The 67471-nt window shown below is 40.0% G+C and overlaps 1 protein-coding gene across 1 annotated transcript; it reads left to right on the top strand.

Annotated features, from left to right (window-relative positions):
- Positions 1–566: 566 nt before the first annotated feature.
- Phf6 (PHD finger protein 6) lies at positions 567–42232 on the top strand. The gene is made up of 11 exons (XM_052170852.1): positions 567–763; positions 4730–4913; positions 5139–5240; positions 19452–19585; positions 19861–19904; positions 27190–27356; positions 27503–27646; positions 29664–29768; positions 33145–33278; positions 38716–38842; positions 39161–42232. Exons 2-10 carry the CDS (start codon positions 4776–4778, stop codon positions 38840–38842), a joined length of 1095 nt encoding a protein of 364 aa, XP_052026812.1. The 5' UTR covers positions 567–763; positions 4730–4775; the 3' UTR covers positions 39161–42232.
- The last annotated feature ends 25239 nt before the right edge of the window (positions 42233–67471 follow it).

Genomic DNA, 67471 nt, shown 5'->3' on the forward strand with positions numbered 1-67471 from the left:
GCATCCTTAGTCTTCTTCACAAAAAACTTGGAAGGTATTTCATCCTCATTTCCAAGACATTCCCCACCCCCCAAAAAATAAGGTTGAGTGATTAAAACGATTAGCCGGAAGACGGCCATGCAAACGGGCAATTTGCACTGGGAGCTCTGCCTTTGCTGGCAGTGAAATCAGGCGAAAGGAGGACCCCACAGGGATGCCAGGAGAGTACAATGAAATAATGAATGTAAAAGGCCTCAACGAACAAGTGCAAGGGCTAAGGCCTGTGCATTTGCATCGCGGGAAAACCGGTTCCCCAGGACCTGGTCCCAGGCTTTCTGGCCCCAGCCCAACGCCTTCTCCTCCCAGTACCCAGCTTTCTCTTCAAATCTCTTCGTCTCCTCCGCTCCTGCCCCTCAAGCCTCAGCCGGGCGGCAGAGCGGAGAATAGAAGGTACGCGCGCGAGCAGGAGGCGGGGCGCTCGCCCCGAACCTTTCGAGGGGCTGGTCTGCGCGCGTGCGCCTTACTTCGGCGGCTTCAACCGCCCCGGCTCGGTGGCCAATCAGAGTCCCCGGCGCGCTCGAGACGTCTCCACGTTCTGTGGGTCGTGTGCGTGCGGAGGGAGGCAACGTAAGGGCGCTCGGCGAGCCCGTCTCTCCTCGAATGAAAGGAAACAACCCCTGGCGACAGAGCCCCGCTCTTCGGCAGTGCTGGAGAACCGACTCCCGCCTTCCCCGTCTCCCCTCGTGGGCGCTGTCCTCCCTTCGCCCAGCCGTGAGCCCCACTGGTGAGTTCCCCGCGATAACTAGGGGCCCCCCATTCTCTGTCTGGCGGGAGAAGAAGAGGATGGCGATGGCCAGGCCGCCGCCCCTGCCCGTTGTTTCGGGGGGACTGGCGGTGGTCTCCTTCATTGTCAGGGACCCCCAGAGGCGCCGCGCATTGTCGACGCTCCCTACAGAGGCTGGCGACCTAGTGTCGCGGGGGCGCTGAGGGACACGTTAGACGGCAGCCTGGATTTCAGGGGAGGGGGCTTCACATCGAAGGAGAGAAAAACTGGGATGGGGGGTTAAAAAAAACTCTGCTGTCGCTCAGATCTTTTCATTGGTAAGGAGGGTGACTACTTTCGAAGTGTAAGAAGAAAAAGAAATGGTTAGGATGGCATGAGGGTGAGCCGTACGGAAAGAGGGGGAAAAAAGAAAAACTCCCTGGTAAGGGGAATCGGATGAAAGTGATGGGTAAGGAGATGCTTTGGAGTCAGGTCCTTAGAGGACGAACTCCTGGGGAAGGGAGGAGTGTAAAGAAGGTGTTATTTTCCTGAATTCCAGAGACTTGGCCAAGGACAATCGGAGGGGGGGACCCCGACTTTCTGGCTGAAAGGAACCTACTCAAGTGTTGGGAAGGAAAAGACTTTTTCGAGTTTATTCAGCGCCTTGGTTAGAGGGAGATCTAGGAGGCTAGTGTGCGATTGGGGAATAAATAACGGAGAGAACCCGCTGTTTCCTCTCTGGTCCTTTATTACATGGGCGAACAGCACGGTGTTCTTTTGCAATTTCTGTTCGTTTCGATATTCTGTGTGAAAGTGAAAAACAAATTTTTTGATCTTTGAAAAGCCTTTAATTTTTCTCTGGTTCCTACGTAATATCGGGTCTTATTCATACAGTTCAAATTTCTTCACTACCCTTTGGCTTGAAACAACTGGAAAATTCCTTTAGTTTCCTTTTGAATAACCGCAAAAAAAGCACTGCGAAGCATGTAATATTATCGTGCAACCAAATTCAGGTGCCCTTCCGGTACATTTCCTATTCATTTATTTCTCTTCACTGCAACTTTGCTGATAGAAGACCATGTTATCTTTGGAGGATCGCACTTATATCTGTTAATTTCAACTGGCTTGCATGCGGAAGGTTTTTCATCTTCCGGAACTGCAGTTTTTGTTTTGTTTTGTTTGTTTTTCGGTAGAAAACGCTCTTTTAAAATACTAGCCATTGAATAAGCTCTCGAATTCCCTCCTTGGTCATCCAGGTGGTTTCTACCTCGATGCTTCACAGCATCTTGGACAATCTGAAATGCATTCATTGTTTCAGGCAGGTTTATTTTCAGACGTTTAAACAACGTTTAAGATTCTGTTGTTTTTTTCACCTTTACAGATTATCCATAATATTTCTTTGAAGGGAAACATCTCATTGTTGGGTTAAAGTCTTGAACTTTGAGCTTTGCTGTTCTTGAAAAACCTTTAAATTAAAACGAAAGCACTAAATAGACGTTTTTGAACCCTGTAGTGTTGCTGGTTGAATGTCCTTATTCTGCTTAACCCTAGACCACAAGTGTGACAGCAGTAGATAAAAATCTGTATTTTTTTTGATAGACAGTTTTGCTAGGCGTCATTGTTTCCATGATGGGCTCTGCTGCTGCATGTTTTATAAGGCAGATGTAAAAAATCAGCAAGCTCTGCACACATGCATTATTTGAATTTTAGTGGAAAAATCCAATTAGTCATTGCATAGCAGGGCAAAATTGTAATCGTTTGTTGCACATTTGCGTGTTTCTGTTCACTTTACAAATAAAACAAATTATCAAGAAATACATGAATGTTTTATAATGCAAAGTAAGTATATATGTATACATATATTTTCTTTTAGACTTTGGAATCTTTGGTATCTAGAAAATCAGGTTCTGAAAATTAAGATGAAAAAATACACTATTAGTCAAAAGAGATATTTATGTTCAATACAGATAGAATGGGGCTAGCATTTCAAAGTCAGTTTGGGGAATAAAGAGTGATTTTTCCCCCTAAGAATTTTGCATATTTTCAGTCATTTTTTTAAAGCCAGTGCTAGGATTGTTTAGAAACAGCACCTTAAAGATGCCTATGAAGATTAGATTTATAATGTACCATCCTTTCAGCTGGCCTGGATGACCTGGAGAAATGCTGGATACATCATGGTGACTTAACAGTGCCTATTATTCATTGCTTGGCAGTAAAGAAAAGCCATTTGAAACTCCAGTAGCAGAGCTGGGTGCTATTTATGAGTCTTGGTGTTTTTGCATAGCTCTGAAAACTGGAGCAGCTATACTTTTCATAGAGCAAGTGGACATATACCTGCTGGAGCAGATGCAAACACACTTCCTCTTTTGTTTCTTTTGTTTCTCTGCTTTCTTTTTTTTAAAAAAAATGCTAAAAGATTTGCTGCCTAATTCCAATCAGTTTCACAGTTTATATCCAGTGTTCTGAAATCAGTATTATTGAGAAGTACCCCATGGCACTCGGGAGACTGAGGTATTTAAAATTATAGATAGCATTAAGAGAGACAGTGAGACCTTTGAAGTCTTGTTCAGAAGCAAATAGTGGATATAAATTAATGAGAAATGTTTTCTTTGTGGCTTCATATTACATTACATCCTGATGATCCACTGTGAATAGCTCTGAATGGCGCATTACCTTGCTGCTACTGCTGCTGCAGATAAAAGATGCTTCTCAGAGAGTAACCAACTAGTTAGTGAGCCAAGTCTCTGAGCACAATGTCCTGAAAATACTTAAATGTATATAAATGGCCATATCTTAATAAGCTAATTTGAAGACAGAAGTTTGAGATTCTAATGATTATGATGAGCCTTATAGCAACCTGGGTCTGAGCCGCTTATTCCCAGTAATTGGGCAAATTATACAGATCAAAACACTGGTTTGAAATTTGTTGAGTGATGGTATTAAATGATGTGTGTTGAGAATGATGATCCAAATCTGTAGACTTCTGTGTTAGAGCTTTTCTTCCCTTTTTTGGTTTGACTGTACAACCTATAATTATAATCTGGTCAAATGCGAGGCTCATTCAGAATTTTCCTTCCACTGAAGAGCATTGCTGATTTATGTATGGAAGTTCCTGCATGTAGGAGACCACTATCAGATTGGCTTTTAATAAGTAGACTTGGGATAAGTCTCAGTCAAATAAAACAGTTTAGTAAATATTGGGATCCTAAAGACTGCATTTTATGGTACAATATTAGAAGTTTTATTATTTCATTACATGAAAAAGGAACAGAATAGCAATAATCTAAAGTAAAAAACATGGTTTTCTTAAATTTGAAGTATTTGAAGTTTTAAAAATAACTTTCAAAGTTATGCTTAATTTTACTTTTAATACTTTATTCAGTATGTGAACTGGACAAAATTAAGCAATTAAAGAATTCAGTTTTCAATATTTTGTAGTTTTCCTTGTAGTTTTAAGTTGTTCTTAGATCTTTATCATTCTGTTTCCTTGGTGGACATATACCTAAATTTGAAATTTATTTTTTTATCTTTAATTATATTAGTGGATGATTTAATTTTGTGATTTCGGTTTTCTGTAAGTTTTTGAGATGGGTCCTCAGGCTCCCCTTGTGGCCCAGGCAGTCCTCATACTCATGATCTCTTCCCTGAACTTCCTAAAGTGCTGAGATTACAGCCATGCACCGCTATATGGAGCTGTGTTATAATTCTTATCACACAAGAGTAATCTGATTTCACATATGTTCTAATTTGAATTTATTTTGATTTCTCTCAATTACTCTAGATTTGATTGCTTTCTCTCCACTTCTCTTTCCCTTTCTTAACATGTATTATGTATGGAAGGCATTTTGGGGTTTTGATATTTTATCTATACAAATATTTAAGTAACTATATTAAAATCTATGTCAGACATTAAACTACTTGTGTATATACATATAAGCCAATTTTTAACTGAAATTAACCATTTTGTTGCATTCTTATTCTCTGTAGCATTTTTTGAGGCTTAAAGTGGCATTCTTTAAACAATTTAAAAAACATGTCAAGCTCAATTGAACAGAAAAAAGGGTCTACAAGACAGCGTAAATGTGGCTTTTGTAAGTCAAATAGAGACAAGGAATGCGGACAATTACTGATATCTGAAAACCAGAAGGTGGCAGCACACCATAAGTGCATGGTGAGTATATCAAGAGACCTCAAAACCTTTCTCAAGATAGAGTCTTAATAACTAACATATTAGTATTGCTGAATATTAAAGCAAAGCATGGTTAGATTTTTAAGAAATGGTTTAACACTATGCAATGTCATTTTAATAGAAAATTCATTTTTAAGTTTAGCATCTTAGTCATTGTCTTGATGTAATTATATGTGAACTATAATTTTTTTCAAATGTTATTTATAGCTGTTTTCATCTGCTTTGGTATCCTCACACTCTGATAATGAGAGTCTTGGTGGATTTTCTATTGAAGATGTCCAAAAGGAAATTAAAAGAGGCACAAAGCTGGTAAGTTGATATTTTTGCCTCTTAAGCATAGAATTACTTAACACTCATGAGGAAGGAAATTACTTATTTTAAAGTGTATTACTTTGTAAATTTCCTATAATTTTAAATTGTGGGCTGTTTTTATTTTCTAGCAAGTAAATCCAAAGCTTGATTTGTTTACAACTCAACAAAAAGGAGTGAATCAATATCTTGAAATATTTCTTCTCAAAAGGAAAATCTTCTTAAAGCCTGTGATCACTTACAAAATAAGCACTCTACTTAATTTGCATGTATCATGTTTCAAATCTTCATTCAAATGTAATTTTCATAATTCTGGTGTGTCTTCCCTTTTCATCATAAAGTTAGTGTGGGTCATCATAGACTGAGATGGCAGTGGCCCCTCAGCAGGAAAGTGATAACTCTTGCTAACAGAATCTTGCTCTGGGGTTTGGGTATATGACACAGCATATATGACTTTGGATAACTTTTGGTGAATTTTCCAGGAGTTCTTCCAAAGCTGCGCTAGAGTTATGTTCCTGTAGTTACCTTCACCACCAGTAACCAGAGTGGCAAGCTGTTATATTACTCCTTGGGAAAAGTAGCGTCATCTCAATTGGTATTTACAACACCCGACTTATCATGCAATATTCAGTTGATTGAAAGTTTTCTTTTCTTTTGGCTACTTTTTCTTGCTTGATCTCTTAATTGAAATTACATCCATTGTTGTAGTGAGATCTTAACTGTGAATGTTATCTTATCCCAACCCTAAACTATATATAAGAATAGAAAAGATTTGGGATTTTTAAATGTGATTTTTTTTTGATGACTTTTTGTTGCTTCATGTAACTGTAGTATGCTGATTTTTTTTTTTTTTTTTTTTGAGACAGGGTTTCTCTGTGTCGCCTTGGCTGTCCTGGAACTCACTCTGTATACCAGGCTGGCCTCGAAATCAGAAATCTGCCTGCCTCTGCCTCCCAAGTGCTGGGATTACAGACGTGTGCCACCACTGCCCAGCGTATGCTGATCTTTATAAAGAGATCAGTACACCATATTTTTATTTCCTGGTTCTTGAAACAGATTCAGATGCAATAAGAGAATGTTATTTACTTGAAAATAGTGATGTAAATCTTATTGCTTCACATATTCTTTGTCTTTATAAGTAAAATTCCTTCCTCTTCTTGATATGTTAAAACAGGGCCCACTTGACAGTGCCTCCTGTAGTCAAACCTGGTATTGGCCCTGATATTGAAAGAGGGTTAAAAAACTATCCTTTTGAATGATACATGAAGCAGAAGTATACATTTGTCAGTGTTGCTGTATTCAGCCAAGATTTAATTTATTTGAACCTGTTTGTAAAGAAAATACCAGAACTGGATACAAGTTTTACTATTAGGAACTATTTTGTTTTGAATGTCTTAAACTGGTGTGTTGATTCCCCTACCCCCACGCCAGGTGTAGCATGCTATAAATAACTCATATTGCTCCTTGAACTAGTGAGTGGAATAATATTGAGGGTTAAATGCCTAGAAATAGTAATAGACTTGGACTTGAATCCCATCTCTGTCACTAACTGGGTAACCCTGAGTAAGTTATTTCCTTCCCTAAGCCATGTATCCTTATATAAGGGATAGTGCGCATACCTGCCTCACAGAGTTGTTACAAGGATTAAAAGAGACTATGCAGGACTAAGTATGGTGCTCAGAACATAGGTAATATTAAGACTTGATCAATGGTAGCCACCTCTGTGGTTATTCCTTATAGATAAAAATAAAATCCTGCTGATGTCATTGAAGACTAATGAAAGCATGCTAGGCAGACACATCATGAGATTAAATACTTTTTAGGTGCTTAAGAAGGAATCCATGCCTTCAAACTGCGGAGTATATGCTTTACTCCTAAAACTACACCTCTAGCCCTATAGCTTTTTTTTTTTTTTTTTTTTTTTTTTTTTTTTTTTTTTACCATGGACACATTAATGTTATTTTAGACATGTCATTAACTTCCTTGTCTTTTGCCACCTATCAGTAGATACTGTTTTATTGTCACATACTGAACAGTGATGACAAGAAATTGTTATAAAAAGGTAGAAATGTTTACCAGAGGCTGGTGGAGATGACTCATCGATAGAATGTTTCTCAAGCATGCACACTGTTGCAGAGCACTAATTCACTAAGAGTTACTACTTGTTTCAAAAGCTACTTGACACTGTGGGTGTCTTGAATTGTGGGATAGCAGCAAAAGAGGAATGTATTGGAGACTGGATTGTTTTCTTCTTCACCAGCCAAGGGCTTAGAATTTAAATTACTCATAATAGTGAATTGGGAGAGCAACATTTATACATTTTAGTTTAAAATGATTTCTGAAATTTAAAATTTGTTGTTTATACAATGTGCCTGAGTGTTTGCCTGCTTGTATATATATATATATATATATATATATATGTGTGCATTATGTGTGTGTCTGGGGCACATGGAAGCCGGAAGAGATTGGATTTCCCCAGCATTGGAGCTGCTGTGAAGGTAATCTTCTGAAAGGGTCCTATGAAAAAGTACCAAGTGCCCTTAACTACTGAGCCATCTCATTAGCCCCTTAAATTTTCCTCTAAGGTTTAGTTTTCATTTACTTTGTGTGTGTGTCTTTGCTTATATGAGTGTAGCTTTCCATGGAGGCCAGAAGAAGGCATTGGTTTCCTTGGAGTCAGAATTATAGGCAGTTATGAGTTGCATGATATTAATGCTGGTAGCAGAACTTGAGTCTTCTATAAAAGTAGTATATTATTTTAACTGCTAAATTCTCTCTCCAGGTACTGAAATAACTTAGCTTTCAGTTTTCTTCCTTACATTATATTGTTTTATTTTTAATGAGGTACTGCCAATTAACCAATATTCTTGATTTTAGTTTTCTTTACTTTCCTTGGTATAGCTTTGTCTAAGCAATAAAAGGACCACAGTTCAAGTAGGAACAAATTTTTAAAAAAGCTTTATATATCTAAACTATGTATAAGGCAAGTACCTGGCTTCCCTGGTCAGCTTTGATACCCAAGATGTAGGAAGAGAAAAAGAAAAGCATATTTGCATTTCTTATTTATTTTCTCATAATGACTTCAGTTCTTATTGAAGACATATAAGACCATACGTGTACTCTACCAGCTGTATTTCGTTTTGGTTTTGGTTTTTGAGTCAGGGTATCATGTGTCACTGGCAGGCTTGAAATTGCCTATGTAGCTGAGGATGGCCTTGATTACTAATCCTCCTGACTTCTCTTTCCAAGTGTCGAGATTTTATAGATAGGTGCCATAGCCACCTGTCCAGTATATAGACAAAAATGTAATTTCTAAGTAAAGTTATAAGTAATCTTTGCTCTTTTGAATTTGTTGTGAGGAGACACTTGAGAGTTGTATTTGAAGAATGTATTCTTTCTGAAGCAACTTGGTAAGATCACTAAGATCTAACACTGATAGTAACTGTTGCTAATTGGTACCTGTGTCAGATAGATAAAGGATGTCAAAAGAATTCAGGAGGTCATGTAGCTCACCTTCCTTACCCCTAAGCAAGATTTGCCTACATCACCCAGGATGATTTGTACCTCTGCCCTGTTCTGGTGTTAGGAAACTGATTCTTCTCAAGTCACACGAATAAGCACAGTAATGTATTTGAGAAACTCATTCCTCTGTAATTCAAGTACACCTCTTATTTTGTAGCTCTTTATTCTGTTTCTATTAAAGAAGTATTCAGGGTTTTTTTCCTTCCCTTTATGTAAAAAGAATCCTTCCTATATACACAATGGACATCCTCACATGATTTGCAAACTGTCCTACTTTTAAGTGAGAATATTCTTCCACACCTTACAAACTCCTCTGAATGAATGTGTTATACTTTTCCTAGTACTAGAACCAGCTGACACTTACTGAGTGCTTGATATGTGTTAAGGACTAGGCTACTTTAAATACAGGTCCTAATTAATCCTCACAATCATACTGCAAGACGGGAAAGTATTCATCCCTGCCTTACATAAAAGGAAACTGAGGCTCAGAGAAGTAAAGTCTATGGTCATATAGTTAGCACATGGCAGATCACAGATTTGAACCCATGGCCAGAGCTCCTAATAATCAGGTTATACTAGCTGTTCTTTTAAGCTGCTCCATACCAGATTACATTTTTTAAAAGTATGATAGCTTCCTAATGCAGATTGCAAAGTTTAGGACATACTCAGACTCCAATTTAATATATTTTGTGACTAGCATTACCTTGCTAAATGTTAGGAGAGAACCTTACATGTATGCTAGGTAAAAATGATCTATTATTACACTGGAGATATTTTTTGTAGTCTTTGACCATAAGAAAACACATCCTACATAGCATTTATTCAGTAGGAGAGGACCTGTAGCATGGCAGAGGCAGACAGGGTGTGTATAGTTAGGATCTAAATAGACATCTAGTGAATGTTCATTCTTTTTGGAGGGTGTTCCCTATTCAAAGGTTAAGAAATCTTCCTAGAGATAGTCAGATACTGGAATACTTTTGAATTTTATCAAATTAACGTTAAATAAGAATGGTTAAAAGTTTTTTTTAAATATCAGAAGAATTTTAAGTCAGTGGGCTGGAGAGATGGCTCAGCAGTTAAGAGCACTGACTGTTCTCCCTAAGGTCCTGAGTTCAAATCCCATCAATCACCTGGTGACTCACAACCATCTGAAATGAGATCTGATGCCCTCTTCTGGAGTGTCTGAAGACAGTTACCATGTACTTAAATATAGTGATAAATAAATCTAAAAAAAAAGATTTTTAACTCAGAATGAGAAAGGCAAATGGGAGGTTTTTTTTTTTCTTGGAGACAAGTTCTATACCACAGTTATTGTGGAAAATGAAGCATAATGATTGCAATTTATAAGCCTGCTTGCTCTCTGTTGATGTCCTGTGGGCATTTTAAACTCTACCTGTCTAAACCAGTTTTTATAACCTGCCCTGAAATGTGATTCTTTGTCTTTCTGAATCCCTTATCTTCAACCCTCCCACCTGTTGTGTGGATTCTCTTTCTGAGCATGCTTTGTCTTCTAAAGATTTATTTATTTTATGTATATGAGCACACTGTAGCTGTCTTCAGGCACACCAGAAGAGGCCATCAGATCCCATATAATTACTGGGAATTTAACTCAGCTGAGCCATCTCTCCAGCCTGTCTTTTCTTCCTTTTTCTTCATGGTACCCTGTATGAAGCTTTCCTCTTCTAGGTTTTTTGTTTGTTTTTGTTTGTTTGTTTTTTGGTTAGTTTTTTGGATTTGGATTTTTTGAGACAGGGTTTCTCTGTATAGCCCTGGCTGTCCTGGAACTTACTCTGTAGACCAGGCTGGCCTCGAACTCAGAAATCCACCTGCCTCTGCCTCCCAGAGTGCTGGGATCACAGGTATGCGTCACCACTGCCTGGCTCTCTTCTAGTTTTCTAATAAACATAACCACTAGTAATTGCTTAACTACTTTTCACAGCTATTGCCAGGCTTGTGAGATGCTTCAGCTCTGGTCAAGGTTCTTGCTACCGAGCCTGACAACCTGAGTTTGATTAGGAAGCACATGATAGAAGGAGAGAACCAACATGATCCTGAGAAAGCCTGTCTCAATGTACTTCCCCCAGCCTGGTCTCCATCCTCAGCTTTTTAGACACCCCCTCTATGTGTTCCTTTGCTGCTGCGTCACAGAAGTTCCTTTCGTATGGCTCAGCTCAAGCTCATGCTTGTCTCTGCCATATGGACCAGCACTGTATGCTTTGGAGTCAGGACACATGGGCAAGCTTTTTCTTCCATGGTGAACTGTGGTCTCCAAGAGAGTTCAAACTCTTTCCCTGGCGTAGCATCGCATGGGCATAGTGCATGAACGTATTTGGCATGTGCTTTAAATCTCCTTTGTGCTCAGTGCTGCTCTAATAAGTGGGCACTGATCAGTCCTTGCATTTCAAAAAAGAATGGGTCTAGATAGGAGAAAGTGGCAAGCCTTTAATAATGGGCTGGGTTTAAACTGTACTAACATAAAAATTCCCGATTTGATTAATTGCTGTTGTACTGTTGTTTTGAGGCTTTGGCACTTTGAAAGAGGAGTATGAACTATGTTAAAAAAAAATAGCCTGGTTACTTCTTCAGTATGGTGGGGAATGTGTATTTTTCAAACATGAGAAATGTTTTCAAATACCTCTTTAACTCACCCAGTGTTGTTACTTTTGTTCTATTATTGGGCATTATATTTGTCAGGTAAACCTTAGATTTTATCTTTATATGTATTTATCAAATATTCCAGCACCTACTTGGTGCCAGGCACCGTGCTAGATACTTTGGAAATAGACTTGAAATAAATTAGCGTCAGAAGTAAAGAGCACCAACGTGGGAGAGCAGGGAGAGAAGACCACAGCTGATGTAGCTGAGAAGTCAGAGGCTTTGTGGGGAATGACATCTGAGCCTAATATGGTGACCCACGGCAGTAATGCCAGCACTCAGCCTAAGGCAGGAGGAGGATGGGAGTTCCTGACAAGCTTGGGAGGACAATAACCTTTTCCTGTTTAAAAAAAAAAAAAGGGTGGCCTGATACTATGGTGGAAGGGAGGGTTTCATGGAAGAAGTGCTGGGTGATGCCGGATGCTGATGCTACGTAAGTTCTTATAACAGTGATCCTTGACCAACTTGCATAAATAAGAAAAGGGCTGATTTTAAGAAAAGCACACCTTGACTTTATAAGATAGAGTCTCACTGTATACTCTAGGCTGACTTTGAAATTCTCCTGCCCCAATCTTCTGAATGTTAGGAGTACAGGTGTCTGCCCCAAGGCAAACTTTTTCGTGGGAGACCTGATAATAGGGTTGTAAGACTTTCCCCCAGCTACTTGGGCTTAATTGAAATCAAAGGCAGCAAAGAAACAAATGCTTTTTGCTTTGCTGCAGTTAAACTTCATTTACAAGAACAAGAAGTAGGCCATGTTGCTCTCCCAGGACATTTGCCATAGAGTATTTGGGGAGGAAAGGAGGTAAAATTTCACCATGAAATTTTTTTCTCTTTATCTTTGTAACTGTGTGCACATGCATTATGAATGTATTCATGCAAGTGGGAATTCTTTTTAAAAGCCAGTTATGGCGTGTAGGTTAAATTTAATGTCTGTAGGTATTTTATCAGAAATTTCTATTAAAGTGAACTTTACTTTTGTGGTGATTAAGTAGGCTAAGCAGTGATGAAGAAAACTGGCTATTATGGAAATGCATTTCTTGAAATGCAGTCTCTTCTTTGCCTTCCTATAGTAGTTTTGTAATTGGGAACACATTAACTCTATGTCATAGAATTCCCATTTGTGTTTGCTAATGGAGGAGAACCAAATCCAACAATATGAAAGCAGAGCTGTAGGAGGTGCAGCTCACTGCTACATTGTTTGCACAGCATGTTCAAGGACCTGAGTTCAATCCTTAGAACAGCAAAAACAACTGACCGACCAGTCAAGTGAAGTAATCTCCGTGTGGCTCGGGGGACTCTTTTGGTGCTTACTTGAGTGAGCCTGTGTTTTGGGCCTTCTTCACAGATTAAATATAGCAAACAGCCTGGCAGTTCACAGTATTCTCAGCTGCAAAGACCCATAGTTGAGAAAAATCTAAACAGAAAAAAGTCTGCCCATGCAAAATGCCTGAAATTTTCAGTCGAAGAAAGGGAAACAAACTTGAAATGCTCCAATGGGAGAATGTCTTTTTCTTCTTGGACATGGTTTGGGTAATTGGATCAAGTTGGCATAAATGAGTACTCAGCAGAAGGTCAGAGGGGTACATTAGGCAAGAACTTCACAGTCCGAGTTCACTGTCCTTCAGGTTCCGAGTCTTCCTCAATTACTTCATGATAGGTACTTTTCATTGGCTCTTATTTTTTTAGAGGTACCTAGAATTTGAAGTCCAAATCTGTCTTGTAAGCAACTTGTCACTACTTTTCAAGGATGTGAGAGCATTCAGATTTTATTGAGGGGATTTTAGCTTCCTTTTAGACCTCCTCAGCAAGTTTTGATTTGCGATCCCCTTCAAAGAGCCTGGATTTGAAAACACGAGTAGAGCTATAATATCACATCGAAGCTGTTTGCAATTCATGCCTGGACCCTGGAAGTAGCATTCATTTAAATTTTTTAACAAGTAATTTGGTGACTGTCAACTAACTAGGTAGGCCAGAAGCTGCTTCTGTCTATGTTGGCTTTGTAAGGTATTATTATTCTCAACTATGATCCTGGAATTGTACAGCAACATTGGGGCATTTCTGACTATTTGCCCTAACTGTACTGTCCTGCTTTTTGGTTTTATGGGACTTGGTGTTATTACAGCCAAAAGAACGAGCCAGGCCACTGTAAGGTAAGCTTGTCTCTTGTGAAAACACCCTAGATACGGGTGTCCCTTTCTTTAGGTGCTTTTGACAATTTGTGTCTTTGCTTTACAGGCTCAGGACCATGGCTTCTTTTCATATCTTCCTTTGCATTTTCTGTATTCAAAGTAGTTTTCTGAAGCGAGTGTCTCCAAAGCAGTTAACCACATTGATGTATTGTGTGTGTGTGTGTGTGTGTGTGTGTGTACGCACTAAGCATTCCTCTGCTGCAGCTGAGCTCTGTGAGATTGTGCTATAAGGACTTCCATGTAGTCACTGGACTCTAGCTTTTCCACAAACACTTTTTCTGCCTAGCCACGAAGTTGGCAACGTCTTTTTCATTTTCTTCCTTGGGGCTACTAAGAACAGTTTTTCCTTTTGATCCTTAAGACTTTGCGGGGACTTGGTTTCCTTCTTGGCCTTGTTCAGTTGACTGAAGTGCAGGTATGCTTCGCTGTCTGCTTCCTACGGTCCAGCTAAATTTTAGTCTTTGAGTTCTTTGTGTGGCCTCTCATGCGTGACTTGGTTCCTCTTTCATCTGTGGGGTCAGCTCCTTGAGACATGCTTCTGTGGTACAGCTTAACCCACGTTAGCATACCAGACTTTCTGGCTGTTACCATGGCTTCTGAGCATACTGCAGAAAGGCTATGCAGTCTCCTGTGATAGGACAGGACCTTCTTTCCCAAATTCTCCAGCTCCAAAGCTGGAGATTCATAATTGAGGTTTCTCAGGTCATCCAGGAATAAGATGACGAATGGGTAAAAGAAAAGCATTATAAGTAACAATGTTTTTGCCTATTTAAAACAGGAACATGGAATAGGATACAAGCAGAGGAAACTGAGAGTTAACATTTATACCTACATCAGGGGAAAGGAAATTAGCTCTCAAGAGAATATTTAGTAGGTAGGTCAGCCTCCCCTCATTTGAGCAGGGAAAGGACACCATTGTTCTTGAAAAACATGTCCCTGTCAGATTAACTTTTGTTTTCCCACATTTGAAGGCAACTGAGACACATTGGAAGTGTGATGACAATGGCAGCTGACACTCTTCTGGACGATAAGTAGTGGTAAAGAGTGTAGTGGTAAAGAGTGTGACAACCTTCTGAGCTGATATTCTCTGTAAAGGCACACACTGGGTATGGAACTAGGCTACATCTCACATACCTCGATGTGTTGAGGATAGTGGCAATGGTGGGGTCTCATTCACCTCTTGTTTTAGAGAAGGGTCTCACTTTGTAAACCAGCTGGCTTAGAACTCACCGACATCTACCTGATCCTGCTTCTACCTCCCTGGAGCTGAGATTAAGACATCTGCCACTGTGCCCAACGTGCTTTTAAAGTATCTTTTCATTCATCAAACATTTCATACACTTATGCAATTAATTTTTATCATATGTATCTCCCATTACCTTCTTCCACTTGCTCCTAATGTCCCCCAACCTTGCCACCCTGGTAGCTTCATGGTCTTGCTTCTGTTACTCATAGTCCTGTGAGTCCAGTTATTGCTGCCCATATGTGGGTGGGTGTGAGACCATCCACTGGGGTATGGGAACCTATCAGCAGCCAAGTCCCCAAAGGACAGTGCTTCTCCCTTCCTTTCTAATGCTTTTTGTTTTAGAAAGAGCCTTCTCTTTTATTTCGATTTGATTTGCCATAATATTTCAGACATGGTTCTCCCACCTGTCTTCTTTCCTAGCTTATTTAATTACGATAATCTTTTCTCCCTACACTGTGCGCTTATTGAACGAAATTGTCCTCAATTTTACTTTTCCAGCTCTTGATCCTGTAAGTTGTATGTTCTTTTGTATATCTTTTGTTTGCTTGAATATATGTGTTAGGCAGTGCCTTGAGGGGTCAGAAGAGAATGTTGGATGCCCTGCAAGTAGAGCTAACAGATTGTTATAAACTGCTGTGTTGATCCTGAGAACTGAACCTTGGCCAGTGTTCTCATCCAAAGAATCATCTCTATTACTCACTGTTTCTGAGAAAGGGTCTCAATGCAGCTCAGGCTAACCCTGAACTCAGGTTGCTATCACAAGTAAATTCCTCTCAACTTAGTCTCCAGAGTTCTACTATTAAATAATCATTTTTAGAAACACCCAAAGGTAATTAGGTAAAGCCTTCAATCTTTTTTTTGTTTGTTTGTTTTTTTGGATTTGGTTTTTTCAAGACAGGGTTTCTCTGTATAGTCCTGGCTGTCCTGGAACTCACTCTGTAGACCAGGCTGGCTTCGAACTCAGCAGGCGTGCCGCCGCCGCTACCTGGCAAAGCCTTCAATTTTTAAGTGTGTGTATGTGTGTGTGTGTGTGTGTGTGTGTGTGTGTGTACAGATTGTTATAAACTGCTGTGTTGATCCTGCTGTGTGCACTACAGCATACTTGTGTGGTTAGAAGACAGCTTTGTAGAGTCAGTTACCTCCTTCTACCTTTATGTGGCTTTTTGAGATTGAACTCAGGTCACCAGATGATCACATTAACCTGCTGAGCTGTCTTGCCAGCCCAAGTCTGCAATTAAAAAAAAAACCCAACAAATCATGGATGAGGAAAAATGTGATATAAGATGCTTCAATCTTCAATAACAGAATTAATTTAGAATCAGTAAATTTATTGACTATGCATTTAGTTTTCAGGTTCATTCAGTCTAGGGCTGGAGTTATTATTCAGTGGGAGTGTTTGCCTACCATACACAGAGGCTTGGGGCCTTTCTCTAGTATTATCAAAAATAATATAGAAGGAAGAGTTAGTTAAAGTCTTATTATCAATTATTATTATTTATCAAATAATAGCCAAATAGGGATCAAAATTCTAAGAACGAAGATGAAAATGGCATGTGTCCTGTCCCATAGGAGTTCAAAGAGAATTATTACAGGGGGCTGACATGGGATGGTTGCCAGTTGGAGGCTACACTAGACTACAAAGTGGTTCCTTGTCTCAAAAAAGAAAATAAGTAGCTGGAGATACGGCTCAGTGGTTGGCAGCACTTGATATTCTTCCAGAAAACTCTGCTTCAGTTCTCAGCACCCACACACAGCTGGCTCACCACCATGTGTAATTCCAGTTCCAGGAGATCTGATTGATGCCCTCTTCTGATTTTCCTGGACACACAAACACCCATACACATAAAAAATTAAGGAAAAAATTAGGTAAAACAAACATCCTCTTGCCAAAATCTAAAGCCCCCCCCCCCAGTTCTTTTATTCCTAATCTTGACAAATATTTTCTTTTGTAAACTATTTTATTGATATTTTGTCCTATTCTTCATTGAATAGAACTGACAACAAAGTAAGCTATTTTGTTTTGTTTGTTTTGTTTTGTTTTTCGAGACAGGTTTTCTCTGGGTAGCCCTGGCTGTCCTGGAACTCACTGGATAACCAGACTGGCCTCAAACTCAGAAATCCACCTGCCTCTGCCTCCCAAGTGCTGGGATTAAAGGTGTGCGCCACTACTGCCACGCCAAAAATAAGCTTTTGATCACTTTAAAAACTTGGTCTTCTGGGGCTGGTGAGGTCTGCTCAGTCTTTTAACTCACTGGCTAGTCTTCCTAATGTCTGAGTTCATGACCATCTTTAAGGGAATTTGGTGCTCTCTGCTGGTAGGTGCTTGTACATGCAGCAGAACACTTATGTTAAATAACATTTTGAAGAGTCTTCCTGTGTTTCCTATGATTATTTTTTAAATTGCTTTCTGTTACCTTAGCTGCTTAAACCACTTACTTTGGACAATTCTGAGTTTATAGATGCCATAGTTGTCCCCCTGCCCCAAGGCGAATATTTTGATTTCCTTTGCTTTCTCAGTTGAGAGGCAGGCATTGAATGCATTGGCTGCACTATTCCTGATACTTTTAAAATAAATTTTTGTATAACAAAATACTTTGAATATTGTAGAAAAATCAGAAAATACAGAGAATTGAGAAAGCCATGCAAAGATAATAACTCAGCATCTTGCTCTTTACTTCCCACCCTTTCTAAAGACTGTATACTAGAGACATTATTGAGGTTGAAATTCCTGTAGTTTCATATTCTGTATTAACTCTCCACTTAGCATATATAGACCCATTGCTTTGAAGCTGGACATGCTGCTCGTGCCTGCTGTTCCAGCACTTGTTAGCCTTGAGACTGCGGGGTCACAGTCTGAGTTCAGCTTGGGCAACAATGTGAGACATTCTCTAAAAGAAAAATTCTCAGAAGGAGATGGAATAGAATATTTAAACACATTTCAATTGTTTTATAATTGGGACTGTTCAAAACAATTCTGTAATGAATTTTCTTGGACATACATTGTTTATACCTGTTACTATTTTCAGTAAATAAGTTGGAAACTTTGGGAACTTTGGGAAGGTAGTATTTCTAATCCTTTAGTTTGGAGGGTTTAAATTTGAAACCTAGGGCCTCACACGTGTAAGCAAGTGCGCTATGATCCTGCTATACACCCCAGTCAGCACATGCTTCTTTTTATGGTAATTACTTGAGGTTTCAGTACTCATTTGAAGAAGTGGGTTATTTTTTGTGTATTAATAGTGAGTGAATAGTAGTCCTTCTGTTTTCTGGGAAGTACCTACGTTCTTTTTACTTACATTGGGTACTTTTTAAAATGATAGCATGAATAAGTTTGAGTGTGATTTCCTTGGAGAAGTTTAAGAAATTTTATTGGAATTTATATTAGCCTCCTAGTACATCAACATTACTTACGGACCAAGTAGTTTAAATTTTGGATCAAAAGTGTCTGTTTCTTTGCTTGTTGTTTGATCTTGGTTTGGATTTTTGGAGGTAGAGTCTCTATAATATAGCCCAGGCTGGCCTGAAACTTGATCCTGCCTTAGCCTCCTGAGTACTGAAATCAGTGTTTAGAACAAGGGATCTGGCAACCAGGAAACAAAGTGAAGGTTTTGTTTTTGCCTTACTGTGACTCACTTTGATATGGCATTTATAGCTTCGGAGATGGTGCATTAAAAGCCTACTGGGTACAGTACACGGTGTTTGGTGAACCAAAGCTTTTAATAATGATTGTTGCATACTTTTAAAAAAGAATTGTTCTTGAAATATAGAGTTGGTCAATCACTATCTAATAAGTTCAGAATATGAGATAAATTGAGTTGAAAGAATCTTTTTCTTTTGGCTTGAATTCATAATACAGAAAGTAAGTAAGATAAAATTAAAGCAGACAGGCATATTTTCACAGCATAATCAGTTAGCTATTACAAAATACCCTCAACTCAAGGTATTAAAAGTACTATATAATTCTTTTATCATCTCTACTGGCCTAACTTCCAGTTGATTTTACCAGGTTCCCAAAATAGTGTAGGGAATTTTTTTCTCAAAGATTATCATTTAAATCTTTATTGATCTTCCTTAAATCTTTAATAAATCTTCATTTAAATCTGATTTCAAGAAACGTTTGCCAGTGGCATTAGGACTGGTGGTGACATTGTCGCTGGGACAGCAGTGAACTGCTAAGCTGTAGCATTAGCTTTCTTACTGGTTTAAGTGGAAGTTTTAGAGAAAAATGCTCATGAAATATTTTTCCTAATTACTTGGATCTAGCAAGTTCTGGATTGCAAAAGAGATCTATGTTTTTTATAGTGTTATTTTATATATAGCTCACCTCCATGATTTACAGTATTTCAAATGTTCTCTTGACCACAGTAGAACATCACACATTATAACATCCTATATATTTTGTCAGTAAAATAAAAGGTACCATCAGAATAATTTTATTCCATTTTTTTTCAGGAGACCAAATGAGGAAAATAACATGAATTAGATTTTTTTTCTATAACCAGTTTGCTTTTCCTGACAGAAATTGGAATGTCCCAGCCTGTTTGTGACAGTATAAGCAGAATTCCATTTGAATATTGTTTTGTTGTTTTTCCCTAGATGTGTTCTCTTTGTCATTGTCCTGGAGCAACCATTGGCTGTGATGTGAAAACCTGCCACAGGACATACCACTACCATTGTGCATTGCATGATAAAGCTCAGATCCGAGAGAAACCTTCGCAAGGGATTTACATGTAACTGTTTCATTTTGCTTGGTTTTAAAGCAGTCATGCTGTCCTCCAGTCTTTTACATTTTCCTCCATTCAAAGCATTTCATCATCATTATGAAAGCTGTTTTGATATGTATAATATGTAATAGTTAAAGAAATGATTTAGGAAGTGCCACACTGAGGTTTATAAAATAATTTCCAGTTTATGAATAAGGTGGGCTGTGCTGCTCATTTTTGCAATTTTCAAAATGAATTGAATTTAGTTTGCATAGTTCATATTTTATATTTTCCCCCCTCAGGGTTTATTGTCGAAAACACAAGAAAACTGCACATAATTCTGAAGGTATGTTTCATTAGCCAGTTTTATGTTTCAAGAGGAAATTAGAGTAAAAAAAAAATGAGTAGTCTTCTACTAAGTTTTTCCTTAAGATAGGTCTTATTATTCAATATCTTTATAATTGGGGGGTGTTATTACATCAAACCAATGTAAATAGAAAAAAAGAGGTAAATTTTTAAAGAAAAAATTACCCCAGAAATCTTATGAATGTACTGAAAACTCGTGTCATATTAATAAGGAAGAAACAGTGGTAGGGGTGACATGTTTCTCCATGGGTGGTCATTAGGATTCTTGTTCCAGTCAGCTATTACAGACAGCGTGAACCTGGGAAACTAGTGTACTTTGGATCCAAGTGCAATGTGGTGAAATTTCAGTGCCTTATCTGTGCTTCGCTTTTCATGGTTCAGTTATTTCATAGTTCAGCTCATTGGATCATGACCTGTCATAATCCAAAAATGGAAGTTTCCAAAAAGAAACAAGTTTCAAATCAGTTTATTTATAATATATTATGTTATTAGTAGTTGTTGTTAATGTCTTATTGTGTTCAATTTATAAGTCAGACTTTATAATGTGTAGGCATGTGTAGACAAAACCACATTTAGTTTTATTCATGATTTTTTATATCTATTGGGAATGTAAAAACAAATTCCCCACTGAGAAATAAGTGGAGATATAGTTTGTTTCCACTTAAATTTATAAAACTTGTTTAGTTATGTTTATATATTGTTAGCCAAGTTGTATTTGGTTTTAAAAGATATGGGGAAGTTAGTTTTAAGATTGAATTCTGACTTGGATCAAAGTTTGTTTTTTAAATTTTATTCTATTTGAACGGTGTGAGTGTTTTGCCTGCAGGTATGGCTATGCACCATGAGCATGTCTGGTGCCCATGAAGTTCAGAAGGGGCTCTCAGGTATTCTGGAACTGGAGTTACAGATGGTTGTGAGCTGTTAATGTGGTTGCTGGGAATCGAGCATAGGTTCTCTGGAAGACCAGCTAGTTCTCTTAACCACTGAGCCATCTCCACCTCCACATCAAACCTATTCAAGCAGATGGTTTTGATACATTTAGTACCTGTATAAAATGGATTAGATTCAATCTCAGATTATCCATGTTTTCATTTAGCTTTTACTCAAACTTTAAATGTTTTTTAGCTTCTAAGACTGTTCTGTTCAGCCGGGCAATGTTAGCGCACACCTTTAATCCCAGCACTTGGGAGACAGAGGCAGGCAGATTTCTGAGTTCGAGGCCAGCCTGGTCTACAGAGTAAGTTCCAGGACAGCCAGGGCTACACAGAGGAAAAACCCTGTTTCGGGGGGGGGGGCGCGGAAAGACTGTTCTGTTCAAAATTAAAATGGATCAGATAGGCCAGGCACACCTTTAATCCCACTACTTGGTAGGCAGAGGCAGGTGGACTTCTGAGTTCAAGACCAGCCTGGTCTACAGAGTGAGTTCTAGGATAGCCACGGCTACACAGAGATACTGTGTCTCAAAAAACAAAACAAAACAAAAAGTAATGGGTCAGATACTGACATTTTAGGAAATTGATCCTTTTGAGACAGGGTCTCTATTTTGTAGCCTAGGTTGTCGTGGAACTTACTATATATAGAACAGGATATCTGGAACTCACAGAGATCCACCTGCCTCTGCCTTCCAAAAGTGCTGGGATCAAAGGTGTGTGCCACCATACTGGCTTTTGAAGCTTTATCTTTTTAAAGACTTAGCTAGGGGTTAGAGAGATATAGAGCCTTCTTATAAAAGATCTGAAATAAGTTCCCGACTCTGATGCTGAGCAGCTCTTGGGGTCTGATGTCTCTGGCTTCTATGGGCACCTATACTCATATACCTAAAACACACACACACACACACACACACACACACACACACACAAGAATAATAAAGTAAATCTTAAAAATGATGTACCTAATTATTCCTGATATAAGTATTAAAACTAGTTCTCCTTTTGATCTCTTATAATTTGCTTTCATGATAGAGAACTATACTATTTTTACATCTGAAGTCCATATTCATAAAAATATTTCTAACTGCTGGTTCAGAATACAGTCATCATGCACATGTATTAACCCTGTAGTGTATATACATTATACTTATTACATATTAATTAAGATATTTAAATGAGGGCTGGAGAGATGGCTCAGTGGTTTAAGATCATTGACTGTTCTTCCAGAGGTCCTGAGTTCAATTCCCAGCCACCACATGGTGGCTCACAACCATCCGTAATGGGATTCTATAACCTCTTCTGGTGTGTCTGAAGACTGCTATAATGTACTTACCACATACATAAAATAAATAAATCTTTTAAAAAAAAAGAAAAGATATTTAAATGAAATGATTTAGTATATATACATGCTAACTATGATTTGGTCATAACACATTATATACATGTATTGAGTTATTGTGCTGTAGTCTACAAATATGTACAGATAAAATAGTAGTTGGATATTAATTAAACTCAATATTGAATATAGATGAGCAGGTACATATGTACATAAATAATAAATGAAATGGGGAGGGGGTGAGACAGGGGTTTCTCTGTCCTGGAACTCACTCTGTAGACTATGCTGGCCTCGATAAATGAAAATTTTAAAACCTTTTTTGTGCTTTTTTTTTAGAAAGGATTGTATAGGGCAGAGAGATGGCCTGGAGATTAAGAGCATTTGAAGCTATTGTAGAGGGCTAAAGATGGTTCCTAGCATTCACACCAGGTCCCTCTATCTGCCCGTGACTCCAACTCCAGGAATCCAGTGCCCTCTTCGGGCCTTATTGGAAATAGACTGGATAAATCATAAGAACAAAATACTTGGAGGTGATAGAGTGTGATTGAAAAGCCTGTTTAACTATTTTTCTAGTTTTTTCACTTAATTCTAGAACTGAATCTAGTATCTTTTGTGAAAAGTTATAAATAGGGATTAGCAGTGTGTTTCAGTGGTAGGTGGCCTGCTTGGCATGCATGATACTCTGAATTCTAGCTCTAACACACTACACTTCAAAAGGAAGAAAGAACCACTGCAAGGAGGCTTTCCTTAATTCCATTCCTTCAAGATGTTAACAGTGTATTTATGCAGTGCCCGTTTATGATTAGAGTGGCCATCTATGTTAAGAGCTGAGGATTAAGGTTCATGATCTGATTAATACAAGTATATGAATATACTGGAACTGGATACTTGAAATACTTAAAGATGATTAATATATACTGATTAACATAGCTGGCTCCTACTTTACTTTCTAGGCTTCTGAAGCCAATGCTACCATCTAGTGGTAGAGAAAAGTCACTGCAGTACAGACTGTATACAGAAGGATGATTAAAAATTATTTTTTAACATTTATTTAATGCTTTGTGTGTGTGTGTGTGTGTGAGAGAGAGAGAGAGAGAGAGAGAGAGAGAGAGAGAGAGAGAGAGAGATAGGTAGATAGATAGATAGAGAGAGAGAGAGAGAGAGAGAGAGAGAGAGAGAGAGAGAGAGACTGACTTGTGGGAGTCATTTTTTTCCTCCTATCCTGTGTAACCCAGGATTGAATTCATGTCTTCAGCCTTAGCAAGTACCCTTTTGTGCCTGAATCCTCTCAAAGACTCAACTAAAATAATTTTGAGTGCCTTTTGCTTAGTGAGAGAGTTCTAATTCTATTTCATACTTTATGAACAACTTCAAATTGGTTTGACTTTGGTTCACGGTCTGCTTTTATTTCCTTGGTATATAGTGTATATTTATCCTTACATTCTGGCATTTGAGGCATAGTCTTCAAGTAGTGCAGATTTTTAAGATACACTTTTATAATTATGTCCTGCATGTACATCTATGTACTCCATGCATGCCTGGACCCCCTGGAGCTGGAGTTCTTGAGAGTTGCGAACTGCTGTGTGGGTGCTGGGGAGAGCAGTCAGTGCTTTGAGATGAGCCATCTCTCCAGCCCCGTTGTTGGCAAAAACAAGAGAATTTGGCGTTTTAGCTCAAATTTATTTTCTATTTAATACTTTGTCAGAAACAGCTAAGATTTGTTCTGATGGGAAAGGTGTTCTACTTTTTGATTATAATTTATGATGGGGAGTTAAAGGATTTTATTTCAGGCATTCTCTGAGAACTATACTTTATTGGTCTCTAGGGCAAAGGACCTGGTACCTGTGACAGTTTCTTTAACATTTACTGTCTGTGGCTCAATATTTCTGATATTAACCTGTTGTGATACGCAACATGAAGTGTTGTGAAACACTAAGTTCAAGAATAGTTTTATAATAAAGCCATTTAATTTTCTAGTCCAAAGTAAAACATTGTTTCATATTAAATGCCTGAAACCCATGTCATCTCTTTTGGAAACAAAACTTGGTGGTTCAATCTAGTATCAGGATGAGACAGAGGCATCACAGGTAACACCAAAGTTTTTGATTTAATTGAGTCAGTTACTAAATGATGCCATTTATTTAGGTAGTGGTAGAGTTGGAAAAGGCTCATGAAGAAAGTTAATGAGTTAAACTTTGGAATGTCTAGTGCACACACACACACACACATATATACATATATTTTTCTTACTATCCACATCAGATATCAGCTAAGTGGATGGGTGAATTAATATCATTCTAGTTTTTTTTAATAGAGACCTTGGCTAATGATAAGAATTTGCCACTGTTGATCAGTGCATCTCAGACAGTAGAGGAAAAGTTGCCTAGGGAGAAAGCTCAGAAGAGATGAAAGCTTAAGACTGAGCTTCGAAGACTGTTACTGGTTGAAGGATGGATACAGAAGGATGGGCCTGCAGAGGCAGAGGGGACATGGGTACAGAGAAGGAAAGAAAGTCAGCTTAGTGTTAAAGCTGTAGGATAGAAGAAAGGAGCAGGATAGCCCAGAAGGAACTCAATGGTTAGTTTTGTTCTTGAGAAAGCATCCACTGGCTCGGTGACAATAGAGCCATTCGTGATTTTAGAGAATATTTTGGTGAGAGGAGAAGTTGAGATATAAACCACTGAGGAGTGACTCGGAGGCAAAGTTCTGTAGAAACTAGTATGAATGTGTATATATATACAAAAATACAAAAATAAATCTTTTTAAAAGGTATTAGTAATAGCAACTAGGTCTAGCTTATAATTATTACTACTAGTCTATACTTGTAGAAGTAACTTTATAGCACAGTTTGTAACCACTAAGCATTTGAGTATCTACAAGGAACTATGATTATGAAAGGTGGTTTATTTAAGATAAATTTTAGGCTGCAGATATGGTCACTTGAACCTATGGCTTCAGCATAGGTTCCAGGTAGGAGGAATACCATAAGGCCAAGCTCAGCCCAAACTACAGAGGGCAAACCTGTCTTGGAGAAAGTTTAAAAGAGGTTTGGAGCAATGCTGCAGTTGGCGAGAGCCTGGATTTGGTTCCCATTACCCACCGGGTACCTCATAATTATTTATAATTCTAGTTCTAAGGGCTCTAGTACCCTCTTCTGGCATCCTTCAGCATCAGGCACATATATAATAAATATACATTCATGCTGGCACATCCATACACATGGAATAAAAATAAGCAAATATTTCTAAGTAAAATAGAATAAAAATCTTACTAGATATATTCTCATCAGTGATGGATGAATAGTCCCCATCCTTAAAATTAGAAAAGCAGCATATTGCTTATTTGAACCACCAAGTAGTACAATGGTGCTGTTAAAATTAGTTTAAAATTTTTGCTACATTTACTTTGTGTGTGTGTGTGTGTGTGTGTGTGTGTGTGTGTGTGTGTGTGTGTTTTGGGGGTTTGTGCACTTGCCACATTGTGCACATGGAGGTCACAGGAGAACATATGAGAATTGTCCTCTCTTTCCATCATGTGGATCCTGGGAATTGGACTCAGGTAGTCAGGGTTGGCACTGAGCACTTTCACTTACTGAGTCACTATATCACAGTCCCCAAAATTGTTTTCCAATACTCTCTTCTCACCCTTTGCAACTAATTGGTATAACTGTTTCTTAAAAGTAATACTACTTCCTGAGTTTATGTGTATTCAGATATACCAATTGAGATGTCCTTTCCTATTGTGAATGCATGGCCTAAAGAAAGGTATTGGCATGTGACACTAGGAGCTAATATAATTTCTAAATGAAAAATTAGTTTCTAGAATTACAACCAGTAGAGTGCTAAAGGAAAACCAATGACTGTAATAAATGGTTTTGCCTAAAACATTTATAGTTTGACCCCAAGGTGAATTATTAATATTTGGTTTGTATACTATTTTGAATACTACATACAAAATTAAAAATGTTTACTGTGAGCCGGGCGGTGGTGATGCACACCTTTAATCCTAGCACTTGGGAGGCAGAGGCAGGTGGATTTCTGAGTTTGAGGCCAGCCTGCTTGGTCTACAGAGTGAGTTCCAGGACAGCCAGGGCTACACAGAGAAACCCTGTCTCAGAAAAAAAAGGAGATGCATTTGAAAAAAGTGTTTACTGTATGTATGTATGTATGATGCATGTGTGTACCAGAGAGCACATTTGGAGGTCAGGACAACTTCAGGGTATTGTTTCTTCCTTTACACCATTATGCTGGTTCTGGGAATCAAACTTAGGTTACCAAGCTTGGGTGCAAGCACAGTCACCCATCATGCCATCTCATGGGCCATTAATAAATAAATATTTATAGTGAATAACTGTGATACACCTTCTGTTAATGGTAGAATTATTTTCTTTTTTATGGGAAAAGTCATATTTCTAAGAGTTTAATGAAAGTGTTTTCAGCTAACTCACAAAATGACTTTTTCTTGCCATTTCTTCTTGTTAGACCTTCTTTTTGTACTTGGGCCATGTTTCATTACTTGATCAATTAGCTCAATCAGATGGCTTTAAAGCTGAAGGTATTCATTCATAATGGAAGAATGATCTACAGCAACGCAGTCCAGTCGGACTGCAGTGACAGAGCGGGTCAGGCCAGGCTGCCACAGCTGCCACTTGCCCTGTGTGGCTAATTAGTTTTTGAGCTGTGTGACTGAAAAGTGAGATTCTTTTATTATAACTGACCTAATGATGTTTTTAAAAGGCAAACAACCTGTATCATAGAACCCACTTTTATAGAATTTCAGAGTCAAAGCAAATAAGGTTGCAATGGTTAGTTACAATAAAAAGGTCTGTATTCAGTTATTTGAAACATTGGATTGAGCCCTGTTGAATAGACCACGTAGGTGTCCTTGTTTCTAGGGGCCATTTCATGCTAGTGAAAAGTGTAGTTTCTGCACACTTGTGGACCTAGTGCTGCTTGGTAAGATTGACCCACGTAAGGCTTTTGTTTCTTTTTGAGCAGGTGATTTAGAAGAAAGTTTTAATGAGCATGAACTGGAGCCCTCATCTCCAAAGACTAAGAAGAAAAGTCGCAAAGGAAGACCTAGAAAAAGCAACCTTAAAGGTCTGGCGGAAGACACCAGATCCACATCCTCCCATGGAACAGATGAAATGGAGAGCAGTTCCTATGTAAGTAAAAACCCAGTGGACTCCTCACATGCGTTGCAACATGAATAGTTTCATTTGAACTGTGTCTACAGGTAAGTTTTACTGTTTGAAGTAGAAAATAAGCTTTGAATCCATTTCTAAGTGTTTTCCTCCTTTTATATTTACAGCGAGATAGGTCTCCACACAGAAGCAGTCCTAATGATACCAGGCCTAAATGTGGATTTTGCCATGTAGGGGAGGAAGAAAATGAAGCGAGAGGAAAATTGCATATATTTAATGCCAAGAAGGCAGCTGCACATTACAAGTGTATGGTAGGCATGGTTTTCTTATGTATTTTTTAAAAAAAATCATTTAGCTGGTAATCTAATATGGTACTTTAGCTTTAAGCATTGTTTAAGGGCTTTGCATGGTGAAGTATAGTGAAGTATTACTTTCTTCATTCCTTTGACAAAATACATGAGCAACTTAAGACAGGAAGGGTTTGGGAGAAGTGGAGTGGTAGGTTTGCCTTTAATCCCAGCACTAGGGAGGCAGGTGGCAGGTCTTGGAGTTCAAGGCAGGGCTTTGTCTCAAAAGACCAAGAAAGAAAGAAAGAAAGAAAGAAAGAAAGAAAGAAAGAAAGAAAGAGAGAGAGAGAGAGAGAGAGAGAGAGAGAGAGAGAGAGAGAGAGAGAGAGAGAGAGAGAGAAAGGAAGGAAGGAAGAAAGGAAGAAAGGAAGAGGAAAGGAAAATGGAGGAGGGAGGGCACAAGGGTTTTTGGCTTGTTTAGTTTGGGTTATACTGCAAGGGGAAGTCCGTGGTGGAGGGGAAGTGAGCTGGTGTGGCGGGATCATGAATCAGCTGCTCACGCTGTGTCCATAGTCAAGCAGCGGAGGACAGTGAATGTTTGGACTCCGCTTGGAAGCCCAGCCCATGAAATGATGCCACCCATATTAGAGTATGCCTCCTCACTGAAGCCTAATCTAGAAACTCCCTAATAGACATACCTGGAGATTTGTCTCCAGGGTGATTACAGATTGTGTCAAATTGGCAATGAATACAAACTATCCCAAGTAATTTATGATGCTCTGAAATATTTTTTCAAAACAGGGTTTCTCTGTATAGCCTTGAACTGCCCTGGAACTCGCTGGCCTTGACCTCAGAGATCCACCTGCCTCTGCCTCCTGAGTGCTGAGATTAAAAGCAATGCTGCCACCACTGGGCCCGAAATCTTATACACTTCAGACTTTTTATAAAACAGGATTCGGAGGAATAATTATAATTACCATATTGAAGTACTATATAATTAATTTATAGTATAAGAATTTTATTTTTATAATCATCATTAAAAACATTTATGAATGTGTATAAATGTCTTGGGTTTCAACTTATAACCTAATAAATATCACTGTTATGGTACTTAACACACTGTATTGCAGTTATTTATAAATGTATTTTTCCTAATAGACCCTAAAGTCCCTTGGAGAGATTTATACCCATAGATCCTGACCTGATTGATCTTTTGAGCTAGATTGTATTGAATTACTCATCTCACTTTGGATTAATTTTGAAAAGTTATTTATATAAGTAGTTGTTACTTAAGTGTGAAGTCACAAGGATGTGAATCCAGCACTTTGGAAGCTGAAACAGAAAGAGTGTCTCAAATGTGTGTTCAAGGCCAGCCTATAACACATAGGAGACACTGTCTCAAAAGCCAAATAAATTGGCCCAGGCAGGAGAAGGCATTTGCTGCCTCCAGGACTTGGATGTCAGAAAGAACTGACAGCTGCAAGTGCTTTGACCTCCACCCACATCAGGAGTCACATATAGAAATATATAAGTATAATAAAATTTAAGACAAGAACTCCTCCAAAAAAACTCCAAATAAAATAAGTTCTGGACTAGAGTACATGTTAAATTTACCCAGAATTTTCTTTTTCAAAATATGTATAAATATAAGGGACCCCTGTGGAGTAGATTTTAGTTAAATATTTGTTTTGGAAATAGAACATCAGAAAGTATTCTAATTGTATCATTAGTTGAAATTTACCAATTTAAACTTCAAAATTTTCTGGGAATATTAAATAGGCAAAGAGGGTGATGGTATTATTAAAATCGTTTAAAGCAGGGTATTTAATCTTAGCTCTAATTGGCAATCTTAGTTGAGTTTTTAATTGTTTCCATTTTGGTTTATATTGTAATGAGACAGCAAAGTATCTAAAATACTTGAGTTGATACTGATTATTTAGGCAAAGTCCCTGGGAGTTTCTGAAATGTAGCAATTTGTGATTGTGCTGTTTAATCTTATAAGAGTTGCTCAGTGGTGATGTTTTGTGTTTTTCTTTTGTAGTTGTTTTCTTCTGGCACTGTCCAGCTCACAACAACATCAAGAGCAGAATTTGGAGATTTTGATATTAAAACTGTTCTTCAGGAGATTAAGCGAGGAAAAAGGATGGTCTGTGATTTATATATATATATATGTATATATATATGTATTTGTGTTATGCCATGATACTCTTGATTCTGCTTTAAATTTAGGATACATTCCCTATTGATCCAGTTATTAAGAAAGTTAATATAAAACCACTTAATAGTTTTAAAAATAATCTGGCCACTGGTCACTAGCTTTAAGAACTACAACTTTAGAGTTGGTGACTGCAGAGAGGGTCAGTGAAATGCAAATCTTTTTTCAAGTTTGGTTTTGCAAAATTTCAGGCTGGTAGCAATACTTGTCCTTACCCTGATTTATCAGTTACCAAGTTACCAGGTATAGTACTTAGGTCACCTGTACTTTGAATTCTACTCTTTCATTATTAGTATTTGTTTGAGTATGTGTGTGTGTGTGCATGCACATGTATGTGTTTGGGCTGCTTTGTGCCTATGTGAGTGCTTTTGGAGGCAAGAGTCAGATGCCAGGTGTCCTGCCCTGTCTCTCTGTACCTGTTCCTGTGAAGTGTAGTTTTCCTCTGAACCGCTTCAGTGGTCTTCCTATGAAATATCTTTTGTGCTTTTTTTCCATTTTTAGATTTTATTTTTTAGCTCTCTCTCTCTCTCTTTCTCTCCCTCTCCCTCTCTCTCTCTCTCTCTCTCTCTCTCTCTCTCTCTCTCTCTCTCTCTCTCTCTCTCTCTGTGCGTGTGTGTCTGTGTATACATGTTTATGCATGTGCCTGCAAAAGCCATAAAAGGGCATTAGATTCTGTACAGCTGGAGTAACAGAAGGTTGTGATCCACAGTGTGGATGCTTGAACCAAACTGGAATCCTCTGCAACTGTGGTATCTATACTTTACCGTTGAGCCATCTCTCCAGCTCCTACATTGGTTCATATATATATATAGTGATATATATATGTATATATGTATAGTCATATACATATATATATAGTGCCTGTGGAGGTCAGAAAATTAGTTTGGGTACTTTAGAACTGGAGCTAAAGACAGTTGTGAAGCTTCATGGGATTGCTGGGAACTGAACCTGGGTCATCTGGAAAAGCAACTAGTGCTCTTAACTCCTGAGCCATCTCTGGAGCCCCTCTACCTCTCTGATTTACTGAAAAACACAAACTACATTTGTTTGCTTTTTAATCTTGTTTTTCCTTCCTCCATATTTATATTTAAAATGGGAATTACAGAGGCTCAAGAGCCATGGCTTGAGGGCTAAGAGAACATACTAGTCTTTGAGAGCACCTGAGTTAGGTTCCCAGCGCCCAGAGCATGACTTCCTGTAATGCTTTCTCCCTTCTGATTACTACAGCTACCTGTACATGAGCACATTTCCACACATACATACACACATATAAACCTAATTAAGAATAAGAGAAATAATTTGAAAGATTAAATAAGAGGTTGGAGAGTTAGCAGGTAAAGAGTACTAGCTGGAGAGATGGCTCAGCTTTTAAGAGCACTGACTGCTCTTTCAGAGGTCCTGAGTTCAAATCCCAGCATCCACAGGATAGCTCACAACCATCTGTAGCAGGATCTGCTGCCCTCTTCTGGTGTGTCTGAAGATAGCTACAGTGTACTTACATAAAATAAATAAATAACTCTTTAAAAATAATTAAGAGTACCTGCTATTAGCTGGGCGGTGGTGGCACACGCCTGTAATCCCAGCACTCTGGGAGGCAGAGGCAGGCAGATTTCTGAGTTCGAGGCCAGCCTGTTCTACAGAATGAGTTCCAGAACAGCCAGGGCTACACAGAGAAACCCTGTCTCGAAAAAACCAAATCCAAAAAACCAAAAAAAAAAAAAAAAAAAAGAAAAAAAAGAGTACCTGCTATTCATACAGAGGACCCAGGATCCCCAGCACCCACACAGTAATCAACTGTCTGTAACTTTAGTTCCAAGGGATCTAGACATTCATGTAGTATACATGTATGTATGCTCATTTGTGTGTTAACATCCAGTCAAAACACTCATAATTTTTAAAAAGAAGTAAACTAAGAATTACACATACGGACATGAACAGATTCAGTTTCACCTCTTAGAGACAAATAGTATCACACAGGAAAGACTGTATCATCCCATGTGGATTTAACAGGTCCAGAATGGCTAACCTGGATGAGATGGCCCATTTGTTCCCCTCTGCTGTTATGTTCCTTGGTCTTTCATGTGGGAGCTTCAGATGTTCCTGGTCCTTTCCAGCCCCACTAGAAATAACTGTTTCTTTGTGGAGTTTCCCATTTTAAAGTGAAAATGATCAGTTCTTTTGACTCACGTCATTTGGTTGTTAATTTTGATCACTTTGAAACTGAAATCCTTAGTACTAAAACCTAATCCTCTTGAGCAGTAAGCAGTGCTGTGTTGTTTAACAAAAGTCTAAATAGGTGAATGGGACAAAAATTTAGTTCTCTTCATGAACATACTGTATGGCTCTGTTAAAGGTGAATGCTAACCGAGCAATCCCCTGCATATACTCTAATCCAACCCAGTCCTCCACCCCCTCTCCAATAATAAAAGGGCATCTGCAGTTGAACAAACGTGCGAGCTGTGTACTATGCCCCCCTTCCTGGAGAAGGGCAATGAAACATTCTGGAACAAAGAATGTTTGCTTCCTGCTTGATGGTCTTACTGCACATGAACCCTTCTTTGCAGTAGACACCTGTTAATCTCACAGCATTATTTAGGAAAAACTTATCTAGGCTATGCTGAGAAGCTCTAAGAAGATTGTAGCCCCATCATTCTCCCTGCTCCATTGTGTAAACTTTGCAGCGAGCCTCCTAGTGCAGAAATTGCTTTCCTGTTTTTCTCAGTTTTTCCAATCATAATAGGAAAGGATCTGATTCCAGGAAGGAAAGGGAGCCAAACTACTGAACTATACAATATTATTCATTTTGTGCTAGTAAAATTAAGGAGGGTCATCTAATTTAGAGTCCAACTTCACATGGTGTCACAGCTTTGATTATTTGCTATGTAAGTTTACTTTGTTGGTGTATTTTTACCATAGAAAATGGCTACTGTTTTTCTTCTATTCTTAATACTTATTTTCATTTATGGGTATGTTTGTCTGCCTGGGGCACATGTGTCTGTGGGTGACCATGAAGGCCAGAAGAAAGGTATCATGTACCCAGAGCTACAGGCTATTGTAAACTGCCTGCAACCTGTGAGTGCCAGGTAGCGGGAGTTACAGGCATTATGAGCTGTGCAGTATGGATGCTGGGAACTGGACTCTGTTCTTCTGTAGGAATGACAAGTACTCTTAACCACTGGGTTATTGCACCAGCTCCTGACTGCTCTTTCCTGTGTAAGCTGAAGTAGTTGGCTAAAAATAGAGTACACAAGATTGCGTAAACCTTGAAGTCTTGCTTCTTCTGATTATTCTTTCTTTCTTTTAACAGAAATGTACACTTTGCAGTCAGCCTGGTGCTACTATTGGATGTGAAATAAAAGCCTGTGTTAAAACCTACCACTACCATTGTGGAGTACAAGACAAGGCAAAATACATTGAAAATATGTCACGAGGAATTTACAAGTAAGATAACAAGTATCTGTTTTCCTTATCATGTCAGTAAGTTAGTGCCTTTAAAAAGATAACACTAGATTTTTTTAAATTAAATTTATTTATTTATGCACTTTAGAACCAAATATCAGTCCTTCCTCTCCTTCCAGGACCCCCTCATATAAGTCCTTCCCCCACTCCCCTTAAAAGGGGAAGCCCCCCTCTCGGTGTCACCCTTTACCCCCACTCTGCACATCAAGTTGCTGTGTCTACATACATCCTCTCCCACTGAGGCCAGACAAGGCTGTCCATTTAGGGGTACAGGATCCACAGGCAGGCAGGCAGGCTACAGGCTTAGGGACGGCCCCTGCTCCAGTTGTTGGGGAACCCACATGAAGACCAAGCTGCTCATCTGCTACCTATGTGCAGGAGCCTAGGTCCAGCCCGCGCTCGTTCTTTGGTTGATAAAGTTCAGTCTCTGTGAATCCCCAAGGGAACACTAGTTTTTGGAATCTGTTCTTTGACGATGTTTTAGGCAAATTTAGACTAGTAATGCTATTGTATAAGGAGTGAGAGCCACATTTAGCATTTTTCTCTGACTGGATTAGCAGTCATTCATCTGTAACCTATGTGCTAGGCATTGAGCTGGGAGCTGATTAGTCGCAGGCCTGTCCTCAGGAAGCTTCCAGTTTATTGAGCTCTCCCAGTAGCTCTACCTTAACTAAATGGCCAGACAAATCAATGCTCAATTATAAATTATACAATCCACATGTTATGTGGATTAAGTCATCAAGCCCTTTGGGTTCCCACATAACATGCTGTCAGGCCTTTAAGCAACAGATATTGTGAAGATTATTATATAGATATCTAACACAGAGCAGGAAATAGAAGACTTCTACTTTATTGTGTAAGGCATGCTTAACTGTAATGGCAAACAATTCACATCAGCAAACTGCACCTGTCTCATTAATATGAATTATAAAGTCATTATAAAGTATAAAATTTTATATATAGTCAATATAAATGATAAACATCCAACCCAGCTCTGTAATGTGATACTAAAATTTGAAAGTAAGTGTTCATGTGGTCTATTGCAAATTAGTAAAGAAAAAACATGTCACCTGGGCATGATGGTGGCACATGGCTTTAATCCCAGCACTTGGGAGGCAAAGGCAGGTGGATTTCTGAGTTCGAGATCAGCTCTGAGTTCCAGGGCAGCCAGGGTTGCATAGAGAAACCCTATCTCAAAAAACTGAGAGAGAGAGAGAGAGAGAGAGAGAGAGAGAGAGAGAGAGAGGAGAAAGAGGCGGGGTGGGGGGAGAGAGAGAGAGCAGTAATCAGCATAATTAAACAATTAAACAGGATTGGGAGGTACACAGAGGAAAGATGTCAGATGTGGGAGGCAGTTGCTTACAATCTGTTTTCCATTTGTTGTATCTGGGACATTTAACAATTCTACATCTGTTTTTTGGTGTGGTTTTTCATTGTATTGGTTAATCACTTTTTTATTGGTTCCTATTTTAGACATTTAGATTAACTTCTTGGCTGTCAGAAAATCATATTTCATGGCTGGGTTGGCTTAGTTGGAGACTGGCCTAACATGCATGAAGCCCTGAATTCAGTCCCTGTCACAGCATAAAAGTGGGTGTGCATAACACTTTGAATGTGGAGACAGGTATTTAGCAGTTCAAGGTCATCCTCTGCTATATACCAAACTCGAGATCATATAAGGCTACAATGAGAGCCTATTGTCTCAAATAAGCAAAGAAAAAAAAAATCATGTTTCAGTGGTCACCTCTAAAAAGTATTTAGCCATGATAATTTAAATTGTTCTTTAAACTTTTCACAGTAAAATATACTTCTTATGGGCTGGAGAGATGGCTCAGAGGTTGAGAGCACTGAGTACTCTTCCAGAAGCCCTGAATTCAATTCCCAGCTACCGGTGGATTACAACCATTTGTAATGGGACCTGACGCCCTCTTGTGTTGTGCAGGCTCATATGCAGGCAGAACACTGTGTACATAGTAAATAAATCTTTAAAGTTTTAAAAATCTAACACACACACACACACACACATACATACACACTCAAACACACACATATCCTTAAATCCCTGCAACATTTGTTATGGATAGACTGTTGGCTTCAAATGGGTGTCTTCATGCATATATATTATGGAGCAAAATAGCCAAACAGGTGCAAATGCAAAGGAATATTTCTGAATGAAGTGACATCTGGGCCACTTAAATATGGTCTTCCTTCTTAAACAGCCATTTTTTAATTATTTATTTTTATTTTATGGACATCGGTGTTTTGACTGTTTGTATGTCTGTGGGAGTGCGTCAGATCTCCTGGAACAGGAATTACAAACAGTCGTGAGGTGCCTTGTGAGTTCTGGAAATTGAACCCAGGTCCTCTGGAAGAATAGCTGGTGCTCTTAACCACCTAGCTATCTCTCCTACACCCCAAAATATAGCTATTTTTCGCTCAAACTTTATAGTTGAAAAGGCAAGGAAAGTTGGCCATGGAGGTACATGCCAAAGAGATGGAGGGCAGGGAGCCCATGATAGTTCTTATGTAGAACAGTAAACATTTAGGGCAACCCCCACCCTACCACTCTCACCTCTCCTCCTTTGTAAGAGCTTCCTTGGAAAAGTTCCTAAATTCTGTACTTATCAGTTTATTGTCTTGATTCTTACTGTGTTTCCTCTTCCCTCTCCACCTTCCTATAAACTTTAATTTGGTTCAAAAGTTTATGTTATACTGGAACTATGTTTGGGGGAAGATGCAATAATTAAAATACACGATGCAGTCCCAATGTGCCGTATTTGAAGAGTACAGATTATCTGCAAAGCTGTTACATGTTTTACAACATGAAGGAAAATAATGAACAAAACTAGATTGACATGTGTGCTATGCCAGCACTCAGAATATGGAGGCTGGAGGATCAGGAGTTCAAGGTCAACTTCAGCTACAATGAGTTTGAGGGCAACCTGGGCTATATAAGTCTGTCTTGGTGAAACAGAGCAAACAAACAAAAAAGTCCTAAATTAAGGATGGCAGGAGACACTAAGAAGTGACATTTAGGATGTCACTCATATCATAATGAGTCTCAGCTAGTCTATGTAAAAATTCTAGGTTGGCCTCTAAGACTGCTTGTTCTCATTGGCTACATGATGAGACCACATCTCAAGAAAACCTCACATAGCTGTATTCAGTTATTATAATACCCCAAGCCCATTCTTGCTTTTTATTCTATTTAAATGTTAGTTGTAAACCTTTGGGGGAATAAATGCCTATTTTTATCCAGAACTGACCATGAGAGGTACTGTTTGTCTTTGTCTACTGTAGAAATTACCTGAACCAGGTTTGAGGTAGCCCACCATTATCATCTTTTTCTCCCCCCTTCTTTTTGTTACTATATACTAACTGTATAAGTGGGTTTTGTTACAGCACACATATAATATACTTTAATCACACCTCTTACTTTTTTCTGCCCCCTCCATCCTTAATAGTCCCCCTTTTAGTTTTGTGGTCTTTCCAGCCTATAACCTCCACATACATTGTCTTCATAGAATTGATCATAATTAACAGGATGGTCTCCACTTCATCCATTTTCCTGCACCAATTCAAATATATTCTTAATAGCTAAGCAAAACTCTATTGAACACATATACCACATTTTCTTCAGATCACCTTTTCCATTATGTGCATGAGTGTGTTTCTGGAGATTGAACGTGTACATGCTAGATAAATAATTCTACCATTGAAGTATATTCCTAGGTGCTTTTTTCTTTTCTCTCCCCCCCCCCCAATTTTTGTTTGAGACAGGGTCTCACTGGGTTTTCTAGTCAAGCCTTGAACTTGCATTCTTCCTTCCATAGCTAATTATCAAAAGCCAGTTACATTATTTTATCTCAAAAACTTCATGAATTTTAAATACACAGTGTATCTGCCTAAATCAAAATTTTCTGGAACCGCACGGTGTCTACAAAAATTCACTCCAATGACCACTTGCTTGTATTTAAGGAGGTATCTACATATACAAGGACACACTCTGTCTAGTTCACTGCTACCTTAATGATATGGTTTAAGTATAGCATCATGGTCTGGAGAGATGGCTCAGTGGGTAAGAGCACTGACTGCTCTTCCGAAGGTCCCGAGTTCAAATCCCAGCAACCACATGGTGGCTCATGACCATCTACAATGAGATCTTCTAACACCCTCTTCTGAAGACAGCTACAGTGTACTTACATATAATAATAAATAAATAAATTTTTAAAAAAGTATAGCATCAATGTTCCCCTATCCAAGTATAGGGGAACACTGGAAATCACGTGCCTCCAGAAGTGGGCAGGATTTTCCACAGTATCCTGAGTGATGGACTAAAGCTGGATCTGAAGATGACCAAACTCAGATTGGATTCTTTCCTAGTTTATATGAAATGAAGAGAGAACCAAAGAAAATGACATTAGACAAATCCACAGTATGGTGCAGCTGACAAGCTGTCTGTTTCAATCCAGTCTTTAAAAGGTCATTGTTGTGACAGGAAAGGAAATTGAAAGGTCCAGTACAGAGGAAGAGAGACACAGCCAAGTGAGATGCAGGAAGAATAGCTGATTAAGGAAGAGATTGTAGGGAAGGCAAAGGAGCTCATGTGTGATGTGACAGCATTGGAAGCCATTGAGGAAGGCTGTATCAAAATACAAGCAGAAAGGAAGGAACTGTATAGAGAAGAGCTATCCCTTTTCCCCTCCGTGTGTGTGTGTGTGTGTGTGTGTGTGTGTGTGTGTGTGTGTATTCATTTGTGTTCTTCAACCATGTGGGTCCTGGGGATTAAACACTGGCCAGTGTGGTTGGTGGAAAGCACCTTTAATACATTCCTTGGCCAGAGAGATGGCTCAGTAGTTGAGAACACTTTGTGCTCTTTGAGGGGCTCCAGTACCCTTCTCTGGTTTTTGGGTGTACATATGTGCGAAGACAAATACAAAGTAAATATATTTAAAAACTGTATCTCAAAGCGTAGTTGTAGATTATATACATGAAATAAATTTGTGGCATTTGATTAGTTCATCTCAAAGTTGACTTTTGGATTTTGGTTTCAGTTGTTTTAAAACACAGTCTCAGTCTGGATCCCAGGCTGGCCTCGAACTCACAAATGCTATCCATAAATGTTGTGTTTTAAAAGAAATTTGTTAAGTCTATTTTATTTATTTGTTGGGTTGGAGGCATATGTGTGGCATGGTATACAAGTAGAGATCTGAGGACAACCTTCGTGTGTCCATTGTCTTTTAGCTTGTGGGCTTCCCATCAGGTGCCGTTACCTGATGACATAGGTCGTGATACTAAGTATGAAGGAGCAAGCCCATACCTTAGAAGGGACCCCACCTCCTCTGCTAGTAATGATATGATTTTATTCTTATGAACCTTAGAAAAAGGAATTTGAGATGTTTGTCTTTCATCATTGTAGACTCTATTGTAAAAACCATAGTGGAAACGACGAGCGAGATGAAGAAGATGAGGAGCGAGAGAGTAAAAGCCGTGGAAGAGTAGCAATTGATCAGCAACTAAGCCAGCAGCAGCTTAATGGAAACTAGGTATGGAAGTGGATTTAAAGCTCTGTTGTCAGAATACCATACACACTGAAGCAGAGTAATGAGATGCCGCAAAAATGTTAAGCCTATTGTATGGAGTTACGAATGTGGGGCCAGGATGTTTAGGATTGTGTAGCCCTGTAGAGTTGTATTTGCTTTTCTTTAGCTGGTCAGTTTTAGAGCCATAAACAAGCTATCTACTTCATCAGTAAATGTAGTTAGAATATGGCATCAGTAAAATATCCTTGTTCCTCAATAATGTTATGTTGATTATATCACCTTAAGCATCATATTTTACACTTTTTATCATCTTTTAAACAGGTTCGTGGGACAGAGAGAGTTAGAAAACTGAGAATAAAACAACTATAACTCCTGTGCTTCTTTTCCACTCTTTTCTAAAATAAAGGGTTTGTAACTTTTTACTGCCCGACTCTTAGATCCTTCATTGAACTGCCTAAAACCACCTTGTTAGTTTTCTGAGCCTTCAGTAGACGGCCGGATTTGACATACTGATATTACGTAGCTGTAGTTTGCAGTTTCTGGGAAGCAGTCGAAACACTATTAGCCTTGTGTATACTGTCAACAGTTAACAGACATTGAATGAAGTAAATTGTATTTCTGGACTGAACAAAGTGCTACTATTTAGAGTGTTTAAGTTTGTGTAGTAGATCCATACTCAAAGGAAACCAGAAGCAAGTTGTACTTCACCATGCAGACATGCCTCTGGTAGCAACACCTGGGAATTTGGGGACTTGTTTTCATACTCAGTCAATGGAAACTACAGATGAAGAGAACCTTCTTTTGATCTTGGCTTTGACAGCACATGCTCTAACCATTTCTTTCAAGAAGCGTGCTGAAGCCTTCCTTTGGTCCTTTTTAGAGTTGTTCTCACTGACCTGCATGGACTCTGGGCGGCTGGTGATGATAAGCTCTGAGCTCCAGTGCTTCTGCCAAAACTCTTGACAGTACACCTTTCTGTGCTGTACAAAGAGCTTCTGGCAAAATAATGGTATCGTATCAAGATGAAAATAACATTTGGCAACATCAGATTAAACCTCTTTAAGATTAAAGCGGTCACCAATGCGCTAAGGACTTTGGACATCATGTCTGAAACCAGTCTCTCTCAGGTGCCCTGTTGTGTGGAGCACTTCACATACTGGCCCAGCGTATAGAAGGAGGTCTTATGTGCTAACAGTTGTTTTTTTTTTTTAAAGGAACCATCTTTCTGCAAAACAGTATTTATTTTTGACTCTGTGACCACTATTTTAGAAACATTATTTAATGCTTTCAGTCATCAGTTTGCTTACATATTGAATAAGCTTTTGTGCCCTGTTTTTCTTCGAGGGCTCAGAAGTGTTTTCTCAATCACCAGATATTTAGAAAGGCTTTCCACTGGCGTTTCTCACTTGTGACACACATCCACTTACCTGCTGAAGCACAGTTACATATTTCTTTATGGCAAAACCAAAAAATTTAGTTGCGGTCTGCCTAATATTACCATAGCACCTCAGTATGAAAGGTAAGGATTCTGAGTTCCAAATCATTAGTTAACCTACCACAATGAATCAGATTTGCAAATAAGAAATAGCATACTAACTTGACTATACATTGATCTGTTCTGTAGCTGGTAAAACAGCGTTTTGAAATGTTAACAGGTGGAAAATTACACTGTGCTTATTGACTGAAATTTTAAACTGCTAGTCCCTTAAGATCATGTTTGTTAAGGTGTGTATTTACACATTTATTTAAATCAAGGGACTCAATGCTTGCTTTATTTTAACCATCTTTTATTGTTATTTTAGAAGGAAACTAGCTTTAGTAGTGGATTGCCTTGTGCATCTTCTCCTTTTGCTCTTAATATACCATGATGTGTATGTGGTTAATTTTCAAGGTTCATCATGACTTGAAGTGCAAGGACAGATCTCAGTTTGTTTACCAAGCGATGTGACTTTTCCCAAAGGATCTGTACTTTATTTCCTTATAACAGCTTGAAAACCATTATTTTTTAAACCTTTAAATCACTGTGTTCTAGGTAATTTTTACATTGTGTGCCATAGAACTTACCCATGGAGAAATAGAGCTCCTTCATTTTTGGACAACTACTGTAATGATTTTTTTAAAGAAAAATGGAAGGTGCCAGGGGTAATTATGGCCAGTCAATAATTATATAAAGGACTTCAAATACTATAGCTGTCAGTTGATGGATTTGATATGTAATACATGTATGATTTTTGTATGGGTTTCTTCAGCCGTTTCTCTGCCACTAACAACCAGAAAAGCACTTTACCTTTTGGTTGGTTAGATAAGTGGTTAACTACCTGTTTTTCTCACTGTGGTGTAATTGGCAAAATAACCTTCATTTAAAGTTGAAATGTAAACTGAAGTCACATTAAACACTCACGTTTGGTTGTAAACTTCCAATATTTTGATTCTTTGTTCCTATTTTCATTCTATGCTGAGTAAAAGTGCCTTACAATGTAAAAATTGTACAGTACTTACGTTCCCAAGTAGCATCTTCATCATCTGGCTAGTAATCACATTGTGGTATTAATATTTAGATAAATAGACCTCAGCAGTGTATTTACTGTACAACTCTTTAAGTCCTTAACTGTAGTTTTAATAAGCATGACATTATTTGGCAAATATATGGCATTTACATCATTTCCAAAAAAAAAAAAACCTGCCATTGCTGTCTAATGCGTATTTTTAGCCTGAAATTTTGATGCGTTTTTTCTTGTTTTTTTCTTCATTTGTTTTGTTCCTTTTTGTCATTATTAATATTAAACCGTGTAATCTTTGCAAGCGTATATTGAAGATTATTCTGGAGCATTTATTGCCTTACCAGAAAAGTTAGTAAGAAATGTTCTTTAGAGTAGAAGGATAGACTTGAGTTTCTATACTTTAATAAGACCTCTTTGTTCCTGGGGGGAGGGGGAAGTTTTGCTTTCATCTCATTGTTTTAAAACCCACACCTGAAATGAATTTCATGTCAAGGATCAGTAGTTTTCAAACTAGAGGTGGTACTTTCTTAGTACACATGAGTCAAGATACTAACAGAGTAACATCTACAGATCTGCTATTGAATCGAATCTATGTACTTGAACAAATGTGTGAATCTCAAATATCTCAAAGCAAAAGTGTTGTAGAATGTTGTTGCTTTTTGAAAAAGCACTGAAGTTAGACCAAGGCACAGTTTTGTTTTAGCAGACATTTAAGTTAATTGTAAAGACAAGGAATGCATCATGGGTCAAAAATCAAACATTCCTCAATGTTATGTATATTTTGTTCCTGTTATATTGGCTTTATTTTCAAAATTGTAGTTTGTAGTATTAGTTTCCTTTTAATGGTATTCTTGCATATACTATTCATTCAATAAATGAGTTCTGAATTTCAGGTCTGTGTGTCTATTTTGTAAAAATGTGTATCAGGGGTTTTCAATACCAGCAGTAGTACCATGTTTCTTTCACTCTTCCTTTACTTCAAGGTGAAATACAAATGTGTAGGATGTTTAATAGCTGGACAGTAAACAGATATGGGAGTGGGGCTAGAGAGTAAGTAGTTCTAGCATACCCTTAGCTTTGACTTCAGTCCCCCGATTTGATAAAACCAACAGCACATCATCCTCAAAATGGACATGGGCTGGAGGGGTGTGGTTAAACAAAACCGAACATGATCAGTTTAGAGTTTCACAGTATAAAGATGTCATCATGGAAAGAAACAGCGGCAAGTCCACTGCCTCCAAATCAGTATGTAACTCTGAAAATGAACACATCAAAATGCCTAATACAGATTGACAGGTAACAGGTCATTCAGCTATTCCACATCATAGATGTAGCTTACTCCCTTTTTCCACAGTCTACTTGCTGCTTCAACTTTGCACATATGTTGTGTTTGATCCTATCCTGGTCAGAAACTGAAGTTTTGATTCCTGGACTTCACTTTTCCCAGACATAGTTTCTAGCCCTGCATTCTTTTTTTCTAATTCATTTGTTTATTATATGTAAGTACACTGTAGCTGTCTTCAGACACCCCAGAAGAGGGCATCAGATCTCATGGTCGTGAGATCTGGGGATGGTCGTGAGCCACCATGTGGTTGCTGGGGTTTGAACTCAGGACCTTTCCTTCGGAAGGGCAGGCTGTGCTCTTAACCACTGAGCCATCTCTCTCCAGCTCCTAACCCTGCATTCTTATGGAAATATGGCTGGGACACACAGCAATATGCTTTCCTATATATCCTAACTACCCGGCACATATGTATTTAAATTCCATGATTATCAACTAAAAGACTATAATAAAAACATAAAAATGAGTTCTATGGTTTTCTTTAGCTAGTTATACTCATTGACAACTTGCTTTTGTTTCAGTCTACACTCCCTAGCAATTGCTGAAAGTCATACCCAAGCCCTATTACTATTTCCTTGCAAAATTTAATAGCAAGGCCTATAGGCACACATGCAGGCAGAACGCTGTATACATAATAAATAAAGCTTTAAAAAATAAAAATACCAAAAGAAAAACCTCTTTGTATATTGTCTTTAGTTGTGTAGGTGAAGTGATAGTTCATGTCCCTCTCTGTTCACCTTGTTTGCATGAGGATCCAAGTGGACATAAGCAATATATGACAATCATATGGTTGACTTTATTCAGAAGAAAAAAACTATCAAGTACCATTATTTGGAAAGTTACATTTGAAAATATCACTGTGGTAAACGTGTTGTCTATGTGGTGAAGTCAATCAGACCTGACTTTTTGCTAAAATACAGCAGAGAGCCAGGCCAGGTGACACACACCTTTAATCCCAGCCCTTGGGAGGCAGCGACAGGTGAACTTCTGTGAGTTGAAGGCCAGCCTAGTCTACAAAGGTGCATATTGAGATGTAATCTCCTGTAGAGAGGGAGGGAGGCTGGAGCAAAGTGGCTTATAACCGTTATCTTGGCACTCAGGTTCCAGAGGCAGGAGGATCACACATGTAGAGCCAACGTTGGGCTACCTGGTGAGACTCAGTCTCAAAAATAGACAGTGGTGCACAGCTGTAGTCTTAGCATTTAGGGAATCAGGAGTTTAAGACCATCTTCATCTACCTAACAAGCTCAAGACCAGCCTGGCTACCCAAGACTCTTCTCTCAGAAAAGAACAGATCACAGACTTGCAAATTCTGCCTTTGTCTGCATCTCTCTGTAGCTGTGTTTCTTTTATGGTACTGGCAGGGAGATTGGGACAATAAAAGCCAGATGAACAAGGCCCTAACTAGGTGTACTGTATGGATGATAATCCTTAAATAACATGATATGAAAACAAAAGTCCTGCTTTGGGAGTCTGTTAGACAAAAGAAACTACGCAGAACTGTTTTGAGTTGTAGTTGATAATCTTAGAAATAAGATCTCTTACTAGATATTAAAGAATGTTTGTTGTTGAGGCAAAAATAGTGTAACATGGATGCTGGGTTTCAATATGTTCTCTTGGGAAGGGTGCCAGGGGTAATTATGGCCAGTCAATAATTATATAAAGGACTTCAAATACTATAGCTGTCAGTTGATGATTTAGGAATCAGAACTTAATGGATTTTTTTAATTTATAAAAATAATTTAGGGGATTGTAGAGGTGGCTGAAGTAGAATTAGGATTGCAGGGACATCCTCAGCTACGTAGTGAGCTTGAGGACAAATTGGGCTACAAAAGATACACACACACACACAGTATGTGGTCATTACATATATTTAAAATATAGAAAGGTATATGTGAAGTCTCCCTTTTCCCCACAACCTAGTTCCCCCAAAGTACTGCATAAATTTCCTTGTACATGCTTTTATGCATATATAAAGCATCTCTCTCTCCCTCCCTCCCTCCCTCTAAGAATTGCCAACCAAACATTTCATCTCATTTGTAAGGTAAGTTTGTCTGCTTTTCCACTTTAGAAGGTATGGGCAGCCATGATGGCTCAGGCCTATAATCCCATCCTAGCACTTGTAAGCCTAAAACAAGGAGGGTTGTCATCAGCTTGAGGCTAGCCTGGGTTACCTACTGCGTTCTAGCCAGCCATGAATAGAATGTAAGAGCCTGTCTCCAAAAAAAAATGTACTAAAGGGGCTGGAGGGGGTAGCTTGGTGGCTAAGAGCACTGGCTGCTGTTCTAGAGGACCTGGGTTCAATTACCAGCAACCACATGGCAGCTCACAACTATCTAACTGCCCTGCTTTGGGATATCTGACACCATCACACCAATTACCTAAAATGAAAAAGTTTTAAAATATGCTAAAATCAGTGGGGAGGGGGAGCATCGTGCAGTTCTGTGGGTTTTAGATTTTGCCATGAAGCCATGACTATATCTCAGCGACATGTGAATTATTTTTGGAAACCAGGCACTCACTGTGTTCCATTTGCAAAAGAATTAAATAGCTATATTTTGGCTGGGATTGGTGACTTAGCCCAGAAATTCCACAATTTGGGAAACTGAATCCTGGATGACCAGGAGTTCAGGCACATAGCTTGTTCAGGACCAGTCCTTGTCCCCACTCCCCTCAAGCCCAAAACACACTCTTTATTTCATGTTTTACTAACCACGGTGGATGGTCATTTTCCTTTCTCTTGATTCCTGAAGAGTGACGGGGGTTTGCACCGTGGTCTAGTGTTTCCAGATATGCTTGCTTCTCCACAGCCAGGGTCACACTGCTTCAGCCCCACAAACTTGGCAAGGGCAACATATTACTGAAGAACTTGCATAACTTTATGCTGTGTCATGGCTCTTAGCCCCAGTTACAACTGTCTGACAGCTGGTCGCTTTTGTGAAGGAGGAAAGAATCATTTGAACTTTGAACATTTCCATTTGTTTTGATTTTTGCATAAATACTAAGACTAGCTAGGAAATGAGCTTTTGTTTCATTTGCTAAGAATGATTTTTTTCATCAGGCAATTTCAAGCAATTTGAATTTAGCAATCTCTACTTGTCTGAAGAATTATTAATTAAAAAAAGCAAACAAACAGGGATCTATTATGCTGTCTAGTCACATGAAAGAATCTAAATGAACATAGTCAAGGCTGAGTCAACACATGAAATTATTTTCTAATTCCCCAAATTATATTTTATGCTAATTAGTATTATAACATTAGTAAAACATTTTATTTTTTCCAATGTTAAACATTACAAAAATAATTTTGATGTTTTACTAGTAACCCAGCCTTTGATCATGTTTGTATTTATTTGTTCATTGACAGTTGGTTAAATAATTAGGAGCAACAAAATAAAGTGATTTCATGAGATTCCTTTTTGTAACTTAGAACTCCAGTAGTCAAGCTAGAGAGATGGCTCAGTGGTTAAGAGCACTGACTACTCTTCTAGAGGTCCTGAGTTCAAATCCTAGCAACCACATGGTGGCTCACAACCATCTGTAATGAGATCTGATGCCATCTTCTGGTGTGTCTGAAGACAGCTACAAGTGTACGTATTTATTATATATAATAATAATAAATCTTTTTAAAAAAAGAACTTCCGTAGTCATGGGAACTGTGGTCATTCATTAACCTTTCAGAGGTAGGCTAGACAGTTGAATGCAAAGTCATATTTTCTATATTTGATATTGATTTGGTAGCACTGGAAGCAATGATTCTTTTTGTTTGTTTTAAGATTTATTTATAGCCGGGCAGTGGTGGCGCATGCCTTTAGTCCCAGCACTTGGGAAGTAGAGGCAGGTGGATTTCTGAGTTCGAGGCCAGCCTGGTCTACAGAGTGAGTTCAGGACAGCCAGGGCTACACAGAGAAACCCTGTCTCAGAAAAACAAACAAACAAACAAAAACAAAACAAACAAAGAAAAACAACCACCAGCTGGAGAGATGGCTCAGCTGTTAAGAGTACTGATTGCTCTTCCTGAGTTCAAATCCCAGCAACCACATGGTGGCTCACAACCTTCTAAAATGAGATCTGATGCCCTCTTCTGGAGTGTCTGAAAACAGCTACAGTGTACTCACATACAATAAATAATTTTTTTTTAAAAAAAAGACTAAAACCCAGCAAGACCAGCTGGCCTCAAATTCACAGAGATCTGCTTCCCTCAGCCTCCCTAAGAGCTGGAAATAAAGATAAGGATCCCTACAGCAGGCTTAATTTACTTACTGACTTTGTTTATTAGGAGGGTTTCTCTAACCCCTGTTGGCCTGGAACTCCCTCTGTAGACCAGGCTGGCCTTGAACTCTGATATCCACCTGCTTCTGCCTCCCAAGTGCTGGGATTAAACCCCTGAACCACCATGTTCCTCTGGTTTAACATGGGTTTTAACTACATTTTTTCCTAGGCATGTCTTAAAAGAACTGTTCTTAAGCATTTCAACCTATCCTATGCACCCCAATGAGTTAAGGGAGCTAGCCAGGATGCTGGGGGGTGTAAGGATAAAATGCTGGCCAAAAGAGGTAGTGCTTAAAGCTAGTGACGTAGCTCAGTTGGTAGAGAGCTTGTCTAGCTTGAGGGAAGTCTCAGGTTTCATTCCCAGCACTATAGGCAGGAGTGCAAGGAGTTCAAGGTCATCCTTGGCTATTTAATGAGTTGGAGGCCAACCTAGATGTCTTAGTTAGGGTTTTCCTGCTGTGAACTGACACCATGACCAAGGCACCTCTTAGAAGGACCACATTTAACTGGGGCTGGCTTACAAGTTCAGAGGTTCAGTCCATTATCACCAAGGCAGGAACATGGCAGCATCCAAGCAGGCATGGTGCAGGAGGAGCTGAGAGGTCTACACCTTCATCTGAAGGCCTCTAAGAGAAGACTCATTTCCAGGCAGCTAGAGTGAGGGTATTAAAGCTCATGCCCACAGTGACACACCTACTCCAACAAGACCACACCTTCCAATAGTGCCACTCCCTGGCTCAAGCATATACAAACCATTACACTAGGCTATATAATCCTTTATCTAGAAAAGAAGACAGGTACAGGAAGGAGTCTGTGGAGATAAGTGGGTCACATGCCAGATAAAAATAAGTACTTAAATTCCTATTCCCAGCTTACATGTAGAAGGCAGGTGTAGCAGTGTATATATAAAATCCTAATGCTGGAGAATGGAGGATCCCTGGGGTTTGCTGGCTAGCAAGTATAGCTGCAGTCAGCAACCTTGTCTCAAATCAGGTGGAAAGCAATAGGGTAAAGATGCTAGATACTCATTGATCTCTAGAAGTCACACACATACGCATGGGTAAGTGTACACACAAATACTTGCCTATACCCCCCCACACACACCCACAAAACAAAAAGTAGAAAGATGGCTCAGTTGGCAAAGTACTGCTTGTGTAAACATTAGGACCTGTTTTTTTTTTCTTTCCAGCACCCACATAAAAAGCTAGGTATAGTTGGCATGCACGTGTACCATCTGCTCTAGTGAAGTATGATGGGAGAATCTCTAGAACTTGCTGGCCAGGCAGTCTGGTTGAATCAATAAGCTCCAGTAAGAGACCATGTTTCAAGAAACAAACTGGAGAATGATAGAGGAAGACACCCATCATTGACCTTGGCCTCCATGTACGCACACACAGGAACAACACACACAAAGAAAAAGGAATGATTTGTGCTCCCAGATTTGGAAGTCCCAGGCTAAGTAGCACATTCATTTGAGTCTCTAATAAGGTCCTCCATGACAGGAGCACAGAGCTGAGCAAAACTGCTCTTCTCATCCAGGACGCTATCTGGATGAGAATAGCACCCCACACTCTCATACACCGACTCTGCAGTAACCTAAAATTCTCCTGCTAGGCCCCACCTCCCAAAGGTTCCACAGCCTCCTACTAGCACTAGTGGGCAAACAAACCTAATCTGTCTGCTTGGCCAGCAAGCCCGAGAGATTCTCCCATCATGCTTCACTAGAGCTGAGGGTAGAAGTGCATGCCAACCATACCTAGTTTTTTATGTGTGCCCCTGGGAGATACCGGCTCAAACTATAGCCTTGTGGTTCCAGTCTCTATTCTCACGGTCACCTACCTATGTATTCCACACAGATATCCATTACTGAAGCTCTAAGCTCTCAGCTCCTCTCATGGACATTTCTAGCCCAGGTGATGTCTACTCAAGTATGAATCCCAACCTAAATGTTCCTGGCCTGAGTTCTAGCTATCTGCTAGCTATCGACTTCCATCTCCACCTACTCCTAAATTTCTCAAAAAATATGTCCGTCTGTCTTTTAGATCCATCCTCTCTTTTTAATATCCGTATATCCATCCATCCATCCATCTATCCATCCATCCATCCATCCTCTCTTTTTTACATCCATATATCCATCCATCCATCCATCCATCCATCCATCCATCCATCCATCCATCCTTCCTTCCTTCTATCCATCTAATTGTCTTTATTTGTGTATATGTGTGTTTTCCTTTCTGTCTATCTATCTATCTATCTATCTATCTATCTATCTATCTATCTATCCTGCCCATAATCCTAACATTTAAGAGGCTGAGGAAGGAGGATTGCCATGAGTTTGAGGCCAACCTGGATTAAATAGTACATCCCAAGCTATTCTGAGCTACAGTATAAAACCTGACCCAAAAGCAAGCAAAAGCTATCCATTGAAGTACATGTATGTTCATGTGTGGGCATGCATGCATCATGGCATATGTACAAAGGCCAAAGGACAACTTGCAGAGTTGTTGGGTTTTTTTTTTTAAGCCATTTGCAGACTTTCTTCCCTTCTGCTCTGTCCATGTACTTCAGATTTTAGTCTTTTTGGGAGAAGTTCTTGGCCTTTGTCCTTCAACTGGATTTGAAGGTTATTTGTGATTATACTAGTTTCACTTCTCCTTCCCAATTTTCCTCTACTTCTGTGTCCCACATGTCCAATTGTAACTTCTTCACCTCTACTTGCATAGATTTCTCTAGTGCTCCCTTGCTCCTCACAGTTTCTGCTGTTGTTTTTACTCTCAGCCACTCTGGCAAAGTTTGCAGTGCTGTTGTTGCAAAGACCAGTGGCCCTTTTGAATTGTTCCCTTACTTCTTGGCTCTACTTTTTTTTTTTCTGAGACAGGGTTTCTCTCTGTAGCCCTGGCTGTCCTGGAACTCACTCTGTAGACCAGGCTGGCCTTGAACTCAGAAATCCGCCTGCCTCTGCCTCCCAAGTGCTGGCATTAAAGGCATGTGCCACCACTGCCCGGCTTGGCTCTATTTTTTATTTCCAATAGTTTAAGTACTGTCGCTGGGTCCTCAGCTAATCTACTTTTGCCAATGACCCAAAAATAATTCATTTGTTAGATGATGGAACCAAAATTGAAAAGTCTGTGGCTCTACACAGACTCTTGGCCTAGCCTCTTACTTGCTGGTAGATATTTAATAAGAATCTACTCCAAAGCTGGTAGTTTGTTGGCAAAGTAAAGGCAAACCTGCCCAGAAATAAGGGTCAAACTATAGACGCCGACACCATAAAGGGGCAGGAGCAAGATGAGAGTCGTGGAAGCTGAGACATGGTGTGTCTGGAGAAATGGAGGTTTCTGATTTGCTTAGGGAAAAGGCTGCATGGTAAAGACAGCCCAAAGCTTGAAGCTGGGTCAGGTGGCCCCTGCCCATAATCCCAACACTTAGGATGCTGAGAAAGGAGGATTGTCATGATTTTGATGTCAGCCTGGAATACTTAGTGCATTCCAGGCCATTTTGGGCTAGGGTGTGAAATCCTGACTCAAAAGCAAGAAAAACCCCAAATTGAAGCCCTTGTGAGGCAGGCAAGCACAGAGAGAGCTTACCAAGATGGGCCCGCCATTGGCTTGGCCTAGACCTTCACCCTTCCTTTAATAGTGTGCCTGGCAACCTAAGATTCCCACCTTCAACAAGCCGCAGGTACACCATACTCCAACCAATGGATACCTTTCTCTTCCTCCTTTTCTGGTCAGTTTCCATTCAAGTATGTTCCCAGGCTTCTGTGAGATTGACAGGCAGGGAGGGAAGTTACCTGGACTCTTTTGGAGGTACATGCATAGTAAGGTAAACTGTCCTAGAGTGAACTTTAGGGAAAAACTCTTTTTTACAAGCTTGTATCTAGGCATAATTGGGTGTGCATATGATTAAAATCAGATGCATCATAAGAACATACATGTACTGAAAGCAAAAGCTTACATAATCTAATAAGCTTGTCAATCAAAACAGAACCACATGTGGTACACCCCTTAGAAACCAAACACCTTCTGTTGTTCCTTCAGCCCATAAAGGAAGTACCCAGACCATAACCTGGTAAAGAAACAATAACAGTAAGGTTAAATAAAAATAAATAAAGGTTTTATGAGGCTGGAGAGATGACTTGGTGGTTAAGAGCACTGACTGCTCTTCCAAGGTCCTGAGTTCAACTCCTAGCATCCACATGGTGGCTCACAACCCTCTGTAATGGGATCCAATGACCTCTTCTGGTGTGTCTGAAGACAGTGACAGTGTACTCATATACATAAAATAAATCTTTTCTTTTTTAAAGAAAGAAAGGAAGAAAGGAAGGAAGAGAGAAAGAAATAAAGAAAGAAAAAGAGAGAGAAAGAAAGAGGTTTTATGGTCCAAAAAGCCTGGGACTGAATTTCAATGTTCACATTTAGAAAATCTGGGCAGCATTATGTTTCTCCTGCTCTTAGCCTCCATGAGATCTGCGAGTTCAAAGCCACCTAAAGCAACAACTATTATACAAATGTTCTCTTATACCTATGAAGCATTTTTTTCTACTTGGAAATTGCAATCTTCTCCTAAGTCATAAAATAAACTCTTATTCTTACTGGCTAGCTGATAATCAATTTTGTAGCTGTATCACACTTTATCTCATGAGACATTTGAATACTTGTCAGCTTTAATTGTTGCTATTTTGGTATTTCAAGCAGACCTTCTCAAATCACAAAGAAATAGCAGAAACCCACAAATTGAAGTTTGTTCTGTATGACCACTGGCCCGAGCACCTCAGAAAAGTCTTGAAAAATACAGAAAGGGTTAGGATATGTTTGAAATTAAATGGTGATAAAAGGACAAGATAACTCAAAGAAATATTCAACCCAGAACTACACCCCAACTAGAAATTAGCCTTTTTACTATAAGGACATTTTAGAAAGTATAGGTGGAAGGTAAATATGGAATGAAGACCACATAATGTGTAAATGTTAATTTATTTTGAAAATGAATTATTTATTTTATATGAATACACTGTAGCTGTCTTCAGACATACCAGAAGAGGGCATCAGATCCCGTTACAGATGTTTGTGAGCCACCATGTGGTTGCTGGGAATTGAACTCAGGACCTTTGGAAGAGCAGTCAGTGCTCTTAACCACTGAGCCATCTCTCCAGCTCCGATGCTAATTTCTTGATTGTAGTCGTTGTTCTCTAGTTATGTAAGAGAATATCCTTGGTCTGGAGATGTAGCTCAGTAGTAGAACTCTTGCCTAGAATGGAAAAGCCCTAGGGTCAACCGCTAGCACTGCAAAAATATAACATATTGTGGTTAGGGAGATGGTTCAGCAGATAAAAGGGCTTGCCAAACCTGACAACCTGAGTTTGATTCTTAAAAACTATGTGGGGGAAGGAGAAAGCTTACTCCCACCAGTTGTCCTCTGACCTCCATACATGCAGTATGATACAGTCTCCACTGTGTCTCTCTCTGTGAGTCCTGTGCTCTCATGACCTCTCTCTCTCTCTCTCTCTCTCTCTCTCTCTCTCTCTCTGTGTGTGTGTGTGTGTGTGTGTGTGTTTGTATATCTTATTCACATGCTCCATTTGTCTCTCAGTTTTTTGGGGGGCGTGGAGGGAGTTTCTTTCTTTCTTTCTTTCTTTCTTTCTTTCTTTCTTTCTTTCTTTCTTTCTTTCTTTCTTTCTTTCTTTCTTTCTTTCTTTCTTTCTTTCTTTCTTTCTTTTTGGTTTTTTGGATTTTTTTCCAAGACAGGGTTTCTCTGTATAGCCCTGGCTATCCTGGAACTCACTCTATAGACCAGGCTGGCCTCGAACTCAGAAATCCACCTGCCTCTGCCTCCCAGAGTGCTAGGATTACAGGCGTGCGCCACCACCGCCTGACTGAGGGAGTTTCTTTAAAAACAAAACAAAACAAAACAAAACAAAACAAACCTTTTATTGATTCTTTGCTAGTTTCCCATCATGGACCCCAGTCCTATTCATCTTCCTGTCTCCTCATATCTGTCCTCTGCCCCTGCAATCACCCCACCAAAATAACACACACACACACACACACAGAGAGAGAGAGAGAGAGAGAGAGAGAGAGAGAGAGAGAGAGAGAGAGAGAGAGAACATCTTGTCGTGGAAGCTGTAGTATGCCACACTGTGTCACACAACATAGCCCCTGTCCACACTAGCAAATGACTCATTGGTCTGGTTTGAGATCTCTGGTTTCTGTGCCTTGTGTCATGGAGATCCTGCAGCTTTCGACCAGCAGCACTGGCCCTTTGAAGTGCACAACCGTTGTAGATTTTGGGCTGGGCCATCTCAAGTGCCTGGATCTGAGCCTGGGTGTTAACTGAGCTAGTCAGCCTGCTGCCTCCCTCTTATCTGTACCACCAGAGCAAACTGTCTCTCACTGCTCTTGCTAGGCCACTGCTCTTGCTTGGCTTGCACACCACTGTGCTGCACAGTCAAGGCATGGGGCCCATTCTCCCAAGTGCTGCAGCCAGCAAGTGGGTGGGCCATCTCTCTTCCTCTCACACCCTTGGGGCTGGCTCACCCATGACTTCGAGATCAGAGATAGCTCCTCTGTGTTGTCCAGGAGAGGTGCAAGGCTGACTCTCCCAACCGTGAGGGGCAAGGCCAGCTCTCCATCTCTCATGATCTAGAAGACAGCTCTCCCATGCCCAAGGGAGCATAGAACCAGTCAATCTGTGTTCCCCACACCAGGGCCAGCTCTACTAGGCTGCCTAGATGAGGCTCAGGGCCTGTTCTCCTGAATGCTACAACTGGCAAGGGGCAGGGCCATCTTCTCTTGTTTTTTTTTTTTTTTGTTTTTTGTTTTTTGTTTTTTGTTTTTTTTGAGACAGGGTTTCTCTGTGTAAACATTCCAGGCTGGCCTCAAACTCACAGAGATCTACCTCTGCCTCCTTCCTGGGGGTCGAGATTAAAGGTGTATACTTGCTTACACACACTTACACGCACACTCACACACACACATACACACACAGACATGCATGCACACACACATATTGACATACATACACACACACAGAGAGAGAGAGACAGAGAGAGGAGGAGGAGAAGGAGGAAGGGAGGGAGGAAATGAGAAATGTAAGAAATTTATAAAAGAATATTGTCCTGGGCTGGAGAGATGGCTCAGGGGTTAAGAGCACTGACTGCTCTTGCAGAGGTCCTGAGTTCAATTCCCAGCAACCACATGGTGACTCACAACCATCTGTAATGAGATCTGATGCCCTCTTTTGGTGTGTCTACAGTGTACTTAGATACAATAATAAATAAATCTTTTTTAAAAAAGAATATTGTCCTTAGAAACACATATCTACCCAGGCGGTGGTGGTATACACCTTTAATCCCAGCACTTGGGAGGCAGAGGCAGGCAGATTTCTGAGTTCGAGGCCAGTCTGGTCTACAGATTGAGTTCCAGATCAGCCAGGGCTACACAGAGAAACCCTGTCTCAACCCCCCCCCCCCAAAAAAAAAAAGAAAAAAAAAGAAAACACATATCTAGTATTTAGGAACAAAGGCAGCATTTTTTACAACTTTTCTGTGATTTTTAAATCTTTCACAAAGTTGAATATACTAGCCAAAACAGCAACTCTTCTCCAGGGACTGTGAAGAAGGTAAAACCTAATGCTGGAGAGATAGCTCTGTGGTTAAGAGCACAGACTGCCCTTCCAGAAGTTCCGAGTTCAATTCCCAGCAACCACATGGTGGCTCACAACCATCTGTAATGGGATCTGACGCCCTCTTCTGGTGTGTCTGAAGAGAGCAATGGTGTACTCATATACATAAATGAATGAATGAATGAATGAATGAATGAATAAATAAATCTTTACAAAAAGAAGGTAAAACCTAGGGACAGCAAACTTCAGGAACAGGAGAACTCCTGAGAAAGCCATCCATCGGAATATTCAACTGAGAAACCACATCTGAGTAGACTTGGTGGCTTCTGCTTCACAGTAGGGTTAGTTCTGTTCTCCCCTCCTGTGACTCAGATGATTATTAGAGCTCTCTTGGGGTTTTTCCCTACCTTCTCTCCCAGATGTTCTCTTTAAGCAGAATTTGTTGCTGGACCTGTGGTCCAGTGCTTCCCTAGCATCTTCAAGGCCCGGGATCCCATCCCAAGCATCTCCGCAGATGCCTTATATGGGGTTTTCCAGGCATGCTGCTTTATTCCTACAATCCCAGTCCTTGAGAGGCTGAGGCACGAAGATTGCTATGACTGCTAGACAGACGGCCTTGGGCTCCATTGTGAGTTCCAGGACAGCACAGGCTAAAGTGTAAGATGCTCTTTCAAAACACAATTTAGGTTGTCAGTGGCAATACACACCTTTAAACCCTGCCCTCGGATCTCTCCCTGCAAGTGATCTCTGTGAGTTTGAGTCCAGTCTGGTCTACGAGTAAGTTCCAGGATAGACAAGGCTCTACAGAGGAACCCTGTCTTGAAACCACACACACACACACACACACACACACACACACACACTTAGATGGGTGGGTATATTAGATATCCTGTTTAGTGTTTAATGTCAACTTGACACCACCTAGAGTCACTTTGAGAGTTGGGAATGTCAAATGAAGAACTGACTCAATCTCTTTGGTCTGTGGCCCTGTTTGTGAGGAATTACTAATTGAAGTGGGAGGGGCCAGCCTACTTTGAGCAGCACCATTCTTGGGCAGGTGGGACCTGGGGTATAAAGGAAAGCGAGCATTGGCTGGGCATGATGGCATATGCAATTAATCCCAGCAGTCAAAAGGCAGGGGCAGGCAGATGTCTATGAATTTGACACCAGCCTGGTCTACATATAGTGAGTTGTAGGACAGCAAAACTACATAGTTAAAACTTGTCTCAAAAAAAAAAAAGAAAAGAAAAGAAAAAAAGAAAAGAAAGTAAAGAAAGCTAGCCAGCATTGGGGCTGAAGAGATGGCTGTACTTACAGCGGACCTGGGTTCTAATTCCAGCACATGGTAGCTCAGAGCCACCTGTAACTCCAGTTGCAAGGGTTCAATATCCCCTTCTGGCCTTGATGAATATTACACACATGTGGTACATGGACATACGTGCAGGCAAAACACCCATGCACATTTAAAAAGTTTAAAAGTTTCATAAAATAGTGTCTTTTAAGACAAACAAACACATCCCAAAACAAAACAAACAACAACCAAAAGAGAGCAAGCCAGTGACCAGGTTCCTGTCTTGAGCTCTGACTTCCCTCCTGGTGAATTGTGGAAGCCTCCATACACTGCTTGTGGTTGGAGTATTTTATCATAGCAATGGAAAGCAAATCGCAACCGTGGATCACATTGTAATCCCAGCACTTGAGAAGCCTAAAGCAGGAGGAGTATTATCACAAGAGTAAGGCCAGCCTTAGCTAAATGCTCAGGTCCAAACCAGCCTGAACTTCAATGGCTTTTTTTAAATGTATGTTGGGGGTCAGAAACACAGTTTAGAGAGTTAAGCTGCTGGATGCCAAGCCCCACAACTTGAGTTTGGGACCCAGGTGGAAGGAAAGAACCAACTTTTGCAAACTGTCCTCTATCTTCCATAAGCAGGCCATGGCACACATGTACATACATTCACACACACAAACAAACAAGGGGGCTGGAGAGATGGATCAGTGGTTAAGAGCACTGACTGCTCTGAGTTCAAATCCCAGCAACCACATGGTGGCTCACAACCATCTTGTAAAGTGATCAGATGCCCTCTTCGGGTGCATCAGAAGACAGGTACTCATGCACTCATATACATAAAATAAATATTTCTTAAAAAAAAAAAGTTCAAGCCGGGCAGTGGTGGCGCACACCTTTAATCCCAGCACTTGGGAGGCAGAGGCAGGTGGATTTCTGAGTTCGAGGCCAGCCTGGTCTACAGAGTGAGTTCCAGGACAGCCGGGGCTGCACAGAGAAACCCTGTCTCAAGATACAAGAAAGAAAGAAAGAAAGAAAGAAAGAAAGAAAGAAAGAAAGAAAGAAAGAAAGAAAGAAAGAAAGAAAGAAAGAAAGAAAGAAAGAAAGAAAGAAACAAAGAAAGAAACAAAGAAAGAAACAAAGAAAGAAACAAAGAAAGAAACAAAGAAAGAAACAAAGAAACAAAGAAAGAAAGAAAAGTTCATGGCTGCACTTGTTATCAGTAGCCCCAGCATGAAGGAACCAAAGACAAAAGGATCTCAAGTTTTAGGCTGTCCTGAGCTGCATAACAAGAACACAAGAAACCTTTCCTTTAAGAGCACCACATCCACAAGTCAGTTAACTAATAACAAACCAGCCAAGGAACAAGTCACACTTTTTGGTTTAGAGATTGAGGTGAGTGGTCCATTGGTAATGAATTTTTGAGACAGTATAGTCATCTCAATGGTACTGAGGAGCTAGGGGTATAGCTCAGGAGTGCTTCCATGGCTCATAGAAGATTCTGGAGCCATCCCCAACCACATGAAAACAAAAATAACGTGACAGCTTGTATTAAACTGAGGATTGGAGGCAAAGCACAAAGGCAAGGGGGCTTCCTATGCCCACTGAAAACTATAGAAACACTTCCATTATGTTTCTCAAAGAAATATGCACTAGATTCCTCTAGTCCATCTTACTCGTTCAGAGTTTGTTTTTTAGATACATTGCAGTCTGCCTTCATGAACCCATCTAGCATTCCTTCTAGAAGACCCACTCTCTAGCCCAGGATGAACCGAACTTAATATAGCCAAGTGTGGTGGTACCTATAATCCCAGCTCTCAGGACTCTGATGCAGGAGGATTTCAAGTTTAAGTATAACTCAGCCAGATCCTATCTAAAACAAATGAACTGATGGAAGAACTATGCAATAAGCAAAATGTACGATGCAATGATTAAGTTCTGCATGTGCACAGTCTAGTGTAGTACCATAAGCAACACTTGAAAATGCTTCTAATAGGGACATTTTTCCTGGAGTCTCTTGCTGGGAATAGAGTCGCCCTTCCTACTGACACTTTTTTTTTATAAACAGTGCCCCACAGTTATGATGACTTGTCTCACAGCCATGTCTACATATGTGTATTACTTGGCTGTTTTCATCTCTTCTGTAAATCATCATTACTGCAGGCAAGGTGGAGAGAAGCAAAGAGCTTTTCTGTCCCCAATTCTGGCCAGGCTCTGCCAATAAACCATTTAACTTTACTAATTCTCATTTTCTTTTGATATGTATGGGTGCATGCTACAGATTCCCATTCCCATAACAGAAGGACTGAGGATTTTTTTTAATTTAAATATTTAATTCATGGGGCTGGAGAGATGGGTTAGTAGTTAAGAATATTTGCTGTCCTTATAGAGGGACCAGGTTTCATTCCTAGCATCTCCATCATGACTCTCAACCATCCATAGATATGTATGTGATAATCACACACACATAAATAAAATGAATTCATCTAAATGAAGTGTATTTATTATTATTACTGTATATGTGTATGTGTAAGTGCTTGCGCCATGGCTTTACATTTTATTTTATTTTATTTTTTTATTCGATATATTTTTTATTTACATTTCAAATGATTTCCCCTTTTCTAGACCCCCACTCCCTGAAAGTCCCATCAGCCCCCTTCCCTCCCCCTGTTTTCCCACCCACCCCTTCCCACTTCCCTGTTCTGGTTTTGCCCTGTACTGCTTCACTGAGTCTTTCCAGAACCAGGGGCCACTCCTCCTTTCTTCTTGTATCTCATTTGATGTGTGGATTATGTCTTGGGTATTCCAGTTTTCCAGGCTAATATCCACTTATTAGTGAGTGCATACCATGATTGATCTTTTGAGACTGGGTTACCTCACTTAGTATGATGTTCTCTAGCTCCATCCATTTGCCTAAGAATTTCATGAATTCATTGTTTCTAGTGGCTGAATAGTACCATTGTGTATATATACCACATTTTTTGCATCTACTCTTCTGTTGAGGGATTTGGTTTTTTTCGAAACAGGGTTTCTCTGTGTAGCCCTGGCTGTCCTGGAACTCACTCTGTAGACCAGGCTGGCCTCGAACTCAGAAATCTGCCTGCCTCTGCCTCCCAGCGTGCTTTTTATTGTATCAATCTTTTATTTATATAGGGTTGAGGGAGGAAGCAGGGATTGTTTTGGTGAGGTGATATGATGTAGGGGGCGGGGAAGGATGATGGAGGGTATGGAGTGACTGACAGAGCCAATGAAGTTATTCTATGTCAGCGGTAACTAGGCAAATGCAGGCTTGAACGTGTCATGCCTAGTCACTCCAGTACGGAAGTGAACTAAACAGGTCTCTAAACTCGAGCAAAGGCTCAGGCTCCCTCACTAGGCCTCAGTATCTGGCCAAATAAGGCCTAACATCATAAAACCAAGGGAAACATTCAACACAAAGAGGAGATACCCTATAGAATGGGTGAAAATCTTTGCCAGCTACACTTCAGAAAGAAAATATCTAAAACATAGGAAGAATGCTTCTTTTGTGGTTTTCACACACTTTGTCTACACTGCGAATCTAAAACATAAAACATATACAATATTCTATTGCATACATTAAAAATATACGATGGTCTGAGGCCCTGGACTCACACAGCAGAGGACTACCTGGCTTGATCTCAGTGAGAGATGCAGCACCTAACCCTGGAGAGACTTGAGGCCCCAGAGTCTTGCTGGGAGGACTTGCTGGGGTGGGAGCAGCATCCTCTTAGAGACAGGGGGGAGGAAGAATATGATGAGGAACTGTGGAAGGGTGGCCCGGGACTGGGATGATGACTGGACTGTAAAAAAATAAAAGTAACAATGATAGCCGGGCAGTGGTGCTGCATGCCTTTAATCCCAGCATTTGGGAGGCAGAGGCAGGTGGATTTCTGAGTTCCAGGCCAGCCTGGTCTACAGAGTGAGTTTCAGGACAGCCAGGGCTATACAGAGAAACCCTGTCTCGAAAAACCAAAACCAAAATAAAACAAAACAAAAACAAAACAAAACAAAACCCCCAAAACCCTAAAGTAACAATAATAATAAAAGGAATATATGAAGGGCTGGGGAGATGGCTCAGTGGTTAAGAGCACTGACTGCTCTTCCACAGGTCCTGAGTTCAATTCCCAGCAACCACATGGTGGCTCACAACCATCTGTAATGAGATCTGATGTCCTTTTCTGGTGTGTCTGAAGACAGCTACAGTGTACTTACATATAATAATAAATAAACCTTTGGGTCAGAGCCAGCAGGGCCCTAGTGAGCAGAGGTCCTGAGTTCAATTCCCAGCAACCACATGATGGCCCCACAACCATCTGTACAGCTACACTGTACTCATATACATAAAATAAATAAATAAATAAATCTTTTAAAAAAGAATATACGATATAGGGCCAGATATGGTGGTTCATACCATCAATCCCAGCACTTGGGGGGCAGAGGTAGGCAGAACTCTGAGTTCGAAGCCAGTCTGGTCTACAGAGCAAGTTCTAGGACAGCCAAGGCCACACAGAGAAACCCTGTCTCAAAAACCAACCAAACATGGCTAGAGAGATGGCTTAGTGATTAAGAAGTCCTGAGTTCAAATGCCAGCAACCACATGGTGGCTCACAACCATCTGTAATGGGATCTGATGCCCTCTTCTGGTGTGTCTGAAGACAGCTACAGTACTCATATACATAAAATAAATCTTTCAAAAACAGATTGTTTTTTATTTTTAGTTGTTTATGTAATGAGATCAGAGGCGTTAGATGCCTGTGAACTGGGATTCCAGACAGCTGTACTGCCTGATGTGATCTCTGGGAACTAAAGTTGGGGCTTCTTCAGCAGCAATTTGTGTTCCTAGCCTTTGAGCCGGCTCTCCAGCCATTCATCATATAGTCTTCATCTTCGTTTTGGTTTTTTGAGGCAAGGTTTCTCAATGTAGCCCTGGCTGTCCTAGATCTTGCTCTGTAGACCAGGCTGGCCTCGAACTCAGAGATCTACCTGCCTCTTCCTCCTGAGTGCTAGGATAAAAGGTGTGAGCCACCACTGCCAGGCTACTATGAAAAATAAAATGATACATTAGCCAGTTCCGTAGCTCATGCCTGTACTCCTGGCACTCACAAGGAGGATCACTGCAAGTCTGAGGCTAGCCTAGGTTACACAGTATATCCTAGGCTACATAGCAAGAGCTTGTCTCAAAAAGCATGTTATCATAGCTAATATTTCTTTTTATTGTAGTGATAAATTTGGAACCCAGACCTTGTAAATGCTCAGTACTGGCCCAGCCCCGCTCCTAGTTCCTTATGCCTACTGTCCTGCTCTATTCTTTTTGCTTGTGATGTACGAACATTTGGGTCATGAGACGAAGAAGCAAGCCTTTGGTGATAATAATCTAGGAGAGTTGTTAAGATGGGTGGAGCATTAGATACCATAGTCTACAATTTTAAAAAATTACATGTTTACAAATGTAAATAGGTGTTTGGCCTGCATGTATATCTGTCTGTGTTCCATATGTGTGAAGTGTTCTTGGAGGGCAGAAGAGAGGTTTGGTTTCCACAGAACTTAAGTTCCAGATGATTGTGAGCCCCTATACAGATATTGAGTATCAAACCTGCGTCTCCTGTAAGAAAAGCCGGTGTCCTTAACCTCTGAGCAATCTCTTCAACCCCATAGTCTGTACTCTTAACATTGCACAATGTATGCTACTGAACATTGCACAATGTATGCTTGTGGCCAGACATGTGAGAAAATCCCCCCATACCTAGAGATTCTACTAAAGGTTAACATCTGGATGTCCTGTAACTGGGAAAAAGCACCTGACCTCACAGATCTCTGGCCTGACTCTCTCAATTTACCAAAAATGCAGAGCTCTCTCTCTCTCTCTCTCTCTCTCTCTCTCTCTCACTATTTTAATTAATTGAATTAATTTATTAATTTATTTTATTTATTGAGACACGTTTCTGTGTGTAGGCTGTCCTATAATTCACTCTGTAGTCCTAGCTGGCCTCAAACTCTGAAATCTGCCTGGCTCTGCCTCCCAAGTTCTGGGATTAAGGGCATGTGCCACCACCGCCTGGCAGTGACTCTCTTAAGGTACCAAGCTGCTGGCCTGACTTTCTTACTCTGTAGACCAGGCTGGCCTCGAACTCAGAAATCCACCTGCCTTTGCCTCCCAAGTGCTGGGACTGAAGAAGACATGTGCCACCTCTGCCCAGCTTATTCTGTCTCTCTTCACATTATTCCCCTAGGAAGAACATGTGTTCAGCATCCCAGAAATGCATGATATTCAAGACTCTTACTATTCAAGAGTCTTTAGCTTTATTTTTGAAATTGCAATATAATTACATTTCTCCAAACCTTTCCATATACACCTCCCTACTCTCCTTTAAACTCATGACCTCATTTTCACTAATTGTTACATATGTATATGTATTTATATGTGTGTATGTATGCATGTATGTATGTATGTATGTATGTATAAACATATATATCTCCTCCTTAGTCTCTATAATGTTACTTACATCTTACATGTTTTTCAGGGCTGACCTGGCACTGGACAAACAACTGGTGTGGCCTTCCCTGGGGAAGTCCACCTTTCCTGCCCCCAGTTTTCTTCAGTTTCCTATACTCTGTCCTGTAGGGTAGAGGCCTCATGGGACTTTCCTCACCCACTTTGGCGTATCCCTTGGTGTTTTCCTTGTGTGTAGCTCTAGCACAGGCAGTCATGCTGGTGAGAATGTATGGAGCTTGCTTTTGGCATTAACTAGGAGACATAACCTCCTAGCAATCTCCCTGCTCAGGTCAAGGGTCTTTTATGGAGGTGGATTTGATGTCATACGTGCCACTAAGATTCCAGTCCTCTAATCACTTAATCTTCCTGTGATAAGCCCAAGGTTACCTCAGGCCTATTTGTAAGTCATCTATTAACAGCCTCAATTGGAATCAAATGTTGCTGGTGATATAGCTCAGTAGCAGAGTGCTTGTCTAGAATGTCCTGAGTTTCATCCCCAGCATCGCAGACCAAAGAAAATGAACCTACAGCCTTTGGCGGAGAGCCCCACATGCCATCACCTCCTATTTTAATTTGAAGGTGACTAATTTCAGCCTATCTAGAAGCAGTAAGCATTTCTTCTTTGGGAAATGCACCTCTTACTATGGAATACTGAAGACCAACACTATTACTACAATATTTCTGGTACTTATTAGAACAAGTGGAAATTTATTTATTTATTTATTTATTTTTGATTTTTGTTTTTTTTTTTTTTTGAGACAGGGTTTCTCTGTATAGCCCTGGCTGTCCTGGAACTCACTCTGTAGACCAGGCTGGCCTCGAACTCAAAAATCTGCCTGCCTCTGCCTCCCAGAGTGCTGGGATTACAGGAGTGAGTCACCACCGCTCGACTAGAACACCTGGAATTTAATCACGTAGGAACATCAGACTAACCCAACTGGAAGGGAATTCTGCAGGAAATTGACGAGAAATGCCTAGGTCATGACAGGCTGAGACTGAAGAACTCTTGCACGTCAACAAAGAGTATGGAAATAAAGATAAATCAGGCCTGGAAGACTCCCACACTCTGGAGGTGGAGGCAGCGGCAGGCGGGTCTCTCTGAATCCAAGGCCAGCCTGGTCTAAGTAGGTAATTCTAGACCACCCAGAGCTACACAGTGAGCCCATGTCTCCTAAACAAACAGACAGACAGACAGACAGACAGACACAGAAAAGGGGGAAGATTACATGTATATTTGAATTGGATCCTAGTCCAGAAACACAGGGCAAAAATGGATCTTCTAGTCAAAGACTCCTCACTGGGACTCCATCTGGATCTGGGTGAAAAGACGTTAGGAGGCAGTGAAGATTTGTTTGGAGTGCAGTTTATGTAGTTCATCCACTGGGCCTATCTTCTGAGAATTTGTAGCCAGGCATGGTGGCATGTGCCTATGATTACAGCATTTGGCAGATGAAGGCGGGCTCAGGAGTTCAAGGTCATCCTTAGCCACAAAAAGAGTTCAAGGGGTGCTGAGTTGTCTGACACCCAGTCCCTAACACCACTTCCAAACAAGTACAGATAGTGAGGGTGGGATGAAATCAAATTAGTGCAGAAACTTATATTCAGAACATAAGAGAGGAAGCTGATCAAGGGCTTTTCAAGGATTGAAGAAAAGTGCTACTGCCCACAGGACAGTTATACTGTGCCCTCTGCATCCCCTTTACTTAGACTCTTCTTCTTGTTCAGTTGTTGTGTCAACTTTCTCTGCTGGAACTCAAGCAGGTCAGGAAGCAGGAGCTGATGCAGAGGCCATGGAGGGATGTTTCTTACTGGCTTGCTTCCTGTGGCTTGCTCAGCCTGCTCTCTTATAGAACCCAAGAACACCAGCCCAGGGATGGCTCCACCCACAAGGGGCCCTCCCCCCTTGATCACTAATTGGGAAAATGCTCCACAGCTGGATCTCATGGAGGCACTTCCCCAACTGAAACTCCTTTCTCTGTGATAACTCCAGCCTGTGTCAAGTTGACACAAAACTAGCCAGTACACTGCTCATTATGAAAAGCTATGTAATACTTTTAATGAGTCCCACTAATAAATCACTGGACTTCACAGATAGCTCAAGAATGTAAACTGGACATTTCAACTAGAAAGTCAGTTCTATTAGTTGAGGTTTTCCATAGAAACACCCAATCTGTCTACATATATCTCTCCAGATATTTATTTGGGGAGAGAGGAGGTATGGGGTAGAGAGTTTTTTTTTTTTAATTTGACTTATATAATTGTGAAGGCCCTGGTCAGTTCCAATTTGATAGGGGTAGTCCCAGTAGGTTGGAGACATGGGAAAAAGCTGACATTCTAATTACAAGGCAGTCTGCTGGAAGAATACCTTCTCAGTCAAGGGAGGTTGATCTTTGCTCTCTCGTGGTCATCAGCTGAGGAGATGTAGTCTAATGAGGGTCACTTAAAAAATTCCAACATAGTGAGTTAGAGTTCTTGTTGAGCAAGCATAACGGCTAGACGGGATTCATGTGATCTCCTGTTTGTCTGTAACTGGAAGGCTTGCCGAGGCAGGGAGGAGGGGAGGGGAGATGGGCCAGCATGGAGCTGGGCAGGATTGGGTGGAGACAGAAGAATTATGTGGCTGTCCAGGTGCCAGACTGCTCCATGATCAGTAAGAGATTCTGTCGTAAGTAAGGAATAAAGTAGAGAGTGACAATGTTAAGAATAAGTGTTTTGTGTAATATTACTTGTGAAAAAATATATGCATGTAAGTATGTATGTGTATACATCTTTTCCTTTTCTTTTTTGAGACAGAGTCTTCTGTAGCCCAGCCCAGCCTGCTCTCAAATGTGCTATCACCAAGACTGGCCTCTATTCTCCTGCTTCAACCTCCTAAGTGTTGGGACTAGAAGTGTGAGCTTTCACAGCCAACTCTAGAAATGTGAAGGACTATTTTGGAATCCAACATGGCTTTGGTAGGGACAGAATGACATGGTTCCTGCCACTGGGACAGGGCCAGCTGGCGTGGGCCTCCATGAATGTCAAAGACTGCTGTGGGCATAAGGCTTGTTTGTATAATAATGTACACATTTTTTTTTTTCAAGACGGGGTTTCTCTGTATAGCCCTGACTGTCCTGGAACTCACTCTGTAGAGACAGCTGGCCTGGAACTCAGAAATCCGCCTGCCTCTGCCTTCCAAGTGCTGGGATTAAAGGCGTGCGCCACCACTGCCTGGCAACGCACACATTTTCACACGTTCCTCTGAAGAATGTTCTCCCTGTTAACATTCATGACTCAGTGATAATGAGACAGCATGAATCTAGGAGGTGAAGGTGTAACTAATGTCTCAGCAAAAATGGTATACACTGGGACCTCCAGGACAGCCCTTCAGGCTGTAGAAAAGAAGTTTAAAAACATGAGTTGAAAATATATCATTTCTCAACTTTGCAAAAATATAAGGATGTGATATAAATTATATAAAGGCATTCACAGATCTAAAGGAACAGAAGCAGCTCCACAGTAAGTCAGCTTGTCAGAAAAGATACAAAGAGAGCCAGATACAAATGCAGTCAGATTCCTGAGCTCAAGGTCAGCCTGGAAGTTTAGGGCCAGGCATGATCCAAGGTAATTCCAGGGCGGGATCCCACCCAGCTAGATATCTTATTATCTGGGTTTATGCTTGCTTCCGGTCTCTTCCCAAGAGTCCAGGAGCTAAGGTCATGGAATGCAGCTTCATAGGGTGGTCAAAAGGGAACCTAGAATAAATCACTGAATTGATATGTAAACAAAATGTGGGCTTTTGTTCTGCAGGTCATGAGCTAGCAAAAAGCAATAGCAGTTCTTTTTAGAATTTTTTTCTTTTGAGAAGTGAGCTTTTGGAGATCTCTGGAAATCATCAACACAGCTATTCAAGATTTTTTTTTCTAGCATACTTTCTGATTTTAGTTGGAAACTCCATGGAGAGAGAACATAGTTCTTTTAGAAAATTTCATAGCTCTTTTAGAACTTTTTCTAACTGGTCAGAAATCCCAAGAGTTACTTAGAGAGTGGATCCAGCTCTTTTAGAAGGCTCTCTATCAGCTACCCGGAGAAGCTTGTCTGAAGAGCAAACACAGTCTTTTAGAATTTTCTGGCTTTTTGATTTTGATTAGAAAACCCAAGAATTATTTTTAGATTTTTTTTTCTAATAGGATTTCTGATTTGGTCAGAAGATCCAAGAATTTTTTTATAGTAGCTTTTCTGACTTTGGTCTGAAAACCCATGAGCTATCCAGAGAGCTTTTAGAATTTTTACTAGCTGAGAGAGCTAGCTGTCTTAAGCAGAAAGCTAGCTGTCTCAGCCAAAGAGTTTTTTAGAATAGCAAGAAAAAGTTGCCTAGAGCAGAGCAGAACACACACAGACACACACAGACACACACACAGACACACACATACACACACACACACACACACACACACAGAGAGAGAGAGAGAGAGAGAGAGAGAGAGAGAGAGAGAGAGAGAACAGTTTGGAAAGCCATCTCAACAGAACATAGGCTGCTGGCTTGGACCAACTATTTGACTTCAAGTTTTGCTGCTCCCAGACACTTTTTCTCTCAGAACCCAGACCTAGCTGAGGCTGGTCCTTGGTAACACCAAGGTAAAAAAATTAGATTCTTGACAACAGGAGACATGGCTTAGCAAGTAAAATGGTTGCTATTGCCACATGAGGACCAGAGTTCAGATCCCCAGCACCCATACAAATACTGGTGGAGGCTAGTAGCCATTTGTAATTCCAGTCGACATTAGGGAGAGAGACGAAATCCCTGCAGCAAGCTTGTAGCTAGACTAGCCAAGTAAGAAAGCTCTGGATTCAAGTGAGAGACTCTGCCTCAATATATGAGATGGGGAGTAATTGAGAAAGACAGCAACACCACCCTCAGACCTCCAAATATCACACACACACACACACACACACACACACACACACACACTAAAAACAACACCAGAATAGCCAAGGCTCTTGCTTGACATAGTGACTTATTTCTATAATCTGAGCACTTCAGGGTGCAAAAACAGGCAATCTCCCTAAGTTCAAGTCTTGGACAAGACTTGTCTTAAGAAGGAAAAGAAAGAAA

The sequence above is a fragment of the Apodemus sylvaticus genome, chromosome X (assembly GCF_947179515.1).
Source record: "Apodemus sylvaticus chromosome X, mApoSyl1.1, whole genome shotgun sequence".
Lineage (NCBI taxonomy): Eukaryota > Metazoa > Chordata > Mammalia > Rodentia > Muridae > Apodemus > Apodemus sylvaticus.

Coding starts and splice junctions, on each gene's coding strand:
- Phf6 (XM_052170852.1), top strand. CDS start 4,776: ATGTCAAGCTCAATTGAACAGAAAAAAGGGTCTACAAGACAGCGTAAA. Junction 4,914..5,138: donor CAGCACACCATAAGTGCATG/GTGAGTATATCA, acceptor TGTTATTTATAG/CTGTTTTCATCTGCTTTGGT. Junction 19,905..27,189: donor AACTGCACATAATTCTGAAG/GTATGTTTCATT, acceptor CTTTTTGAGCAG/GTGATTTAGAAGAAAGTTTT.